General features: G+C 36.7%; 3 protein-coding genes and 2 non-coding genes across 5 annotated transcripts; 1 reads left to right on the top strand and 4 right to left on the bottom strand.

Annotated features, from left to right (window-relative positions):
- Positions 1-17,381: 17,381 nt before the first annotated feature.
- On the bottom strand, positions 17,382-17,489 carry LOC121228747 (small nucleolar RNA R71). The gene has a single exon (XR_005926322.1). It is a non-coding gene; the product is annotated as a small nucleolar RNA R71 (small nucleolar RNA).
- A 21,536-nt stretch (positions 17,490-39,025) lies between these two features.
- On the top strand, positions 39,026-41,122 carry LOC107933735 (cell number regulator 8). The gene is made up of 3 exons (XM_016866023.2): positions 39,026-39,564; positions 40,139-40,341; positions 40,656-41,122. The coding sequence occupies exons 1-3, from the start codon at positions 39,285-39,287 to the stop codon at positions 40,893-40,895; spliced, it is 723 nt and encodes a 240-aa protein (XP_016721512.1). The 5' UTR covers positions 39,026-39,284; the 3' UTR covers positions 40,896-41,122.
- Positions 41,123-41,470: 348 nt separating this feature from the next.
- LOC107933744 (DNA-binding protein S1FA) lies at positions 41,471-42,887 on the bottom strand. The gene is made up of 2 exons (XM_016866032.2): positions 42,678-42,887; positions 41,471-41,863 (listed from the first exon to the last, which is right to left on the bottom strand). The coding sequence occupies exons 1-2, from the start codon at positions 42,705-42,707 to the stop codon at positions 41,645-41,647; spliced, it is 249 nt and encodes an 82-aa protein (XP_016721521.1). The 5' UTR covers positions 42,708-42,887; the 3' UTR covers positions 41,471-41,644.
- Positions 42,888-43,856: 969 nt separating this feature from the next.
- On the bottom strand, positions 43,857-46,475 carry LOC107933753 (L-type lectin-domain containing receptor kinase VIII.1). The gene has a single exon (XM_016866043.2). It carries the CDS (start codon positions 46,229-46,231, stop codon positions 44,147-44,149), a length of 2,085 nt encoding a protein of 694 aa, XP_016721532.1. The 5' UTR covers positions 46,232-46,475; the 3' UTR covers positions 43,857-44,146.
- An 18,402-nt stretch (positions 46,476-64,877) lies between these two features.
- LOC121228612 (small nucleolar RNA R71) lies at positions 64,878-64,984 on the bottom strand. Its single transcript, XR_005926188.1, has one exon. It is a non-coding gene; the product is annotated as a small nucleolar RNA R71 (small nucleolar RNA).
- Between the last annotated feature and the right edge of the window lie 7,105 nt (positions 64,985-72,089).

The following is a 72,089-nucleotide window of genomic DNA, read 5'->3' as shown; positions in this document are numbered from 1 at the left end:
TAGTTGACTTTTCATGAAGGAAGATGTAATGATTACTAAGAGATAAAATAATATCATATTGGGAGAAAAATTTTATCCCAAAGAGAATAAAGATATCTCGAGGGTAACAAACTTATGACAAGGTCATTGGACAAGCATTGGTCGAGTAGCTTTCGTAATGGTATGTAATTGGGGAGAGCTCAATCACGATACTATAGTGGAATGACTTTGTGACTAAATGAGTTTATAATTAGTATGCGAAAAGTTAGAACTTAATTATAAATTATTTGAGCCCTAATCACATATGTCCAATCAACCCCTTTCACTAGCTCGTTGAAACAAAAAATGAATTGAATGATTAATCAAATGAACAAAATGACTAAAAGTGATAAAGTTAGGGAAATAAGTTACATTTAGAAATGGATGTGGTTTCTCACTTAGTATGGAAATGACATGAGAATTAATTTAATTTTTTCAAATTATTATTTGATTAAATAATTGAAGTTCAAAAATGAAATTAAATTAATTAATCATTATGAAATCCATTTAATGTAGAAATTAAATATATTTCCTTATAGATTCTTTTACAGTAAAGTTGTCATGATTTTAACTAAATTAGAATTGGGTTGAAAAAATTATTTATTTGGAAATTAATAAACTTAAATTAATTTAATAAATAATGTCCATTTTGAGAAATAGAAAAGTATACTTGGGTGAATTAAATTATAAAGTGTTGGGTTAAAAATCCAGGAAGCACATATAATTAGATCCAATACAGGAGAGACTCGAATCCCCATTATAATACATATGAGGGGAGACACACCCTATTAGTCACCCCTCTCTCCTAAGACAACTAGGGGATTGGTTTTTTCTATTAAATATGTATTAAATTCATTCTACTAATTCAACTAAGGTTTCACTTCCCCTCCCTATAAATAGATGGCACCAAAAGGGCTAAAAATACGATAAGTTACACATAGCTTTTGAGATATTGTTATTCTACTTGAAAATAGTGAGAATTTATTTCTAAGTATAAATTCTATTTTCCAAGAATACCAGTTCTATCGATTTCTATAAGTGAGATTTACTTTCCTACTGAAAATAAGAAAATTATTTTTGGTTTAGTGTTTGATTCACAATAGTTCGAGTCCACACTTGAAACAATTCGTAGTACAAAAATAGCAGAGAAGATCATTTGGTTGAAAACTAGGAACATCTAGGATCCGTCTCGCTAAAACACATGTATTATTTAGGGAAAAAGTTTATTGCTATAAATATAACAAACAAGCTCGGTTTTCAAAATTCTTAATTTTTTTTTGCTATGCAAGAAAATATTTTTCAAACTAGATTTTGTTTCAACAAAATGAAGTGTTTATCAAGTGGGTTGCTCTAACAACCACAATGAGCTTCGGATCCGATCAGATTTTCAAATTGAATTATGAGGTGTTACAAATACATGAAACACTTTTATAATATAAATTCAATAATCCTAAATTTTAATATTTAATTTTCAAAATTTAAAAAGAGGTTGAGAAGGAACCTGTCTGTATATTTATACTGGCACCTTTCGATGTTTTAAGGCTATTGAATAAATAAGAATATAAGGTAGTCAAGATAGTCCTTGCATGTGATTGGTTATGGTGTGTGCCATTGTTTTTAGGTTGATTGTTATTACTTGGGTACCAGCAAGACATTTGTTAGTTTGGGGAAGTGTTCTTGCGCATATAAAAGTTATAGATTTTTTTATTTACTTTTAAATTTATTATTTTTAGAAATATTTATAAAAAAATATTTTGAAAATTTACCAAGTAATATCCGAAAGAAATAAAATAAAGCTTATTTTATTAAAAAAACCTAAAATAAAAAAATTTAATATGAAAATATTGAGAACCAAATTGAATCAAATTATGATAAATGATTCAAGAAATTTAAAAAATCTAATCGAACTAAACCAACCACACCGCAGGTATAACAAATACCATATGCTCATGACTTACAGATATATTTAAATATTCATGATTTGGATTGAAGCACGTGTCATATTTGAAAAGAATTATTATTCTAGTACAAGACTTAATCAAAAGTTTATTTTATTATACATATATTTAAAATACTAAAAAAATATATGTTAATTTTTTATATTTTTATAGTTAAATTTCAATCGATGTTATTAATTAATATTTTAATATTAAAAATAAAATATATAATATTTTTTTGATAGAAAATACAATTATTAAAGATTAAACTTGTAGGGTGTGCCTCGTATTTATTAGAAAGTTTGTAGGTACTTAAGACAACAATCAACGAACAACCGAAGGAAGGCCAAAATAGGCCCTGTGTCATGACAAGCAGGTAGGGCTCATCGGGACGATGCAATGTAAATCCTAGGCAAATGTGACATCGACGTTGTGACAAGGAGAGCCGACACGTCACGACATGTTGTCCTATTTGGTAGCCACGTTTTAGACTTCAAGCAGAACTTCTTCTCCCAGTTAAACTCTGATTATTCCAAATATATTTTAGTATGATGAGAACTCTAATATTAACCTATTTAAATGGGTCATTGTATTCTTGTTTTGATATGTCAATCAGAAAGGGCTTTTCTTGAGGGTGTATGAGTTTGGGTGTGAGTTTCATGATAACTATGGAGTGAATTTTGTTCCCAAGTTAAGACTTCTTTTTCGAGGTTTAGGTTTATATGTTTAGAACATTTAGGTTTATTTTCTCCATATTGTACTCTTGTTTTTTTACTTATTTAGTTAAAAGCCGAAACCTTCTTTGCTTGTGGTTTTTCCCTCTTTGAGGTTTTTCCACGTAAAATACTTATGTTCATTATTTTCCACTTTTAATATTTCGTTGTTTATATAGGTCGATCCCCAATAAATTGGTATTAGAGCTACAATTTAACCTTTACAAATTGACTCATTTGGTGACACAACAACATTTTTGGATATCAAAAAGTTTGACGGATCACAAAATTCAATTTCTAGTAGTTTCAGATAATTACAAAGGTAGTTGATGTGGCCGAGGACAAGGTTGATGATTTGTTGCTCTCCACATAATCTAGTTGAAGGTGGAGTCGTATCTAATGTCAAGCATGTGCTTGATTTAGAGAAAAATCTCATCCCCATTTTTTGTCTTTAGGACTTGAATGGTTCAAAGAGTGTTTGAGGCAATATTGGTCACAGAGGGTTACAATCAAGTGGAGAGAGTTGATGCTTTCTCTCATGTTCAGGTATTACTGACCATTGTTTCATTATACAACTTTGATTTGAAGACTAAAAGTCTTTTACTTTCCAGTTCAAGCATAGTTTAGACTTGGTTAACATTATACAAAACCCGCATTTGTCACGTGACAGGGCAAAGAAAAGGAGGCGTGATAAATATGAGTCAAGGCAGAGATTATAGGTGTGACTTGCATTTACTAGAAAGTTTGTAGGCACTTAAGATAACAATCAACAAAAAATCGAATAAGGGCCAAAACAAGTCTGGAATCGTGACAAGCAGGTAGGGCTCGTCGAGATGATGTAATGTAAACCCTAGCCAAATGTGGCATCGATGTCATGATGAGGAGAGCTAACACGTCACGACGTGTTCTCCTATTTGGTAGTCGCATTTTAGACTTCATGTAACATCTTGATTTTGGGCTTAGTCGAAATAGTGGTTTCGAGACCACAAATCTGAAGTAGAAATATTTGTTTTATGATTGTTTTGAGGTCCATGACATGTTTGCATGTTGTGTAAAGGTTTCATGAAGAAATTTTTTGAATAAGTGTCCAATTTAACTTTTAGGACTAAATTGCTAAAGTTGCAAAATATGAGTTCTAGAAGCTTTAAGTATGAAATAGTTTTGGATTATTAATTAGAGGTCCTTAAATAGAAATTTTCCTACTTTCTAATTTTATGCCCAAAAATGGGCATGCATGGATAAAATTTGAAAGTTTAGTAAAAATTGCATTTTAGTTATTTGGTTAATAAAAGATTAAAAAGGGAAAAATCAAGCAAAATTTGCTTATCTTTCTCATGTGGGTCCCGAAATTTCTAAGGAACCGTAGTTAGGGTTTCTTCACTTTCCAAGCTTGATAGTAAGTGCATTCTAGCCCCGTTTCTAATGTTTTTTTGTATTTTTGAAGTTGTCATCAACCGATCTAGCTATTTCCACCATTATTTTGAGCTAGGGTTCATGTTCAAAAACTTATCCATGTGTGACATGTATGTATTTTGATGTTTAATGGAGGAATATGAAAGTTTGATGTGTGATAAACATCTTTTACAAAGAGATTTTTCATGAAAACACCTAAAAATGACCTTTTTGTAAAACTTGTAAAATAAGTGGTAAAAATTTGATTTGAAAGAAAATCTGGGCTAGTATAAGTATGATATAGGTTCAGCTAGGCATGGATAACAAAGAAAATAAGTACATTTCATTTTATAAGCCTAGGGACTAATTTGTAAATATGTAAAAGTTTAGGGGTAAAATTATAATTTTTCCAGAGTATGATATATGGGATATTTTGAACAATGTGGTAATTAAATAAGTGAAATTTACTATTATAAATCAAGAAAAACAGAGTCCGAATCTAAACCGAAGGAAGAACAAAGTTGTGGACTAAATCGAATAGTTAGCCATATTTTGGTACCGAGGTAAGTTCGTGTGTAAATATTTCAACATCATGTTATTATGTATCTAATGTTTTGATATTGCATGAAATGTATATTTGTCTCTATGGATTTGGTTAATGATGACTCGATGACGATTCGACGAAGATTTGGTACTTCAAAATCCCGGTTGAACCTTAGGAATAGATAAGATACAAATGTCATGACATTAGGGTTATTTAGATTCTATATAAGACCATATTTGGGATATGGCATCGGCATGCAATTTCGTGTAAGACCACGTCTGGGACATGGCTTCAAAAATAAAACTTTGTATAAGATCATATCTGGGATATGACATAGATATGAGACATCGTGTAAGACCATAGCTGGGCTATTGGCATCGATATATGATCCCATGTAAGACCATATTTGGGATATGAAATTTGCATCTTACTATGTGTATAAGATTTCTCAAGTATCCTTCAGTATTCCAAGTGGTTCAACGGGTAATCCAAAGATTATGTCAAGAAAATGACAATGTACGATCATGTTGGAATGGTACATCTATGTACACAAAGCTCATAAATATTGAGATTATGAATCAATGAGACCTCGGTAAGAAGTGAATGAATGAATCATGATCATGATTTTTATTGTACACTATGTAAATGACATGATTTAAGATGTATCTATGATACTTGATGACATTGTGATAAATTATATTATGTTATGTGTATAATAATGCATGACTAATGTTCTTAATTATTTACATGCTAACTTACTAAGCTTAAAGCTTACCCCCTTTCTTTTTATCCCTTATAGTGACGCCAAGCTAGCTCGTGGATTGGAAGTCATCAGAGCATCAATCACACTATCAACATGGTCATTTGGGTATAATTGGTTTTGATACTTTGAATATGGCATGTATAGGGCACTTGGTCTTTTTGTTTATGTGTCATATTAATTTGTCCAAGTGTGTTGGCTTATAATGATTTGATGATTCATTTTGTATATGGCCATGAGATATGGTCTATATTGATTATTAGGTTGTAAGGCTAGTCATATACGCATGCATGTGCCAAGGTAATACATGATGTGGCTAAAATATTTTGGCATGGTTGAATTATGGATATGATTATGGATGTTTGATGATGGATTTGTGAGTATATGGCATGATGACAACTAAGATATGAATGTATAAAAATGGAGTAAATTGAGGTTACATATTGCATGTGATATGGTAAGCTTGGATTAATAAAGTTATGGTAACCTGAGCACGTATAAGTTAATACAATATTGCCAGGAACATGGCTTATTTGATTATGTTTAAGTACTTAATTATGTCATGTTAAGTGCCCTTGATGTCTTGTATGTGTTGGTGCAAATAAGGGTGGCAATTGGCTTGGAAAATAGCCTCAAAGTTTTCCAAACGGGTAGACACACGGGCATGTGTCTAGGCCGTGTATGAAACAAGGTCTGCCCCATGGGCGTGTGATCCAGCTGTGTGTCTCTTGCATCTTAGTTTTAAGAAACAGAATGTCCAGTAGTAGACATACGGACACGAGACATGGTCGTGTGTCTCAACCATGTGAGGGACACTGCCTTGGGACATGGGTGTGTGCCCTAGCTGTGTGAAGTCTACACCTTATTCATGAAAATTCATGAAAATTTAATTCGCCACACGGCCTAGCACATGGGCCTGTGACTTGGCCGTGTGACCCTATTATGTTGATGATGTCATAAACAGAGAGTTACACGGGATGGGGACACGGGTGTGTCCTAAGCTACACGGGTGTGTGTGTGACCACACGGCCTACCCACACGGACGTGTGACCCTCCAAATCAAGAAAATTTTTTTAAGTGTTGTAAAAGTTCTGAAAGTTCTCAGTTTAGCCTTGAGCCACACCCAATGTAAGTTTTGGGCCTCGTAGGCTCGTATAAGGGGACAATATGCATGTTAATGAATGGTTTTAATTTAGACGGAATTTTATAGCTCTGTTTTATATGAATGTTTATGTTTTAGTCTGGTAATGCCTCAAACCCTGTCCCGGCGTCGGATACAAGTAAGGGGTGTTACATTTAGTTGTATCAGAGCTACAGTTTAGTTAATTCTCAGACTAATGTAGCGTGTGTACGACTCTAGCTATACATACCATGAATGAATTATGATAGTGTGATGACTCTTGACCTTTTTAAATTGTGTTTTCATATGATAATGGATCTCGATCGAGCTATGGTGGATGAAGTCAAAAATAATGCACCGGCTCCCGCTCAAGGGGTAGCACTGTCTGATAGTAGACCCTCTACAGTTAGTCAATGAGAATGAGGCAGGGAAGCCTTTCTCCACATAATAAATGCATGGTATACGAAGTTCGTTCGAATAAACCCCAAAGCTCAACCCCCTCCACCCTCACCTATTCCTTAAGCCAACCCTGTAGTACCCAAGGTATGGATTTCATGAGATTGAATAGACCTCCAATTGATAAGATTTGAAAACAAAGAGCCGAAGAGTTCCGAGTGGGTATAGATGATGATCCTGAAAGGGCAGAGTTTTGGCTTGAGAATACCATAAGGGTATTTGATGAATTATCATTCACACTAGAAGAATGTATGAAATGTGTTGTGTCACTCCTGAAAGACTCGGCTATCAGTGGTGGAACATCCTTGTGTCGGTTGCACCAAATGAGAGAGTTAATTGGGAATTTTTCCAAGAAGAGTTTCATAAGAAATACATTACCCAAAGGTTTATTGACCAGAAACAAAAGGAATTCTTCGAGTTCAAACAAGATCGGATGATAATAACTGAGTATGAGCCTGAGTATGTGAGACTGAGCAAATACGCTTGAGAATGTGTTTCTACCAATTCCGTCATGTGTAAAAGATTTGAAGATGGTTTATACGAAGACATCCGATTGTTGGTTGGCATTCTTGAACTGAAAGAATTTTTTGTGCTCGTTGAGAGAGCTTGCAAGGTAGAGGAATTGGCTAAAGAGAAAAGAAAAACTAAGTTTGAGTCTCGAGACTCGAAAAAGAGGCAGATGGGTAAGTTACTTCAGTCCTCATCTAAGAAACAAAGAGAGTTTAATACTCAATCAAGTGCTTCAGTTGGGTTTTCCAATAGAAACCATGGGAAGAGTATTTAGGTTATAAGGCTCAGACTGCTTCGATAGGGAGTGTGGGTAATGCTCAACCTAGTAGACCTAAATGTCACATTATGGTAGACGTCACCCCGGTAAGTGTCGGGTGAATGATCAAACTTGTTTCAAGTGTGGTTCCTAAGATCACTTCATTAGAGATTGCCTCGAGATGGTTAAAAAAGGGAAATTTTAGAGTGCAAGATCGGGTAATATTACTTCTAGAGGGAGGCCACAGAGAAACTCGGGGAATAGAGTAAGTAGCAAGAGTGCACCCAGCGATCCAGCTGTGAGCTCTGAGGGTAGAGCACCTGTGAGGACTTATGCCATTCGTGCTCGAGAAGAGGCTTTATCTCCTGATGTGATTATGGGTACTTTTTCTCTCTATGATACTCATGATGTTGCTTTGATTGATCCGGGATCAACCTATTCGTATGTTTGTATGAAATTGCTATCTAGTATGAATATCCTGTTAAGTCTACAGAATTTGTGATAAAAGCGTCGAACCCTCTAGGTAAGTATGTGTTAGCCGATAAAGTATGTAAGATTTGTCCTTTGATGATTAAAGGTCACTGTTTTTCGGCTAATCTTATGCTTTTACCATTTGATTAATTTGATATAATTCTTGGTATGGATTGGTTGACCGTTCATGGTGTGGTAGTAAATTTTGGAAGAAAAATTATTGAGTTGAAATGTGAAAGTGGTGATATTCTTCGGATTGAACCAAATGAGTTGGATTACTTGCCTGTAGTGATTTCTTCTATGTCTACTCAGAAATCTATAAGAAAGGGTTATAAAGCTTATCTTGCCTTTGTACTGAATAAAAAAGATTCTGAGTTGAAAATTGAATTAGTACCGGTAGTATGTGAGTATCCAGATGTGTTTCCGGAAGAGTTGCCCGGATTGCCTCCTATTAGAGAAGTTGAATTTGGTATTGATTTGATTCCTGGTACTGCACCTATTTCGATTGCTCTGTATAGGATGGCTTCGACAGAATTAAAAGAGTTGAAAGTTCAGTTACAAGAGTTAACGGATAAAGGTTTTGTGAGACCTAGTTATCCTTCGTGGGGTGCACCGATACTATTTGTGTAAAAGAAAGACAGTTCAATGAGATTATGTATAGACTATCGGCAGCTCAATAAGGTAACCATAAAGAACAAGTATCCCTTGCCAAGGATCGATGATTTGTTTGACCAATTGAAGAGAGCCACAGTGCTTTCAAAGATAAACTTGAGGTTCGGTTACTAACAGTTGAGAGTTAAGGAGCCAGATGTGCCGAAAACTAAATTTCAGACGAGTTATGGTCATTATGAATTTCTTGTCATGCCTTTTGGTTTAACGAATGCTCCTGCTATATTTATAGATTTGATTAACTGTATTTTTCAACCGTATAAATTTTTTGTTGTTTTTATTGATGATATACTGATTTATTCTCGTGATGAGAAAGAGCATGCCGACCACTTGAGAATTGTTTTGTAAACTTTGAGAGACAAGCTGTTGTATGCTAAGTTTAGTAAAAGTGAATTTTGGCTTAGAGAAGTTGGATTTTTGGGCCACATTGTTTCGGGTGATGGTATTAGAGTTGACTTGAGTAAGATTTTGGCTATTATTGAATGGAAACCGCCGAGGAATGTCTCAGAGGTTAGAAGCTTTCTAGGCTTAGCCGGTTATTATAGACGATTTGTTAAATGATTTTTCATGATTGCTACTTTAATGACGAGGTTGTTACAGAAAGATGTCAACTTTGAATGGACAAAAAATTCCAACAAATTTTTCAGAAACTAAAGGCATTGTTGACTGAGGCTCCAGTTTTAGTACAGCCTGAACTGGGAAAAGAATTTGTAGTTCATATTGATGTATCCTTAAATGGATTATAGGTAATAGCTTATTCCTTGAGGCAGTTGAAACCACATGAGAAGAATTATCGGACACATGATTTGGAACTAGCCGTCATTGTGTTTGCGTTGAAGATTTGGAAACATCATTTGTATGGTGAGACATGTCATGTTTATATTGATCATAAAAGTTTAAAGTACTTAATGACTCAAAAGGATTTGAATTTACGACAAAGGAGATGGTTGAAATTGTTAAAAAATTATGAGTTAGTGATTAACTACCATCTGAGAAAGGCGAACGTGGTCGTTGATGCCTTGAGTAGGAAATCCTTGTTTGCATTGAGGGCTATGAATACACGGTTGGCTTTATCAGATGATGGTTCTATTCTAGCTGAGTTAAGAGCTAGACCGATGTTTCTCTAAGAGATTTATGAAGCTCAGAAAAGTGACAGTGATTTGCAAGACAGGACAGTTCAGTGTGAGTTGGGTATTGAATCAGATTTTCAAATTGATTCCAATGGTTGCTTGATGTTTCGAGATAGGATTTGTGTTCTTAAAAATACTGAGTTAATTCAGAAGATTTTTTATGAGGCACATAGTGGTTGTTTGTCTATTCATCCGGGTAGTATGAAAATGTACAATGACTTGAAGAAATTGTATTAGTGGCCGAGTATGAAAAGATATACTTCCGAGTTTGTATCGAGATGCCTGATTTGTTAGCAAGTAAAAAGCTGAACACCAAGTACCTTCCGGTTTCCTTCAATCTGTGATGGTTCCGGAGTGGAAATGGGATAGAATTACTATAGACTTTGTGACGAGTTTACCCTTGACTCCCAAAAAGAAAGATTCCATTGGGTTGTGGTTGATAGGCTAACGAAGTCGGCTCATTTTATTTCGGTACATACCGACTACTCACTTGATAAGTTAACTGACTTGTATGTCTTTGAAATTGTGAGATTGCACGGAGTGCCTTTATCGATTATTTCGGATAGAGATTCGTGGTTCACTTCGAGGTTTTGGAAAAAGTTGCAAAAAGCTTTAGGTACAAAGTTAAACTTTAGTACTGCTTTCACCCATAGACTGACGGTCAATCTGAGAGAGTAATTCAGATTCTTGAAGATATGCAGCGGTGTTGTATTCTTGAATTCGAGGGTAGTTGGGAAAAATATCTACCATTGGTAGAATTTCCCTAAAACAATAGTTTTCAGTCGAGTTTGAAAATGACACTTTATGAGGCTTTATACGGTCATAAATGTCAGACACCATTGTATTGGACCTAACTCAGAGAGAATTAAATTCATGGGGTTGATTTAGTTAGAGAAATCGACGAAAAAGTAAAGATAGCTTTGGATAGGCAGAAATCCTACGCGGATTTGAAACGGAAAGAGATTGAGTTTCAGGTCGGTGATAAGGTATTTCTGAAAGTGTCTCCGTAGAATAAAGTTCTTAGATTTGGCCGGAAGGGCAAGTTGAGTCCGTGTCTTATCGGACTGTATGAGATTACCGAAAGGATAGGGCCGGTAGCATATCGGTTGGCCTTTCCATTTGAACTGGAAAGGATTCACGATGTGTTCCATGTGTCTATGTTGCGTTGATACCTATCAGACCCTTCACATGTGATTTCACCGACAGAAGTTGAGATTCGACCGGATATGACTTATGACGAAGAGCTAGTTAAGATTTTGGCTCGAGAAGTCAAACAATTGAGAAACAAAAGTATTTCTCTTGTGAAAGTGTTATGGAAAAAACACGAGGTTGAAGAGGCTAGATGGGAGCCTAAGGAGGCCATGAGAAAGTAATACCCAAACCTTTTTACCGGTAAGATTTTCAGGGACGAAAATCCCTAAGGGGGGAGAGTTGTAACATCTCGATTTTGGGCCTAGTCTGAATAGTGGTTTTGAAACCACAAATCCAAAGTAGAAATATTTGTTTTATGATTTTTTTGAGGTCCATGACATGTTTACATGATTGTGTGAAGGTTTCATGAAGAAATGTTGTGAATAAGTGTCCAATTTAACTTTAGGACTAAATTGAAAAAGTTCCAAAATATGAGACTCTAGAAGCTTTAAGTATGAAATAGCTTTGTATTATTAATTAGAGGTCCTTAAATAGTAATTTTCCTAATTTTTGATTTTATGGACAAAATGAGCATGCATAGATAAAATTTGAAAGTTTAGTAAAAAGGGCATTTTGGTCATTTGGTTAATAAAAGATTAAAAAGGGAAACATCAAGCAAAATTTGCTCATCTTTCTCATGTGGGTGCCGAAATTTCTTAAGAACCATAGCTAAGGTTTCCTCACTTTCCAAGCTTGATAGTAAGTGCATCATAGCCCCATTTTTTTTTTACATTTTTGAAGTTGTCATCAACCGATCTAGCTATTTCTACCATTATTTTGAGCTAGGGTTCATGTTCAAAAACTTATTCATGTGTGACATGTATGTATTTTGATGTTTAATGGACTAATATGAAAGTTTGATGTGTGATAAACATCTTTTACAAAGAGATTTTTCACTAAAACACCTAAAAATGACCTTTTTGTAAAACTTGTAAAATAACTGGTAAAAATCTTATTTGAAAGAAAATGTGGGCTGTTATAAGTATGATATAGGTTCGGCTAGGCTAGGTAACAAAGAAAATGAGTACCTTTCATTTTACGAGCCTAGGGATTAATTTGTAAATATGTGAAAGTTTGGGGGTAAAATAGTAATTTTACCATAGTATGATTTATGAATTGTTTTGAACAATGTGATAATTAAATAAGTGAAATTTTTTATTATAGATCAAGAAAAACAGAGTCCGGATCTAAACCGAGAGAAGAACAATGTTGTGGACTAAATCGAATAGTTAGCCATATTTTGGTACCGAGGTAAGTTCGTGTGTAAATAATTCAACATTATGTTATTATGTATCTAATACTCTGATATTGCATGAAATGTATATTTGTCTCTATGGATTTGGTTAATGATGACTTGATGACGATCCGACGAAGATTTAGTACTTCGAAATCCCGATTGAACCTTAGGAATAGATAGGATACAAATGTCATGACATTAGGATTATTGAGATTCCATATAAGACCATATTTGGGATATGGCATCGGCATGCAATTTCGTGTAAGACCACGTCTGGGACATGGCTTCGAAAATGAGACTTTGTATAAGACCATATCTAGGATATGGCATCGATATGAGACATCGTGTAAGACCATAGCTGAGCCATTGGCATTGATATGTGATCCCATGTAAGACCATATCTGGGATATGGCATTGAGATCTTACTATGTAAATAAGATTTCTCAGGTATGCTTCACTATTCCAAGTGATTCAACGGGTAATCCAAAGATTATGTCAAGGAAATGACAATATATGATTATGTTGGAAGGGTACAGGTATGTACACAAAGCTCATAAATATTGAGATTATGAATCGATGAGACCTCGGTAAGAAGTGAATGAATAAATCATGATCATGAGTTTTATTATGCACTATGTAAATGACATGATTTAAGATGTATCTATGATACTTGATGACATTGTGATAAATTATATTATGTTATGTGTATAATAATGCATGACTAATGTTCTTAATTATTTACATGCTAACTCACTAAGCTTAAAGCTTTCCCCTTTTCTTTTCATCCCTTATAGTGACACCAAGCTAGCTCGTGGATCGGAAGTCGTCGGAGCATCGATCACACTATCAACTTGGTCATTTGGGTATAATTTGTTTTGATACTTTAAATATGGCATGTATAGGGGACTTGGTCTTTATGTTTACGTGTCATATTAATTTGGTCAAATGTGTTGGCTTATAATGATTTGATGATTCATTTTGTATTTGACCATGAGATATGGCTTATATTGATTATTAGGTTGTAAGCCTATTCATATACGCATGCATATGCCAAAGTAATACATGATGTGGTTAAATTTTTTTTGCATGGTTGAATTGTGGATATGATCATGGATGTTTCATGATGGAACTGTAAGTATATGGCATGATGACAACTAAGATATGAATGTGTAAAAATGGAGTAAATTGAGGTTACATATTACATGTGATATGGTAAGCTTGGATTAATAAGGTATGGTAACTTGAGCACCTATAAGTTGATATAGTGTTGCCAGGAACATGGCTTATTTGATGATGTTTAAGTACTTAATTATGCCATGTTAAGTGCCTTTGAAGTCTTGTATGTGTTGGTGCGAATAAGGGTGGCAATTGGCCTAGAAAATAGCCTCAAAGTTGTCCAAATGGGTAGACACACAGGCATGTGTCTTGGCCGTGTGTGAGACACAGTCTACCCCATGGGCGTGTAATCCGCCCGTGTGTCTCCTGCATCTTAGTTTTAAGAAACATAATGCCCAGTAGTAAACACAAGGGCACGAGACATGGCCATGTGTGTAACAGCCCAATTTCAGTGAAATTGGAATAGTGGTTTCGGGACCACAAATCCGAGTCCAAAAAATGAAATTATTTAAATTTCATAAAATGATAGGTATTATGATAGGAATATTGCATGAAAATTTTTATTGAAAAATTTTATCAATTATGTGTCTAATTGCAAAAAGGACTAAATTGAATAAAATGTTAAAGTTGAATTCTAGTAGTTATAAGGATTAAATAGCTATAGAATTAAAAATGAGAAGTCTTTATATGGCAATTAGACCATTGATGAAAAACATGTAGATATTTTTAATGAGTCATCCATGGAAAAATTGAAAAAGGTTAAGGACTAAATTGGAAATTGAATTAAACAAAGTATGATAAATGATTAAATAGAATTAAATCCATTTTATATCATATTCTTCTTCATAAAATACATGGAAACCCTAGGAGAGAGAAAGAAAATTTCTCAAGCTTGATTTGGTAAGTTCTATGTCCCGTTATTAGTGATTTTTATATTTTTGAGATCGAGACAGCTTAATTTCTTTATTTGGGTGATTAAATTGAAAGAAAATCAAAGTTTAGAAAATTACCCATGGATGAATATGCTGTAAATTGAAAGTTTTTTTATAGGAAATGAAAGATTATTGATAGATAAATCACTTTTACAAGGTGATTTTTAGTAAAAACAAGTGTAGGGACTAAATTGCAAGAAATTCTTGGAAAAATTCTGAAAATTATGAAATGCATGTGCTGTAAAAGTTATTTTGAAATTTTGAATAAGCTTGGAATAAGGAGTAAATTGCATGAATTTCAATTTTCGAGCCTAGGGACAAAATTAGAATTAATCAAAAGTTTAGGGGCAAAATGGTATTTTTTCCTAAAATGTGAAGTGGGGCTTGATTGAATGTAAAAATTATAGAATTGATGATTAAATTTATTTATATAGATCCGAAAGGGTCGAACAAAGAAAAAGATCGAGGGAAAGAAAAAGTTTCGGATTCGTAGATACAATCAATTGTCGAGGTAAGTTCGTATAACTAAATTAAGCATGTAAATATGTTGAATTGATTGTTGAATATTGTGCATTATGATTTTTAATTGGTATGTACATGTAATAAATCAATCTTGATTTGTGATTTACATGTAAATGATGAAATATTACATGAATCCGTTTGAATATTGATTTCTGATTGGACAGGTGATTACTGTGTATATGAGATCCTGCATATGTTGCAGTAAAGGTTGTTCCGAAAGGGATAATCTTTTGATCTCATTATGAAAAGGAATGTAACCCGAAAGGGTGATACTTGAAAAGGATTTATGTACCAAAATGGTACAACTTGAAAAGGTTATTGATAAACCGTAATTTATACATATTTTTATCCCATGCTTAGCACATTTATGGATGAATTCTCCTTAGATTTGGTGAATTCGACGCTCCTAATTCTTTACTTTCATATTTTATACTTAGGTGAGCATAGGAGAGTAAAAAGAGCGAGAAACAACCTGAAAACGGAAATAAACCCACGTGGGAAATTAACACAGCCTGGACTTCCTCATACGAGCGTGGCATACGGCCGTGTCCATTTGGCAGGATCGAAGCACGATTTACATGGGTAGACTACATGCCCATGCCTATTCAACAGCCTTGACCACGGGCTGGAGTAATCGCACACGGGCGTGTCACATGGGCATGTCCCTGCCGAGCCCAAGTATAGTCCTATTCGGAAAAGGCCACTTTTGAGGACTCTTAAGCATTCTAAAGCCTATTTAAACACCTGAGGAGGCACTTGGAAGGTACACACGGAGTAGGAGGCAAGGAATTACTCAAGGGAAGCGAATTGATCCATCTCAGAAGCCGGATTCATCGTCAAGACTGAAGATCTCCCTTCAATTTCCATTCAGGGGTTTTGGGTTTTCTTTCTGTTTTGTATTCATTATTCTTCTGAGATGTTTTCTTTTATAATTATGAACTAAACTCCCTAAATACCTAAGGGGAATGAAACCTAAGAACGGATCTTGTTATTATTATCTGAATTGTATGATAAATATTTGACTTGTTCTTAATTATGTGTTCTTAATTCTTGTTTTAATATTTCAGGATATTGATTCAAGGTAATGCCATTATTCAGAGGAGGAATAGACCCTGTCTAAGAGTAAATTTGTCATAATTAAGCGGAGTCGATTGCACGCCTAGAGATAGGTGATAAGATTTTTCCAGATTAGGGTGAAACCTCATAAGGGGATTCATAGATTGAGTTAATGCAACACTAAGGCATTAATTAGAAAGAGATTTCAATTAATCAACCTAGGGTTAGATGTTATTAGTCTTGAGAGAGATAATAATATAACTTAGGGATTTTTACGGATCAAGTCAAATGAATAAATCGTCTGATTTAGAGTCAAATAACAAGTGAAGTCTAGGTGGATTTTTCCTTGGGTATTGTCTTAGTCAATTGAGTCTTCCCAAAAGCTTTTTCCCAATTTTCTCTCTGTGCACCCTTAGTTTAGTTAATTAGTCTAGATAAACAAATCCCTTAATTTTTAGGTTATATAATAAAAAGAAAGTATTTACTAGTACTCTTGATTCCTTTGGGTTCGAAAATCCGGTCTTGCTAAAGCTATACTACTGTTCGATAGGTACACTTGCCTTCATGGTGATAATAGTTAGTTTCAAGAACGATTAATTATAAATCTTTAAAACCTGTCACGAATATCACGTATCAAGTTTTTGGCGCCGTTGCCGGGGAACTAAGATATTAGGAACACTCAATTTTTATTAGTTTAGCCATTTTACCTTATTTATTTAAATTTCTATTTTCCTTTCTAATTTTTCTTTTATTCGTTTCGGGCAGGTTTTTATAGTGTATGACTAGAAGAAACTCATCGGGACCATTACTGTTTTATAGTGAGATCGATCACACAGTTCGCAGAAATTGAAGAGAAATAAGGTGAAGCTTACGTTACACAGAGGAAGAGCAAGAGGATGATACTTCAACCACAACCGAGGAGATGGCTGAAAACCAAGAAAATCCACTACCTCCTGCAATTGCTGCTAATCAGGATCCTACTCCACATACTATGTATGATTATGCTAAACCTTCTTTAACAGGAACTGAATCGAGCATAGTTAGGCCTACTGTTGCTGCAAATAATTTTGAATTGAAACCTAACACCATTCAAATGATCCAACAGTTTGTTCATTTTGATGGTTTGCAGGACGAGGATCTCAACGCTCACTTGGTGAATTTCTTAGAGTTTTGCAAAACTTTTAAAATCAATGGCGTTTTTGATGATGCCATTCGCCTTCGGTTGTTTCGCTTTTGATTGAGGAATAAGGCTAAACAATGGTTGAACTCATTACCACGAGGGTCAATCACTACTTGGGAACAAATGACCGAAAAGTTTTTATTAAAATATTTTCTGCCAGCTAAAACAGCCAAATTACGTAATGATATCTCTTCGTTTTTTGCAGATGGATTTAGAAACACTCAACGATGCATGGGAGAGATACAATGACCTTTTGAGAAGGTGCCCTCACCATGGGTTACCACTCTGGCTACAGGTTCAAACGTTTCATAATGGCCTGAATCCTTCGACTCGACAAATGATTGATGCAGCCGCTGGTGGAACTATTAATAATAAGACACTTGAGGATGCATATGAATTTATAGAAGAGATGTCACTGAATAATTATCGATCGCAAGTCATGAGGACAAAACCAACGAAAATAGCCGGCTTATTTAATGTCGATTCGATCGCCATGCTCTCTAATCAGGTAGAACTTTTGAACAAAAAATTGACCGTTTTCTCGGTTCTTCACAGGTTCACCTAGTAATGCAATGCGAAGCAAGTGGAGGTGGATCAAGCAATTCAGAATACCCACCCTATGGCCACAACATGGAGAACGAGCAGTTAAATTACGTGGGTAATAATCCTCGATCTCAAAATAATCCTTATAGTAACACATACAATGCAGGTTAGAGGAACCACCCAAATTTTTCATAGGGAGACCAAGGAAATCAGAGACCACCACCATCTCCAGGTTTCCAACAACCACCCTACCAATAAGAGAAAAAATCGAACCTTGGAGAGACGCTAACAAAATTTATCTCGGTGTCAGAAACTCATTTTCAGAATACTGAGACAGCACTTAAAAATCAACAAGCATCGATCCAAGGGCTCGAAACTCAGATAGGTTAGCTCGCTAAATTGATATTTGAACGACCACAAGGTAGCCTGTCGAGTAACACTAAACCTAACCCAAGGGAGCAAATCAATACAATTACCGTTCAAGATGAGGAAGGGTTAGTTGCACCTGAACCAGAACCAAGGCAAGAAGCTGTGCTCAGTAAAGGTAAAGGTGAAGTGGACCACAATGACCAGAAACTGATAAGTACAGAATACAAACCTCGTGTGCCATACCCAAACGCGACAAGGAAAGATTGTATAGAAGAACAATTCGGTAAATTCCTTAAATTATTAAAGAAGTTACATATTAACTTACCGTTTATTGAAGCTCTTTCGCAGATGTCAAACGCAGTCAAATTCTTAAAGGAGCTTTCAACAAACAAGCGGAAGTTGGATGAGGCGTCGCATGTGGAGCTAAATGCAGTTGCTCAGCCATACTACAGAATAAGCTGTCCAACAAATTAAAAGATCTAAGGAGTTTTACGATTCCCTGTTTAATTGGTAGCCTAGATGTTAATAATATTTTGGCTAATTTAGGGGCTAGTATCAAGTTATGCCTTACAAAATGTTTAAGCAACTAGGTCTTGGGAAACCCAAACAAACTAGGATGAGTATTCAATTAGCCGATAAAACAATCAGATTTCCTAGGGGGATTATTGAAGATGTACTCGTTAAAATTGAAAATTTTATATTCCCAGTTGATTTCGTTGTTTTAGACATAAAAGAGGATAGTAACGCTCCTTTAATTTTAGGGAGGTCTTTTTTAGCAACTGCTAAAATAATTATTAAAGTTGGCACAGGTGAACTCACACTTCGTGTGGGAAACGAAACAATCACCCTTCAAGCTCGTAATTCGAATAACACATCAAAAATTGAAGGTGGTTGTATAAATCATACTATTAAAACTGACCATGTGGTGCAACCTACCTTACAGGAAACAGGTTCGAAGAACATATATGAGCCATGTTCAAGTAACATCAAAGGACCTATCTATAAAGAACGAAGGCTACAAATAGAGGAGCTAGATAAATGGCGAACACAGAAAATGAGAACACCCGATAAATCGAAACCGAGTCAGGATGAGCTCAATACCTCACCAAATCAACTTTAGGTTGGAGACAAAGTACTACTAGATGCAGTAGATCCTCGCAGTGCCACTTCTGAACCTAATGACGAAATTCCTCTCACGGTACTCAGTATTTTCCCATATGGTACAATCGAGGTAATTCATCCCAAATTCGGCATTTTTAAGGTAAATAATACACATCTTAAACCTTATATTGATAAAGTTGATAGTAGGGATGATGAGTGTAAACTCCTTGAGCCACCATGATCACACACCAAAGAGGTAAGTCGAGCTTAGACTATAAAATAAGCACTTCTAGGGAGGCAACTCGAGCACTAACAATATTGATTTCTTTAAATTCTAGTTTTTCACGTCTAACCTACAAACGAAGTCTTGGAACACAGGGTTTTCCCATCCACACGGCCAGGCACACGGGCGTGCCTTAGGCTGTGCTCACACCACAAGAGGAGACACGTCCATACGATATGGCCGTGTGAAAAACAGGGCAAAATTTTTCTCCAACACGGGATGCAATAAGTTGCCACGGCCGTGTGACATGGTCGTGGACGAAACTACCAAAACAACACGAGCGTGAGACACGCCCGTGCCTTGAAACCATGGTTGAAACTGAGAATTTAACACAGGCATGCGACACGCCCGTGCCATTCACCCGTGGTTGACACTGTCAAACTAACACAGGCGTGGACCTATATACACGGGAATGGGAGAAGCGAATGAAGTAAGACACGACCGTGCAATACGGCTATGTGGACCAACACGCCTAAAGAAAACGGGTGTGGGCCAAATGTCAGACGTGCCTAAATTTAAAAATCGCGAAACCCATGGGCAAAAATAAGGGCACACGGGTGTGTGCCCCAAAATCTATATAAACCCCTCACTATTCATCATCCCCCTCCCCAAAAATCCCTAACCCTATCCGCTGCAACTCCACACGCCCTACCTGCTATGCTCGTGCACTACCTATAACACTGTTTTTGACGACCTAAGCTTCTCCCTTTTGTGTTTGTTTACTCTTTTCTCTCTATTTTCTTTAAATATTTTTCCTATTTCATGATTTCTCTGATCCATTTGACTATTTTAAGTGAATATTCATAGTAGAATAATAGAAATACTCATGCTTTTCATTAAAGAATATTGCCAGTTTTCATACTACATTAATCCGTTTTTTGTGTTTCCATGGATTTTATGCTTACCCACATGCATTCATGCATTAGATATTCCCATAGCATTATTCTCATAGTCCTATTTTAATAACTTGATAAATTTGCTTTAGTTATTTTTAGTTTTGTTTTCTTCATCTAGTTCGTGAGTCTCATGAAATATTACTATTTAGTTTTGTTTTTTTTTCTATGCTATTTTTGGGGCATATTGGTTCAACTTCAATTTTTTTCACTACAGACATACCATGTCATCTTCACGAGGGAAGAAAACTATCGTCCCCACCTCAAAGAAGAGGAAAGGAACAGCGCCATCCTCGGGTCCTACCGCGGAGAATAGAAAGTCGTTCCTCCACGTTCCCTTAGGACCCCAGGAGGAATTATATCAGATATTATGGGCTCGACCCCTAGGTGTGGGCCGCTGTATTGACTGGGCCGCACTTGAATAGATTCAATTGACTAACGTGGTCCGAGCCCTCCTGACGACTGACCCGTGGGGGCTGTTCTTTGATATCGTCGAGCCAACGTATCTCGAGTTCACATTGGAACTCTGTTCGACGTTCCATCTTCAGACCGTCATGACCAACTTCGATGATCCTGGAACGGTCCAGTTTCGTCTCAGAGGTCTAGTCCGCCAGTTGAGCGTCTCCGAGTTTTGTATCGCATTGGGCCTATACACGGAGGAGTTCATGGATGATGAAGACTTCGACAACCTCTATCGCCATATCCACTACTCTTCCTCAAAGTGCTGGAACGCCCTCGTCCCTACCTTGGCCACCTACGATCCTAGCCACTCCAAGGAATCGGCTCTCCCTCTATCCTTGAGGTACATACACGCCATCTTGGTTCACACTTTGAAAGGGAGATGAAAGAGCACCGGCATCGTCAAAACTCATGACACTTACTTTCTATGGTGCAATGAAAATGGGCACGTTGTCGACCTCGCCTACTTCATCGCCCTCGCCATCCGCCATCAGACAGAGCGACATAGGAGAGGAGTCATCTCGATCGAGCCCTATGTGACTCGATTAGCTCGGCACTTCGGGCTCCTCAACACAGCGGCTCAATCGTCCTCCCTCACTCTCATCGACCAGATGTCCCCATAAGGTATCTCGAGCATACTACATATGAGGATGATCGAGAAACGACGTAACACCTACCTCCTCAATACCGCCTCATCCAGTCCACCGAGGAGAAGGACCCAAAGGACATTACTAATGATGTCCCTCCACGTCACGAGGAGCCACCATCTCAGCCACCACCCCCTCATCGTCCAGTTCATGCGACGGCTTTACTGTCTGACATATTTGAGCGCCTTACACGATTTGAGTAGTAATGTTTTCAACGCTTTAATCACATTAATGCAACACTACATCAGATTTGTTAGCACTTCACATCTCATCGCCACCCCCACCTCGCGAACCATCTAGCGATGAAGATGTTTAAAAACTTTTCTTTATTATTTTTATGTTTTTATTCTTATTTTTTTAAGACTACTGTTTATTTTTCTTTAAGCTTATTTTTATTTTTTTAGGTTTATAATTCTTATTGAACAATTTTTTTTAATTTCGACTATTTCATTACGCGTAATTATTCTTTTTTATATACTTCCTAAAAAGTTGCAGATTTTATTACAGTTATAAAGAGCTCCAAATCTCACTATTACTTAGGAACTTGAAACTCCACTGGAAAAGGTTCTCCACGACTGCCATGCTCTGCTTGACCACGACCATAGCTACAAAAGATATAATATTCTTTTAGTGCAGCACTTGTGGAACCCAATCGGAGTATCCTCCTCCACCCTCATCGATACCTTAGCCGATTACTTTCCATAACTCCAATTCAAGGAGTCCATTCACAACTTAGGAAGTTTCACTTCTCTCCCTATCTTATGATCTTATATTTATATTTTCTAGTATATCTATCTTTGTACATTAAGGACAATATACATCCTAAGTGTGGGGGGGTTATTTATTTCATTATCCGAAAAAACCCTGATTTTGTCTTATTCTCATGTGATCTTCTCATGTCATGATTAGAATGAATTTTGATTAATTTATATATTTTATTGATGTGTCTTGAAGTAAAACATAGGCAATCATACATTGATTGTTTAAACTTTAAGACATTAGAGAATCAAGCATGATAAGTTGATTTTTGAGAATTAAATGTTCTAGGTTATTTTCCTCAAGTTTAGGTATTATCTTGAGTCGAAATTCAAAAGTTTAAACATCAAAAAGCCATAATTTTTTGTGAGATCTTGGGCCTTTAGAGCATCTATTATTTCTTTCATGTTCACTTCTATTATTGCTATGAGTGCGTTAATATTGAATCATTATTCTAGAACTTGCTTGATCATGCACGTCAAAACCACACCATTTGATTTGATATGTCAAAATGATAAAGGCACTTAGGTTTAATCCACTCACTCCACACAAGCCTACCTTCATAATTAACCCTTAGTGAACCCCTTTAAGCCTAACAAGCCACTAATTGATTTACTCTAAATATTAACCCTTAACCCATTATTGTTGAAATCCCCTAATTCGATCGCTATTTTTGTCGAGATTTGATTTGAATCAATTGCTTAGCTATGTTTTATTCTTCAAAGTTCTAAGTTATTTGACTCGTTCTTAAAATATATATATACTTACATACATATTAGTAGTAATTCGTCACTTTTTAGCTTGAGTGTTAATTCCATATTCTGAGAAGAAGCTCACTTGTATTCAACAGATAATTAGTTATTTTTCTAATTAGGTGATTTCTTCAAATCAATCTTGATTCTAACCTTTTCTTTCAGCTTGTGACCATACCCCCTAACCAAAGCCACATTACAACCCTCTAAAGACCTTTTTGATTGATGTATCATCTCAATTTCTAGTGGTAGAGATTTGATTTTCATGCAAGTCTATGGTAATAACTTTTCATATTGACTAATGAGTGCTTTATTTGATGTCCTTAAATACCTCGAGTGATTTGAGTGAATCTTTAGTGAGGATGTTAAACTCTGTGATATTTTGATCAAAGGTAATTACTTAGATGAGGGAAGACACTTATGTTTTCATGATAAAATGCTCAACTTGGAATGTTTGAAACTTTGATGTACTTTTAGTTGAATTTTCAATGTATGGTTACTTATGGATTATTTTGAGATATTATTGATAGGGATTATAAATTGAGAATAATTTATTTTGATTGTGAGTTAAGGATTTTGCTTAAGAACAAGCAAACGCTTAAGTGTGGGGGTATTTGATAAACCATAATTTATACATATTTTTATCCTATGCTTAGCACATTTATGGATGAATTCTCCTTAGATTTGGTGAATTTGATTCTCCTAATTCTTTAATTTCATGTTTTATACTTAGGTGAGCATAGGAGAGTAAAAAGAGCGAGAAATGAGCTGAAAACAGAGAAAATAGACCCATGTGGAAAATCAACACGGCCTGGACTTCCTCATACGAGCGTGGCACACGGTCGTGTCCATTTGGCAAGATCGAAGCACGATTTACACAGGTAGACTACACACCCATGCCTATTCAACAGCCTTGACCACGGGCTAGAGTAATCGCACATGGGCGTGTCACACGAGCGTGTCCCTGCCGAGCCCAAGTATAGTCCTATTCGAAAAAGGCCACTTTCGAGGGCTCTTAGGCATTATAAAGCCTATTTAAACACCTGAGGAGGCACTTAGAAAGTACACATGGAATAGGAGGTAAGGAATTGCTCAAGGGAAACCGATTGATCCATCTCAGAAGTCGGATTCATCGTCAAGACTGAAGATCTCCCTTCAATTTCCATTCAGGGGTTTTGGATTTTGTTTATATTTTGTATTTATTATTCTTCTGAGATGTTTTCTTTTATAATTATGAACTAAACTCCCTAAATACCTAAGGGGAATGAAACCTAAAAAAGGATCTTGTTATTATTATCTAAATTGTATGATAAATATTTGACTTATTCTTAATTATGTGTTCTTAATGCTTGTTTTTAATATTTCAGGATATTGATTCAAGTTAATGCTATTATTCAGAGGAGGAATAGACTCTGTCTAAGAATAAATTTGTCATAATTAAGCGGAGTCGATTGCACGCCTAAAGATAGGGTGATAAGATTTTGCCGGATTAGGGTGAAACCTAATAAGGGGATCCATAGATCTAGTTAATGCAACACTAGGGCGTTAATTAGAACGAGATTTCAATTAATCAACCTAGGGTTGGACGTTATTAGTCTCAAGAGAGATAATAATATAACTTAGGGATTTTTACAGATTAAGTCATATGAATAAATCTTTTGATTCAGAGTCAAATAACAAGTGAAGTATAGGTGGATTTTTCCTTGGGTATTGTCTTAGTCAATCGAGTTTTCCCAAAAGATTTTTCCCAATTTTCTCTCTGTGCACCCTTAGTTTAGTTAATTAGTTTAGATAAACAAATCCCTCAATTTTTAGGTTAGATAATAAAAAGAAAGTAATTACTAGTACTCTTGGTTCCTTTGGGTTCGACAATCTGGTCTTGCTAAAGCTATACTACTGTTCGATAGGTACACTTGCCTTCATCATGATAATAATTAGTTTCAAGGACGATTAATTATAAATCTTTAAAACCTGTTGCGAATATCACATACCAGTTATGTACACTTTGTGTGTACACTTGAAAAGGAAAGGTATACTTTGCGTATACCATATGAAAAGGAAAGGTATACTTTGTGTATACCACTTGAAAAGGAAAGGTACACTATATGTGTACACTTGAAAAGGTTATGTGCACTTTGAATGTACAAATTGAAAAGGGTATGTACACTTCGTGTGTACCACTTGAAAAGGGAATGTGCATCTTGAGTGTACAACTAGAAAAGGAAAATTCCATCGGAAATTCAAAAATTCAATGGAAATGTATTAACAAGTGAAATAAGAAGAAATGACATGATGAGCTCATCTATGCATAATAATATTTTTGTACTAACCAATTTTGGTTGAATGATTGTGTATAGGTCATATTTGCTAGTTTGCTAAATTGATGGATAAATTGCTTTATGTGTGATTTACTTATTATATATGAGTGGTAAGTGTAGTTTGGTGATATGAACTTACTAAGCATATAATGCTTACTAGGTTTATTTTTCCCTGTTTTATAGTGCTCGAACCTCGTGAAGGTTGGATCGGGTCTGAGTATCATCACACTATCAACTTCTTAATATTGGTATAAACAATAAACTCATTTTGATATAATGGCATGTATAGGCTAATGAGGCCAAATGATGATGCAATATGTTTGTTTACAACTTAGCCATTGGAATGGCTAGTAATATGTATTTTGTGGTAATGTGGTATGTTTATGTTCAACAAGATACAAATCACCTGTCATAAAACTTGATTTACAAACCAATGTAAAGGTAAGCTTTAAAGTATGTTTAAACGTTGGAAATGTTAGATTGAATGATGGAAATTGGTTGAAATGGATGGTATATATTTATAAGTTTTCATGCAAGAAAATTGTTAAGCTTGGGTAAGAAATAGGGCTAGGAAATGGCCTTATTTCATCCACACGAGTAAGACACACGGGTGTGTGTCTAGACCGTGTATGACACATGGACAGCCCACGGGCGTGTGAAATGACCGTGTCTCCCCTGCATCTTTAAATATGAAGTCAGGATAGTATACGGGCAGATGACACGGCCGTGTGTCTTGGTCGTATAAAAGACACGGGTTTGCAAGCATGGCCGTGTGTCAAAACCGTGTAAAAATGGCTTAAAAATGATGAAAAATCAGTGTACCACACGACCTAGCCGCATGGGCGTATGCCTAGGCCGTGTGCCCCTTTGATACTTAAGAAATTGCAAGTCAGAATTCCACACGGGCTGACCGCACTGCCATGTCCCAGGCCACACGGGCGTGTGCCCCTATCTTCAAAGAAAATTTTTTAAAGTTGTTGGTTTAGTCCCGAACCATTTCCAAAGCATGCGTTGGGCCCCGTAGGCCTATATTTGGGACTTTAAGCTGAAAAGAATTGATTTGAAATGCATATTTATAACTTGGTTTTGTATAAATGTTAGTGTATAAATTCGATAATACCTCGTAACTCTATTCCGATGACGGATACGGATTAGGGGTGTTATATTTATTGGTATCAGAGCTACGGTTTAGTCGATTCTCAGACTAACGTAAAAAGTATGAATTTAGCTATACATACCATCATATAATTGATGATAGTGTGATATCTTCTGACCATTTTAAATGTGTTTTTCATATAGTAAATGTCTTCCAACTGAACAATAGCAGAATTTGAGGAAGCTGAGAGTGCTTCTCAAGCTTCCATACGACGAGCTATAATTGGTAGTAGTAGTAGAAGGTCCGAATCAGAGGGCCAAAGTGAATATGCTAAAGAGGCTTTCTTTGAAATGTTGGATAAATGGTTTCCTGAATATTTAAGAAGAAATTCAACTGCTTTCCAATCACAACCTCCCCCACCAAATACTCAGACTGTTCTTGAGAGACTATCAGGTATTGAAACTATTAGAATTGGTAAGGCTCCAGTGGATAAATTCAGAAAATTTGGAGCAGAGGAATTTAGAGCTACAACTGAAGATGATCCGGAAAAAGCTGAATTCTGGTTGGAAAATACTACTCGAGTGTTGGACGAGTTATCATGTACTCCAGCTGAATACTTGAAATGTGTTGTATCTTTGTTAAAGGACACGGCTTATCACTGGTGGAAAATAGTAAGTTCAGTGGTTCAAAAGAAAATAATACTTGGGAATTCTTTCAATCTGAGTTCAGGAAGAAATATATTCGTCAAAGATTCTTAGATCAGAAAAGGAAAGAATTTCTAAAATTAAAGCAAGGGAACAGGTCCGTCGCGAAATATGAAAGGGAGTTTGTTCGGTTAAGCCAATATGCTAGTGAATAGGTCCAAACAGAGACAGAAATGTGTAAACATTTCGAGGAAGGATTAAATGAAAATATAAAATTATTGATTGGTATTTTAGAAATAAGAAAGTTTGCAGCACTTGCTGATAGTGCAACGAAAGCTGAGAAGCTAAGTAAAGAAAAGAAGAAGGCAAATAGGAAAGCCTGATTCTCTGGGAAAAGACCTACTAGTAGGTCTCAATCATTTTCTTCAAAGAAATCAAAGAGGTATCAAGAAGGGTCTACTACTTCAGCTGGGTATTCCGGTAAAGAGCGTGGTTTTTAACGCTTTAATCCCGAGTTTTCGTCACCGTCAGTAACTAGTGTTGGAAGTGTGAGAAACGTAAAGCCAAAATGTAAACATTGTAACAAATTTCATCATGGGGAATATCGAATGAAAACCGGTGCATGTTACAAATGTGGTTCATTTGATCATTTCTTGAAAGATTGTCCAGAAATAGTAGAAAGAGATGCTGAACAGACTTCAAAACTAGGTAGCACTACTTCAAGGGGCAGACACCTAGACACCCCAGAAATGTTAATGGTAGCCGAAGCGCTACAAAAGATTCAAATGCTAAATCTGATGCCCGAGCTCCTACAAGATCATATGCCATACAAGTTCGAGAATATGCTTCAACGCTAGATGTCATTACTGGTACTTTTTCTTTATTAGATACTGATATTATTGCATTAATTGATCCTGGTTCCACACACTCGTATATATGCACAAATTTAATAGATGTTAAAAATTTACTTGTTGAATTCACTGAATTTGTAGTGGAAGTTTCAAATCTTTTGGGTCAATGTGTAAAGGTGGATAAAGTTTGTCAAAACTGTCCACATATGGTAAAGGGTAAATGTTTCTTGGCTGATTTAATGCTACTGCCTTTTGATAAATTTGATGTGATATTGGGAATGGATTGGTTAACCCAACATGATACTGTGGTTAATTGTAAGCAGAAGTATATTGTGTTGAAATGTCAAGACGGTGAGTTACTTCATGTTGAATCTGACAAGCTAGATGGATTATTTAATATGATTTTAGCAATAGCAGCACAAAAATGTATAAGGAAGGGGTATGATGCTTATCTTGCCTATGTGTTGGATACTAAGATAACTGAGTCAAAGATTCAATCTGTGCAAGTCGAATGTGAGTTTCCATATGTGTTTCTGGAAGAATTGTCTGGCTTACCACCTGTCAGAGAAGTGGAATTCTCTATATATTTAATTCCAGGAACAACACCAATATCGATAGCACCTTATCGAATGGCTCCTACCGAGTTAAAAGAGTTGAAGGCGCAGTTACAAGAATTAATTGACAGGGGTTTTGCTCGACCTAGTTTCTCACCATGGGGTGCTCCAGTGTTATTTGTAAAGAAGAAAGATGGATCTTTGAGGTTGTGTATTGATTACCGGTAACTCAACAAAGTCACTGTAAAGAATAAATATCCACTACCTTGAATTGATGACTTATTTGATCAGTTGAAGGGAGCTACTTTATTTTCAAAGATTGATCTTCGTTCGGGTTATTACCAGCTCCAGGTGAAGGATTCAGATGTTCCAAAGACAACTTTCAGAACTAGATATGGTCATTACGAATTCTTGGTGATGCCATTTGGATTAACAAATGCACCAGCAGTGTTTATGGATTTAATGAATAAGATTTTCAGGCCGTACCTAGACAGGTTTGTCATGGTATTCATAGATGACATTTTAGTTCATTCTCGAAGTGAAGATGAACATGTTGAACATTTAAGGATTGTGTTGAAAACTTTATGGGAAAAAAATTGTATGCCAAGTTTAGTAAATGTGAATTTTGGCTACGAGAAGTTAGCTTTCTTGGTCATGTTGTATCTGTTGAAGGCATCAGGGTTGATCTGAACAAAATTTCAGCAATTATTAATTGGAGTCCACCAAAGAACGTGTCAGAGGTTAGAAGTTTTATGGGTCTAGCCAGATATTATAGGAGGTTTGTTAAAAGATTTTCAATGATTGCTTCTCCAATAACTCGTTTGTTGCAGAAAGATGTAAAATTAGAGTGGAATGATAAATGTCAGCAGAGTTTTGATAGACTGAAGACTTTATTGACTGAAGCACCTGTGTTGGTACAACCTAAATCGTGTAAGGAATTTGTAATTTATAATGATGCATATTTAAATGGTTTAGGTTGTATTTTGATGCAAAAAGGTATAGTGGTTGCCTATGCTTCAAGACAACTTAAACCATATGAAAAAAATTACCCGATACATGATCTTGAGCTGGCAGCCATAGTGTTTGCATTGAAAATATGGCGGCATTATTTATATGGTGAAAAATGTCATATTTACACTGACCATAAAAGTCTGAAGTATTTAATGACACAAAAAGACTTGAATTTGAGGAAACGCAGGTGGCTCGAGTTAATAAAGGATTATGATTTGATTATTGACTATCATCCGGGAAAGGCCAATGTTGTGACGGATGCACTGAGCAGGAAATCTTTATTTACTTTAAGAGCAATGAACACCCGATTATCTGTGTCAAATGATGGTTCGATTGAAGCTAAATTGAAAGCTAGACTGACATTTATACAACAAATTTATGAAGCACAGAAGAGTGACAATGAGTTGCAAGTTAAACGGGAACAATGTCAAAAGAATTCTGATTCAGAGTTTCAAATTGGGTCTGATGATTGCTTGTTGTTTAAAAACAGAATATGTGTTCCGAAGAACTCAGAGCTGGTACAAAATATTTTGTATGAAGCTCCTAATGGTACAATGTCAGTTCATCCCGGTAGTAATAAAATGTATAATGATTTGAAAAAGATGTATTGGTGGCTGGGAATGAAAAGAGATATTTCTAAATTCGTAGCCAAATGTTTAATATGTCAACAAGTGAAAGCTGAGCATCAGGTGCCTTCAGGGTTATTACAGCTAATCAATATACCAGAGTGGAAATGGGAAAGGATTACCATGGACTTTGTAACGATATTGCCTATGTCACCAAGAAAGAAAGATGCCATTTCGGTAGTTGTTGATAGGTTAACAAAATCGGCACATTTTATACCGGTACATATGGACTTTTCATTGGATAAATTACCAGAATTGTATGTCTCTAAAATTGTTAGATTGCATGGTGTACCGGTTTCTATTTTTGCTAATAGAGATCCTCTGTTTACATCCTGATTTTGGTATAAATTGCAAGAAGCACTAGGAACACAGTTGCATTTTAGTACTGTATTTCATCCTCAGACTGATGGTCAATCAGAACGGGTGATCCAGATCTTAGAAGACATGTTACTGTGTTGTGTGCTTGAATTTGAAGGTAACTGGGAAAGGTATTTGCCTCTGATTGAATTTGCCTATAATAATAGCTACCAATCAGTATTAAAATGGCACCGTATGAAGCTCTATATGGTTGGAAATGTAAAACACCATTGTACTGGACAGAGCTCAGTAAAAAGAAGATTCATGGCATTGATTTAATTCGAGAAACTAAAGAAAAGGTAAAGGTGATACAAGACAGCCTGAAAACAGCTTCAGACAGACAAAAGTCTTATGCTAATCTTAAAAGAAAGGAAATTGAGTTTAAGATTGGTGATAAGGTATTCTTGAAAGTGTCACTCTGGAAGAAAGTTCTCTGTTTTGGTCGTAAAGGAAAATTAAGTCATTGGTTTATTGGACCATATGAGACCATTGAAAGAATTGGACCGGTAACTTATCGGTTAGCATTACTGCCAGAACTTGAAAGAATTCACAATGTTTTTTCATGTGTCAATGTTAAGACGGTATCGATCGGATCCATCACATGTTATCTCTCCAACAGAAGTAGAAATTCAGCCCGACATGACGTATAGTGAAGAACTAATTAAGATCTTAACACGGGAAACAAAAGAATTGAGGAATAAAAAGATAGCACTGGTAAAGGTTCTTTGGCAGAAACATGGAATTGAAAAAGCTACTTGGGAACTTAAAGATATCATGAAAAGGCAGTACCTGAATCTTTTCACTGGTAAGATTTTTTAGGATGAAAATCCTTAAGGGGGGAAGAGTTGTAACAGCCCAATTTTAGTGAAATCGGAATAGTGGTTTCGGGACCACAAATCCGAGTCCGAAAAATGAAATTATTTAAATTTCATAAAATGATAGGTATTATGATAGGAATATTGCATGAAAATTTTTATCGAAAAATTTTATCAATTATGTGTCTAATTGCAAAATGGACTAAATTGAATAAAATGTCAAAGTTGAATTCTAGTAGTTATAAGGATTTAATAGCTATAGAATTAAAAATGAGAAGTTCTTATATGGAATTAGACCATTTATGAAAAACATGTAGATATTTTTAATGAGTCATCCATGGAAAAATTGAAAAAGGTTAAGGACTAAATTGGAAATTGAATTAAATAAAGTATGATAAATGATTAAATAGAATTAAATCCATTTTATATCAAATTCTTCTTCATAAAATACATGGAAACCCTAGGAGAGAGAAATGAAATTTCTCAAGCTTGATTTGGTAAGTTCTATATCCCGTTTTTAGTGATTTTTATATTTTTGAGATCGGGAAAACTTAATTTCTTTATTTGGGTGATTAAATTGAAAGAAAATCAAAGTTTAGAAAATTACCCATGGATGAATATGCTGTAAATTGAAAGGTTTTTATAGGAAATGAAAGATTATTGATAGATAAATCACTTTTACAAGGTGATTTTTAGTAAAAACAAGTGTAGGGACTAAATTGCAAAGTAGTGAAATTCTTGGAAAAATTCTGAAAATTATGAAATACATGTGCTGTAAAAGTTATATTGAAATTTTGAATAAGCTTGGAATAAGGAGTAAATTGCATGAATTTCAATTTCCGAGCCTAGGGATGAAATTGGAATTAATCAAAAGTTTAGGGCCAAAATGGTACTTTTGCCTAAAATGTGAAGTGGGCTTGATTGAATGTAAAAATTATAGAATTGATGATTAAATTTATTTATATAGATCCGGAAGTGTCGAATAAAGAAAAAGATCGAGGGAAAGAAAAAGTTTCGGATTCGTAGATACGATCAATTGTCAAGGTAAGTTCGTATAACTAAATTAAGCATGTAAATATGGTGAATTGATTGTTGAATATTGTGCATTATGATTTGTAATTGGTATGTACATGTAATAAATCAATCTTGATTTGTGATTTACATGTAAATGATGAAATATTACATGAATTCGTTTGAATATTGATTTCCGATTGGACAGGTGATTATCGTGTATATGAGATCCTGCATATGTTGCAGTAAAGATTGTGTAGCACCCCAAACCCGGCCCAGACGTTATGACCGGATCCGACATGCCACATCGAAGCGTTCAAAACATTTTATACTGTTGATCCAGAAAAAACTTACTTAGTGTTTTAAAAGATAATTTCATTATAGGTTAAAGTGAATGGAAGCTGTGCACCAGGTAGGAAACCGAAAAAGGGGTGGTGAGTCCATCGGACTGCTTAAGTACCAAGCTCCCTTTGGATCCAATCCTAGACATGCATACCGCCATTGCCACACCTTAACGTCATGGATATTTCTAGGAAACCGATTTGATTAAGTCATTTTTAGGAAAAGTGATTAATTTTGGAAAATACTTTCATTGCGGAAGCTTTGCTTGTTGTCGTGTTATTTTGAAATCAATTGTTGTTTTTGAAAACGCGCCCTAAAGCTATCCAATTTCAATAGTTAAAATAAGTAATACCTATCTTAGTAATACATATTAAAACCATCAAAAATAATTAAGCGGCCTTATTACATTTAAAAACCCAAAACTTCAAACGTAAATAAAAGGATGTCCAGTTCACCAGAAGAAAATCAAAATTTCAGAACGGGTGGCCACTCCGAATTCCCTCACAGCTCCAAGCCCACTATGGTTGGGGATTACCTGCGTGGATGAAAATAAAAGTGGTGAGTTTGGGGAAACTCAGTGTGTAAATTAACCCAACCATAGCCTATATCAGCTCAAACCACAGAAATAGAATAAGTTGGCCTTAGCCCAGAACAGAATTCAGAATAAAGCCCATAGGCCCATAACAGAACAGAACAGATATTACATGTTTATGCAGAAACCCAACCCAGATTCATCCATAACACCCCCGTACCAGCCTTACACCATGTGGGGAGACTACTCGACCCACCCAACCACTATACATCACAGAAATCGCAGCGAGGCTGCCAGATATTGTGACGAAGTCACCAGATACAGATATTGTAGCAGAGCCACCAGAACAGATATATGTGGCAGAGCCACCAGATCAGATAATTGTGGCATAGCCACCAGGACAGATATATGTGGCAGAGCCACCAAATCAGATAATTGTGGCATAGCCACCAGGACGCTTCCTCCATAGTATAACCCAAGTCCCCATGCAACAGATATATAATCATGGCATACATCATACAGAATCAGATCGTCATGCTTTTCAGTCAAAAGTAACCCTAGGGGTATAATGGTAATTTTGCATACATAGGGGTATTCAAGTAATTTAACTATTCTTAAGGTTTTCATACATAACATAGCCATTTACGTACGATCAGAAACACTTACCGCCTTTTCTTACCAATTTGGGCCCATTTGCCCATTATCCCGTTTTTGGCCCATTAAGTCCAAAAATATCGAAATGCACAGAATCGCGCACTCTGCAGTCTTATCACTTTAATTTACCCTATACATCAAACTATTAATCTCATGAGCATTCACACACTCGCAAGATCTCAAAATACCGGCTTTTCGGCATTTCGGCTTTTCGGCTTGTGCCGATCTAGTCTATAAGAGGGTGTTAGTCACACACTTGTTTGCGACGATATGCTGACGAGATCCACACACGAACCGCCTACAATTGGATTACTAACACGTTAATCTAACTATTCAAATACGAACTACGTATTAACCCCTTACAATATTCGGCCAACCACACCTACAGATCAGAGTAAGCTTATAAGAAATCAATAAGCAACTCATTAACAAATTTTTGTCAGTGTTCACCACATAATCATAATTTCACTGCAAGCTGTCTTCCTGAGCAACAGTCACTAAATCATTTATAACTGGAGCTACAAAACTCCAAATCAAGTTCCATTAATTTTCCCTGAAAATAGACTCAATATCTTCTATCCATAAAATTTTCAAAATTTTTGGTTTAGCCAATCAATACCAGATTTTTCTCAAAGTTTCCCATGTTTCACTGTTTGACTAATCTAACCACTCTTTATTACGAATCAAATTTCTCATTGTACAGAATTCAAAATATGTTCTTGTTTATTTCATTTGAAACTAGACTCAATAAGCTTTAATTACATAATTTATTCAGCTTCTAATTCATCTCCCACAATTTATGGTGATTTTCCAAAGTCACGTTACTGCTGCTGTCCTAAGCAGATTTATTACCAAATCACTCTTTCACACATACCTTGCATGCATGTTATTTAAACATGTATATCACCAATCAATCATCACATATCTATGATTTTACTTAAGTATAATCTCCATTTCATCATTTTAAAGCACAACATGTTAGCCGATTTTTCCCTTTAGCATCTAAGGCACATGCATGCTCATTTGTTTGGCTCAACTTCACCTATCTTTCATTTTTCATCAAAAGAATATGAAACAACAACCATTTCCTTCATTTTAATTCATGACTAAATGCTCACAACACAACTAAAAACCAAAATATGCTTCAAGAGTTAAGGTAGAATCAAGAAGAACTCATGAACATCAAGATAGAAGCAAACTACCATGAACTTACCTTCAATTTTCTTCCCCAAGTGACCAAACATTCAAGAGCTTTCTCCTCTCCTTTCTCTTCTCTAACTTTCGACTATGATGAACAAAGATGGACAAAACTTTGTTCTTTTCACCCCTTTTTCTTTTAATAAAATTTCATATTTCATCCATTTAATTCTTTAATACAAAAGACATGAAATGCCCATCATGGAACATTTACCTAACCCATTATCATGGAACATTTACCTAACCCATTATCATGGAATATTTACCTAACCCATTATCAATTTTTATCAATTTGTGCCATAAACTATGGATATCAAGTGCACATATTGTCTACAACAACATGATGACCGACCACTTCTTGTAAAATGGGAGGTTTGACATCCAAATCCTCCTATTTTGCACTACTATTTATTTGGCCATTACAAATTAGCCTATAGCATTTTTAAACATTTTCACATAGGTTCTATTTCATAATTTCACTCACAAATGACAAAATCAAAGCATGAAATTTTGCCAACATTCACAGAATTACCGAAAATCGGGGCGTTACAGGTTGTTCCGAAAGGGATAATCTTTTGATCTCATTATGAAAAGGAATGTAACCCGAAAGGGTGATACTTGAAAAGGATTTATGTATTCAAATGGTACAACTTGAAAAGGTTATGTACACTTTGTGTGTACACTTGAAAATGAAAGGTATACTTTTTGTATGCCATATGAAAAGGAAAGGTATACTTTGTATATACCACTTGAAAAGGAAAGGTACACTATATGTGTACACTTGAAAAAGTTATGTGCATTTTGAGTGTACAAATTGAAAAGGGTATGTACACTTCGTGTGTACCACTTGAAAAAGGAATGTGCACCTCGAATGTACAACGAAAAAAAGAAAAGTCCATCGAAAATTCAAAAATTCAATGGAAACGTATTAACAAGTGAAATAAGAAGAAATGTCATGATGAGCTCATCTATGCATAATAATATTTTTGTACTAACCAATTTTGGTTGAATGATTGTGTATAGGTCATATTTGCTAGTTTGCTAAATTGATGGATAAATTGCTTTATGTGTGATTTACTTGTTATATATGAGTGGTAAGTGTAGTTTGGTTATATGAACTTACTAAGCATATAATGCTTACTAGGTTTATTTTTCCCTGTTCTATAGTGCTCAAACCTCGTGAAGGTTGGATCGGGTCGGAGTATCATCACACTATCAACTCCTTAATATTTGTATAAATTATAAACTCATTTTGATATAATGGCATGTATAGGCTAATGAGGCCAAATGATGATGTAATATATTTGTTTACAACTTAGCCATTGGAATGGCTAGTAATATGTATTTTGTTGTAATGTGGTATGTTCATGTTCAACAAGATACAAATCACCTGTCATAAAACTTGATTTACAAACCAATGTAAAGGTAAGATTTAAAGTATGTTTAAAGGTTGGAAATGTTAGATTGAATGATGGAAATTGGTTGAAATGGATGGTATATATTTATAAGTTTTCATGCAGGAAAGTGGTTAAGCTTGGGTGAGAAATAGGGCTAAGAAATGGCCTTATTTCATCCACGCGAGTAAGGCACACGGACGTGTGTCTAAACCATGTGTGACACACAGACAGCCCACGGGCGTGTGAAATGGCCGTGTGTCCCCTGCATCTTTAAATATGAAGTCAGGATAGTACACGGGCAGAAGACACGGCCGTGTCTAGTTCGTATGAATGACACGGGTTTCAAGCATGGTCGTGTGTCAAAATCGTGTAAAAATGGCTTAAAATGGTGAAAAATCAGTGTACCACACGACCTAGCCGCATGGGCGTGTGCCCAGGCCGTATGCCCCTTTGATACTTAAGAAATTGCAAGTCAGAATTCCACACGGGCGTGTGCCCCTATCTTCAAGGAAAAATTTTCCAAGTTGTCGGTTTAGTCCCGAACCATTTCCAAAGCATGTATTGGGCCCTGTAGGCCCATATTAGGGACTTTAAGTTTAATATTTGAAAAGAATTTATTTGAAATGCATATTTATAACTCGGTTTTGTATAAATGTTAGTGTATAAATCTAATAATGCCTCGTAACCCTATTCCGATGACGGATACGAGTTAGGGGTGTTACAGTGTGTCTCGACCGTGTAAGGGACATGGCGTTGGGACATGGGTGTATACGCTGGCCATGTGAAGTCTGCACCTTATTCATGAAAATTCATGAAAATTAAATTCACCACACGGCCTAGCACACGGGCGTGTGACTTGGCCGTGTGACCCTATTATGTTGATGATATCATAAACAAAGAGTAACACGGGCGTGTCCTAAGCTACACGGGCGTGTGTGTGACCACACAGTTTACCCACACGGGCGTGTGACCCTCCAAATCAAGAAAATTTTTCTAAGTGTTGTAAAAGTTTCGAAAGTTCTTGGTTTAGCCTCGAGCCACATCCAATGTAAGTTTTGGGCCTCGTAGGCCCGTATAAGGGGACAATATGCATGTTAATGAATAATTTGGATGAAATTTTATGGCTCGATTTTGTATGAATGTTTATGTTTCAGATGAAACAAGGTTGACATTAGGATGGGGAAGAGCTGACGACATGAAATCGACGTCACGATGAGAAGATTCGCCGCGTCTCGATGACATGATGAAGGACATCCCGACGAAGCAACATGCCACGTTGCCACAAGGCGACGTCTTCCCTATTCAACCGGGTTTCTTCTTCCAGTTAAACTTGGTTATTTTTTCCCAATTAAACTCTGATTATTCTAGGGATGTTTTAGTCATATTTGTACACGAAATTCAGCCTATAAATAGGCCTCTTAGCAACCCTAAATAGTTAAGAATAACAGCAACAAAATTAAGAGTGTTTGTGGGAATTTCAAGAAAACTTTTTATTTCTGGTTCGAGTTTATTTGTTTCTTCATCTTGTACTCCAATTTTCAGCTTTTTACCGTTTTAGTGAAGTTTTCTCTGCTCATAATTTTTTATCCTATTTGGAGGAGTTTTTCCATATAAATATTTATGTTAATTTTTTTTTTTAATTTTCATTTATGTTCGTTTCATAATTCAAGTTCGACTCAAAAAAGTACGATTATTCTGTGTGTAATAACATTGTTAAAATCATCCATAATTAGTCAATTAAGTTTCGATGGAGTTTGTGCAAATTTGTCAACTCCAATTACTTGTGAAAACTCCAAGTGTGAATTTGAAGAATTCAAAATTAGTAGATTTAAAAAATTCAAATTTAACGTATGAGATAAAAATTCAAAATCAAATAAATTATTGTATTCGTTATATTGCAATTCTAGAAACGAAAATTATTGAAAGTTGGATGAATAATATATGGACCAATCGTTAAACAGGTTTATCGACAAATAAGTTATATCGTGTAATTAGGGTGAGGAGGTGGAGACTTGCTGGGCCCATTCTTGGCCCATATTTTGCCTTGGGACGTTACAGTTACTTACGGGTAAACTAAAGATATCAAAGTAAAAATAAATTAATAGTCGGGTTTGGATAGGTGGGACAGTACGGTGTGTTGCGTTTAATTTAATTTTTGTCCAATACTACAGTATTGTTACAATATTTAATTTTATAATCACCGTTGTTTTTACAATAACTATAGATAAACGCACCACTCACCTTTAGTTTAATTGGCATCGTTAGGGTTGGGGGGACTATGAATAATACTAGGTATTGTATAAAAAATGACAGAAATGATAATAAAAAAAACTATAATGAAATTAATGTAAAAAACACAAACTAATGGTCTAATTTTGGTTTTAGTCCCTATTCTAGGTCAAAATTTGAAATTTATTCTTTTGGTTTTAATTTGATTCTTTCGACTTTATATTATACTAGTTTTATTTTAGTAGGAGAGGCGGAAGGGGATTTCAAAATTTGAAGTTGAATGAACCAAGTTTTTAATGATTACACATAGTAGGTTAAAATTAATGATAATTATAGTGTATGCAAATTATTATTACTAAAATTGGATCATAAAATTAAGGACAATGTAAAACTAATACTAAATTTGTACATTCACCCAATGCTTTTGGCTTTTCAAATTATTACTTTAATTGGCTATGAGTTTGGATTTTATAAAAATAGAGACCAATTAAAAATGAATGACTAAATCTGGAATTTTAACATAATCCAGAGACTACAACTAACTTCACGCCCATTGGTCCTTATAACAAAGACCAAAACCTTTTTTCTTACGTTTTCCCTAACAAGTTTTAGATCCATTTCTTGGAATCCAAAAGAAATGGCCAACAACAACAATCTAGAGGAATCGAGCCCTCTTTTGAGCAAACATGTTGGTGTTGAAGAAGATGAGAAGAAGAATCTAAATGTTAACAACTCAACCGACGTGGCAGCTTCGCCGGAAGCTAGGACCGGAGCTGGGTTTGGTTGGACCGCAGATGGTCTGCCCTTGGTCCACGGGAGTGTCGTTGGAGAACCAATGGGCCGGTCTCAGTGGGATTCCTCCCTCCTCGCTTGTCTTGGTCGTAACGATGAGTTTTGCAGCAGTGACGTTGAAGTTTGTAAGTTTTTATATAGTTTTATTTGAGAAATTCCTAATTCGATCTGTTCAATTTGGAATTTTCCTGCATTTAGAAGCCAAATCATAATTGCTAGGCTTAACTTAAATCTTTAATTCTGCTTTCTTTGTCTTTTTTTTTTTCCTGAAAAAATCCACCTTTGGAATGAGAGGGGAAAAAGAAGAAAAGAAAAGGAAAATCAATAGGTCATTTATGATTATGCACGAATTGGGTTGCAACGATTAAAAGAATGGGTAGGAATTGTAATGTTGTTCATTGTTTTTAAATCCATGATCAATTAATTTCTGGTTAATGTTATCTTTTTATACAATCTCATAAGATTTGTTAATCTGACTACTGTTTTTTAATATTCAAGTCTGACATATATATCTTTTTAGGTACATAAATATGATCATATGATTCTTCAAACACCATAATATTTGTATCACACAAAAAACTTCATGTAATTCGAATAACATGTACGAAGCTTGAAAGTTAGCACATTTTCTTGGTCATTTGTTTCTAAAAGAATGTAGAATAAAATGTTCTTGATTTGAAATTATGATATTTTGGTCAGGTCTACTAGGAAGCGTGGCCCCTTGTGTGCTGTATGGAAGCAATGTTGAAAGACTTGGATCTGCACCTGGGACCTTTGCAAATCATTGCTTGCCTTATTCTGGTCTTTACCTGATTGGAAATTCCTTTTTTGGCTGGAATTGTCTTGCTCCATGGTTTTCATACTCTACCCGAACTGCAATTCGGCGCAAGTTTAATCTGGAGGCAAGTGAATCTTATTGAGACCATTTTTTAACCAGCTCATTAAGCATATATTATGGATAACTTTGGGTTTCAGTTTTTCGTATACCCTTGTTTGATGTGGTTTTCAGAAGTTTCTGACATTCTGTGATGTTTTTGCTGGGGAAGTCCAATGTTCTATTTTATCCTCATTTTCATACGCATTGTTGACCTACAATGGACTGCTGAGTTTGTTGATCTCTAGAGTTAATTTGTGTTTTTGTTATGCATAGAATCAACTATGGAAGAGTTTTCAATTGCAAAGATTTATTTGTTGTGATTTTCTTTGCAAAAAACAGGGTACCTGTGAGGCACTTAACAGGTCAGGTGGATACTGTAGAAGCTGTTTGGAAGATGAAGTGCAACGTGAACAGTGCGAGTCCACCTGTGACTTTGCAACACATGTTTTCTGCCATGCATGTGCTCTTTGCCAGGAAGGCCGTGAGCTTCGTCGAAGGTTGCCTCACCCAGGGTTCAATGCTCAGCCTGTGCTGGTCATGATCCCTCCTGGCGAGCAGACCATGGGCCGTGGTGACTGAGTTCATTCTGGTCACGTGCTGAATTCGAATAGCTTGTTGCCGCCTTGTCCATGTTTTTGTCAGCGTGATGTCATGCGATAAAATAGTGTTGAAGGTTATCCACGTTGTTCAAATTCTTAAGTACCCACTGAAGTATGATCGCTAGTTGTGGTCAAGCACAATAACATATTGACGGACATATGGTTTTTACGTATTTTATGTGTATAATATAGTAAATATTACACTTCTTTTCTATCTCATTTTTCTTAAAAGGAAATTGGTGCTTTCACAATTCACAGTTAATACTTTTTTTCTCTCTTTTTCACTTCTCCTAGTTCTTGAATGAACTCATGTTGGATTCATAGGGTTGAATTTAACTGATAGAATCCATGTTACTCATCTAATGCAAGTATACTTAATATATTGTTTTCAGGTTTCTCGTATATATATATAAAAGGATTATATCTTAGTTCGAACATGTATAGGAAGAGAGTCCTTTCTGTATAAGAACACACAAGTAGGCATTGTTTGGGGTGATTTGTTCCTACGATTAGTTCACATGGAAAATGAAAAGGAAATAAAGAGGGCAATAGAAATGAGACAAATAAACTGCAATTAATGAAACAGATCAGTATTTTACTTCCTAGTCTACCAAATATGAGATTAAGATGTTTGTTCAACCAAGACAACTCTCTGGAAACAAAACAGGAAGAAAATTGTAAACAAACCATTTTGATATACAGATCAGAGGAAACGAGGCCTCGAAATCCTCATTCTCCTGGTGCAGAAACTCCTTGCTTCAGCCTCTCTTTCTTCATCTTCTTCTTTGATATTGGCTTCTTTTTTCTAGGTGGAAGAGTCTTCTGTGCATACGAGTAAAGTACATAGTTCCCAACAAGAAATGTCAGCAGTAGCCCCCCAACAACCAGCAGAACTATCAAGCCAGGATTGAATCCTTTGCCCTCAGTTTCATAAATAATCTTGTTTCCCTATTGCATTAGCAGAAACTAAAATCATCACGCATGTAATTTTATACTAAACACAACTAGCTGCTCAATACTTGTCTTCAGCCTGTTAATCTTTTCAAAAGGCCATAGAGAGCAAATAGGAAAACTTAGCCCTACTACAAAAGATCCTTGCTACATGAAAGATTCTATAAAGTATACGTGCATACAAACATTTCTGCAAAACATATACATCTATCATCAAGATTTTAAGAGATCACACAAGGTTTACATTGAGACCCCAGAAATTTATCCATGGATACTGATGACTCATATACCTATGTCTGTGTTTTAAGTAGATTGTTGACGAAATTATAGGATGTATCGCAAACTGAGTGAAGATTTTTCAGGCAGTCAACTAAAGCTTTCATCTTTCACTGTTCCTTTATGTTTTTTCAGTCAGAATTATGGAGAGGTATGGATGAACAAAAAGAACCCAACCAAATTGACTGATCAAATCCCACATAAAGATGGTGTTAATAGTTTCAATGATGCTGCAGCTTTATTTCAATCAAAATATCGAGAAGAAGAAAAAAAAAAGAGGATAGTTTGTTAAGTTTGCATGCAAAAATAAACAAGTAACAGTATCTTAATTAAGCATGAGAAAGAGCAAGAAAAAGTCTAAAAAAATTGGAATTAATTTGAAAAAGCACCACTGCACTAGATCGGAACTGTAACAAGTAATAAGCAAAGGAAACAAAACCAGATCTCTAAATTTGAACTGATTTAGCACGGATCTCACTGAAAAGCCATTGAAATTTAAGGGGAGAAAAACCAAGCGATCAAAGCAGAGATGGACCTTATCGGCGAACTCGAACTCGTCTGACATTACTGCCAAGTCCAAGTGCGAACTCGACGTTGGAGCTCCTCACTAGCACAAGTTGGGAACCAAAGTAACAAAAACAAAAACCGGTTTCTGGTAATCAAACGAATTCGGATATTCATTTGGCAGTTTAATGGATCCAACTGATAATTGGACTTTGAACCCAGATAGTAACATTGCCCAGTGAATTGGGTAAAATCCAGTGAGTTTTATGGGACTTGGAGGGTTACTTTTACTTTTATTGTTTTTAGGATTATTTATCATGGCAGAGTACCTATTACAAATAAAAAGATGTTTATTTAATCAAACATAATAATTTTCTAAACCCACACATTTACAAAATTATTTTATAATTATTTTTATTTAATTAAGTTCATCTTACTGTTTCAATTATTCTAGTAATATATAAATTATTGCTTTTACATCAAAATATCTCATCGTTATTTTAAGCCATAATGATCTTATTTTATAAAAAAATTATTTTAAGTTTCTATTTTTTTCGTATTTTTTAGCTCTTAAAACTTGACAACCCAAAAATTATGAAAAAGTTGACGTTTGTGCATTATGCTAATGTGGCATATGCCACCTACGCATTCAATTGATTTTTTTTTAATTTTTAAAAAATTATATTTTTACACTTTTTTAAATAAATATTTTAAAATTTAAAAATTTAATTAAATGCTGATGTGTCGTCCACCTAACAATTTATGTGTATGTCATGTCAGTAAAATAAAAAATGTTTAATTTTTTTTATTTATTATAAGGTGATTTAAAAAAAAATAATTGCCTCTAACAGAAAGAATGTACATATCTCATCAGACAGGGACTTGAAAAAAGACAATAGTACTAGTTAGTATTAAGAGATGCTTAATCCAGCAACTGGTTGTGGGTATTGTGGGCAGCTTTGACTTTTTCTGTTTTGTCCTAAACCCCATCCTCCTTTTAAAACATTAAGATTGATATAATGAAAAGCCAGCCTAATCCTACTTTCCCAAGCATTGAGAAGATACAAAAAGAGACGTGCTTCTGAATAAAAGTCTTTAAAAAAGAAGTAATCAGAAGTAAGTTTAGAATCAAGTTTAGTACATACTTTTCTCCCAAACAACCCACTCCATGTAATTGCTTACTCATTTTCCTTATTACCCAATTAAACAATTTTATAAAAAATGATGATTCTTTCCTTCATTGCTTTGATCCATCACCAACCGCCACTCAATAAAGTTTCTTAATTAAAAATAAAATAAAATAATAAATATGAAACATTTTTCACTCTACTTTACCAAGTGTCTACTCAAACTCCCATGTCTGCCCTTTGACAATGGGGATTGCTTGTGGAATCAACTAGGCAACCTTCAATCACTCCCCCCACCATTTTTCTTTGTCCCCAATCCCCTAAAACTTGTGCTTTTACATGTTATTGGGAACCTCAGCCCTTTTATTATTTGTTAGACAAGGTCCTGACCAATGTGGCTATTTTCTGACGAGGAACTGAAGAAGTTTATCATATCGTTGCAGTCAGATACACTGTCCTGCAAGCTCAACAATAGATGAGAGGTGCTGAAACTCATTGAGGGTTTAGCTTTTGGAACAATTGGAACCTGGGCTTCCCCCACCAGCATTTGGACCACTCCTCTCATTGTGGGTCTAGCCAGTGGATCAGGGTGTGAACATGCTAACCCCACCAGGAGGACCCTCCTCATCTCACCCTCATCGAAATCACCTTCCAGCGTGGCATCAGCTGCAGCTAACAATCTCCCTTCTCTACGCAAACTCCAAACCCATTCCACCAAATTCCCATTAGCTCCAACTTTTGCAGCTGCATTGGCATTTCTCTCGATTGGTCTTCTTCCACTAGCGACCTCTAGAACCACAGCTCCATAGCTAAACACATCCGTTTTCTCGGTCGCTCTCCCAGTTTGAAGATATTCGGGAGCCAAATATCCCATTGTGCCGGCAGCTACCGTGGCATCAGGCGATTTATCATGCTCAATTTGCCTTGCTAAACCAAAATCGCCTAGCTTTGCGTTGAACCCTTCATCCAGCATTATGTTGCTGGTCTTAACGTCTCTATGAATAATCTGGTGATCACACTCTTGATGCAAATAGGCCAAAGCAGAGGCAACTCCTAACAAAATTTTCTGCCTATGAGCCCATGGTAATGGCGTTCTGGCTTCAAATAATGCTTTATCCAGACTCCCATTAGGCATTAAATCATAAACTAATAAAATTTCACCTTTCTCATGGCACCATCCTTGCAACATTACAAGATTTCGATGCCTAAGGGTCCCAATTATTGACAACTCAGATAAAAACTCATTCTTGCCTTGACTAGTATGACTACATCTCTTAACAGCCACAATGTCGCCATTATCCGGTAAAATGCCTTTATAGACAGTCCCAAAAGCACCGTGACCGATAATTCTATTAGCATCGAAGCATCTCGTAGCTGCTTTCAGCTCTTTGTATCTGAACTCTTTTGGCATTTTGATTATCTCCGATGGAAAAGACTCGGATTTCTTCACATGCTTCAACTTTTTAGAGTAAACCCATATGAGAGCCCCAGCAAATAAGGCTAAAACGAAAGCCCCAGCCGTTACCACCCCTGCAACAGCCCCTGGACCTTGCTTACAAAACTGGTTATGACAAGAAGAAGAAGACGAAGACTTACTCAAATGAGAATCTGAAGGAGCCAATGAAGGTGGCTTTGATTTAACAATATTAGCCGTTGGGTTCATTAAAGTAGCCGTTGGAGGCGGCGGAGAATTTGAGTTGAAAGAAGAGCTAAAACTCCACCATTCAATGCTATGGACCTCGGTGCTTCCTTGTGTTGAGCCTGAAAATCCTACGTACATGAAATCATTAACATAATGATCGAGATCTAGAGGGAATGATAACATGGGCTCTTTAGGCTTCAAGGTTGAGTAAGAAACGGAGATATTGAAAATCCCAGATGAAGCATCGTATTCGACCCATGAATTAACGAGATCCCCACTTTTTAGATCAACATCTAAAGCCCCCAAGTCACCAACTTGAGAAGAAACCATGCTGTTGAGATCCAAACCAACATGGTTCCCATTAAAGTCATCGAATTCTACGTCCATAAGAGTGTCGAATTCAACAGCAACGAACCCCGAAGCCCGACCCTTATCATCTAAGAGTCCCAAAGAGCCGCCGCCGGCGCCAATGAAATCACCATCCGGGGAAATGACAAAGGCTAAACCACCGCCGATGGAAGACGGGTTGAGGTTAGTAATGTAGAAGGAGAAGAAGGTGGAGAAGCTACAAGGAGAATGAGTCTGGGGTTCCCGGAATCTGACGGGTTTCGAGTACAAGGCTCTGCCGGCGCCGGAAGCGGGTACTTGGAGGTCGCGAGTGAGTCTGACGCTCCCATTGTTTAAGTGAGCGTCACCAAGGAGCTTCAAGCTGCTGAGGTTTAACGTACCGAAATCGAATTCTGTGGCAGCAAAGATTCCGTTAAAGCTTGAGATAAAACAGAGGAAGAGAGGCAATGAGTAAGAAAATGACAACATTGTGGCTTCCCTTTGCAGTTTCTGATTATTCTCGAATGCCCCCAATATAAAAAAAAGACTGAAGATGATAATGCCTTGTTTGGGTGGGGAAATTTGTTGATGGTAAAATTGAGGAGATCTGAGGGAGGGATAACGAGGAAGAGTATATTTCTTTGGCTTAAAACATACCAACAAGGAATGAATGGTTTGCAGGAGGAAAGAGTGAGGGAATCCAATGAGCAGTGAAGAAGACAGGTGGCTACCCACGAAGGAAACACGTGTATTTCTAACGGTTATTTTTCTTTTTCGGTGTTTGTAAAAGAAATAAATTTAAAAAAAAAGATGCTTTTCACCAGCGTTCCCATTCCCACATCTCAGTTTCGTCGCCCCCTTTACAAGGAAACAACATTCAGTTGCACGTGTCTGCGTGATGTTAACGCGCTGATATAAACCAGACCCCGTGAGTTATTTAGACTTTTGATTAAAAAAAATTAAACTTGATCTTCTTATTATTAAGTTATGACTTATGAGTCAAGTTTCAGCTTTTGGGTACTTCATTGTTTTTAAATTAATATGGGAAAGTTGGATATTTTTTAATGGTGGATTGGGTTTGAAGATTACTGGCGGAGGATAATGGATGGCTTCGCAAGTTAAATAATAAAGCAGAGATAAGGAGGTGAAATAGTAAGAGACAGAAAATGTTGATGTTTAGCGTAAGAGTCATACATAATAATGTATGGATTAATCCAAGGGTTGAACAAGTGTCACGGGCCAGAGTTCAAAGCCCGTGACCATCGAGCCAAATGCATCCGATGGAGGTCTATTACTCAGATGGGGATCATTTGGCCCACGTGAGCTGGCCCGATTCAAGGAACTGTTGGAGAAGTCTGTCAAATTAACGTCTGGTTAGCCCAATCGGACTGGCCCGTTGCTTGAAGAGATTGAAGGTCCATCTACAAATATAGAAACATGATCTTAAAAGATATGATTTTATAATCTTAGAGATCTTAGATATGATATGGAATCTTATAAGATATTATATTCTAATCTTAGAGATCTTAGATATGATATGGAATCTTATAAGATATTATATTATATTCTTAGAGATCTTAGATATGATATGTAATCTTAGAAGATATGATTTTATATTCTTAGAGATTTGATTTGTAGATACCCTTTAATCATAGTCGTTGATGTACTTGATTTGTACCGTTGGATTTGGAGAGGCTCAACTATAAATAGAGGCCTGTCCCCTCATTTGTAGGGGACTCCATTCATTGTTTCATTATTCTTTGTGAATAAGAGAATAGAGAGCATTTACTCAAACACTTTGCGAGCGTCCCTTTCTGTTGTTCTTTTAAGCTTCTTTTGGCATAAGTTTGTTTCCGCTGTACGAGTTGGTGCCTTGGAGGAGTTCTTAAGGAACCCTCATTCGAGTAAAGGCTGACTTGGGCTAGTTTAGACGAGCAAATCGCCTAAGGCAGCACGGATTGCGAGACGAAAGGTCTAGCCCCGTGACAAGTGGTATTAGAGCTATTGGTTCGAAGGCACTGTTGGAATGTCGAAAGAAGAGTTCGAACAAAGATGGGCGAGAAAGTCTTTGAGGGAGATGCTGTCGGCCGTAGAGGTACGCGTGGGTAAACTTGAGGAGTCCATGGAGGACGTTAAAGAGTCTGATAATGCTCGTGGGGAAAGCATTGAAGACATGAAGGAACAGTTTAGGGACTTTGTGACCACGTGTCTAACTTCCTAAAGGGATAACGTGCAAGCGTTGCTAGATTTCCAAAGGAAGAAGCTGACAGAGAGGAACAATGCTCTCGAAGCCATGGTGAAGGCTTTGAAGGAGGAAATAATGGCCACGACGCTGGCTTTAAACACAAGAATAGAGGAGCTGGAGGGAGAGCTGGCCTTGTGTTAAGCAGTAGTGGGGGAAGGAGTGTCAAGTGCAGCACTCAGTAGCGAGTATGTCCCGAAGCTGAAAGAGTTTGTGGGGACAATGTCTGCATGTGATATGGACAATTTCTTGTGGAGGATGGAAAACTACTTCCGTGCCAAAGGTATCGTGGATGATGCGGGTAAGGAAAAAACTGCTTCATTATTTCTTACTGATATTGCGCTTTTATGGTGGCGAGGTAGGACCACAGATAAAAGGCAATGTGAGATTGGAACATGGGAGAAGTTCCAATGCAAGTTGAAGGGACAGTTTTACCCGGAGTTTGTCGAGGAAGAAGCTCGGGCAAAGTTGCAAGGGATAACGCAACGGGGCACAGTGGGGGAGTATGTTCGTGAGTTCAAGGAACTCATGCTCTAAGTTTCAGATGTGACCGAGAAAGAAGCAATACTTGCTTTTCAAGAGGGATTGAAGCCGTGGGTCAGACAGGAGGTGGAACAAAGAGGTGTCCAAAAGCTGTCGGAAGCCATGAAGGTAGCGGTATCCGTGGTTAAGCTTGGTCTAGGGAAAGATAAGCTTGGATCTTCCAAGCCCGATGGAAGGGGCGTATGTGAAGGGAATCACAAGGAAGATACGGATAAGTATGGCAATGGCAACAGCAACAATGGTGATAATGGGAAACCACGAGTTGGGAAGAAGAAACCCAAGAGGAAAAGGAACAAGCTGAAATGCTTTCTCTACGACGGTCCGCACATGTTAAAGAAGTGTCCGATGAAATCCGCGCTTAGGAAGAAGCCGGTGAGTAAGGCCTTGGGACTTGGTTCGAGCGCAAGGGGTGTCGAAGCCAAGGAGGCCGAAAGCGAGAAGAAGCCAGTCGAGTGCTTCTTATGTCATGGTCCGCATAGGTTGCAAAAGTGTCCAATGAAGTCTGTTATTGATGGGAATGATCGAGCAGATACGGAGCCCAGGAAGCTTGGTTTGAGCAAGAGAAAAGCCGAAGCCAAAAGGGCAAAGAGGAGCAAGTCTGTCATCGAAGGGAAATATAGAGCAGACAATGAGCCCAAGAAGCTTGGTTCGAGCAAGCGTAAAGTCGAAGCCAAGAGGGCTAAAAGGAGCAAAAAGAAGCGAGTAAAGTGCTTCTTGTGCCGTGGTCCGCATGAGTTGCGGAACTGTCTAAAGCAAGCCGTAGTCAAAGGAAAGGCAACGTTCGAGCATAAGGAGTCGTCGGAGGGGCTTCCACCCAAGGGAGAGGTGAGTTTGTCATCGAACTTAGAGGAAGAAGTTGCGATGAAAACAGTGAAGCTGGGACCAATGAGGCTCGAATCGTGTGAAGCGTCGGAGTTGGCCGAGTCATCGACAAGGCTTCCACCTATGAGAGAGGTGGGTGGTGCATCGGACTTCAAGGAAAAGAAGTGATGCATATGGGACAGTTGACCCGAGAAATGCAAAGGTACATTCGAAACACTCTGATAGTGTTTTGCATTCTAACTTGTGTACTTGGCGAGAACGTAGGGGCCCTTCCGAAGTCCTTGAGCAAGGAGGCCGAGAGACTGTGGGTAAAGCGAAGCCAAGTGTTGTGAATCATGAGGATTCTGTTCGAGGGAAGTTAGAATATGGACAAGGGAGTGACATAACTCCTTGTCGTCGAGATGTACAAACGAGTAAGATGGCTCGAGTTAAGAAGCGACGGAAGTCGAGGCAAAAGTCCCGAAGGAAGGGAAGAGCTAAGGCAACGAGTGGGATCCAAGGCGAATCAAGTCAGTCCCATTCAGGAGTCACAATGAGGACGTTGCGAGAATGGGTGGGGGAGAATGTCACGGGCCAGAGTTCAAAGCCCGTGACCATCGAGCCAAATGCATCTGATGGAGGTCTATTACTTAGATGGGGATCATTTGGCCCACGTGAGCTGGCCCGATTCAAGGAACTGTTGGAGAAGCCTGTCAGATTAACGTCTGGTTGGCGCAATCGGACTGGCCCGTTGCTTGAAGAGATTGAAGGTCCATCTACAAATATGGAAACATGATCTTAAAAGATATGATTTTATAATCTTAGAGATCTTAGATATGATATGGAATCTTATAAGATATTATATTATAATCTTAGATATCTTAGATATGATATGGAATCTTATAAGATATTATATTATATTCTTAGAGATCTTAGATATGATATGTAATCTTAGAAGATATGATTTTATATTCTTAGAGATTTGATTTGTAGATACCCTTTAATCATAGTCGTTGATGTACTTGATTTGTACCGTTGGATTTGGAGAGGCTCAACTATAAATAGAGGCCTGTCCCCTCATTTGTAGGGGACTCCATTCATTGTTTCATTATTCTTTGTGAATAAGAGAATAGAGAGCATTTACTCAAACCCTTTGCGAGCGTCCCTTTCTGTTGTTCTTTTGAGCTTCTTTTGGCATAAGTTTGCTTCTGCTGTACGAGTTGGTGCCTTGGAGGAGTTCTTAAGGAACCCTCATTCGAGTAAAGGCTGACTTGGGCTAGTTTAGACGAGCAAATCGCCTAAGGCCGCACGGATTGCGAGACGAAAGGTCTAGCCCCGTGACACTAGCACTAGTTTGTTGGTCGGCAACTTTGGCTTCGTCCTAGGCGTAAACCTACTATTATTGCAGCATGAGGCCCGTGACTTGAGATATCACAAACAATCCATCCAACTCCAAGTCAAGTATGAAAATGAAATATATTTGCTGATTACACTACACGTGACCTTATATGGGAATGCCTTGCTCATTCGTTAGTAAAGTCGAATTAGACTTTCAGTAATTAATATTCAGAATTGCACTTTTATATCTTTAATATCACTTAATTTAATTTTACTAAACACTTTCTTTTTTAGTCTAAAAATATAGTTTACTTTTTGAACGGTGTAAAAATAGAGTTATGAATATGGGAGAAAGCATTTATCTCCTAGGTGTGCCTTACCAAAAAAAAAAAGGCGTTTGACTTCATAAGCTGGGATTTTAATCTTCAAGTTTTGCGGGTTCTTGAGTTTCCTACTGTCTTTTGCAATTGGATCAATGTGTTGTTCCAATAGGGTAGGAAACGTGTAAATTATTTTATTAAAAAATAAAAAAATTTAATTCTCAGGAAATAGAGGTGAATCACAAAAGTCTCTTAAGTGCCAAGTCTTTCCTTAGTCAGAATATCCCTTCTATCGTAATTTAATAGCACAATTAAATATTAATATTATACCCTCAAATATTGAAAAAAAAATAGAACAAGAAAGAACACAGAAGTTTTAACAAGGTTCGGTAAATTATACCTACGTCTTCGAGCACTAACACCAGATGATAACTTCACTACCTCTAAAATATTGTAAACAAATAGAATTCCTTAAGAATTCTCAAATGGGAGAAGAGAGAAAACTAAAAGAGAAAGAATGGTTGCGATTTTTTTGAAATGAGAGATGGGAAGGCCTATTTATAGTTGAAGTTCAAGGATCAAACCGTAAATAGCCCATTATCTCAAGGACCAAAAAGGAAATTATCCCATGCCAATTTTTCCAAGTCAATTTTTAGTATCAAACCTCACCCTGCACGTCCTATTTTTGACATTTTAGTCAATATTAATGGCTGCCATAAATGTTAACACAATGTATGTATCACTCAACCCAAATACTCACTAGCTTTAAATGGAGGATTGGTTGGATATTTTTTGGGTTTTTTTAATCAAAATAGGACAAAAAATAATAAAATACCAAAATAATACAAGAAAAAAATTATGTACCAAAATGGTACATCCAGGGTGGTCACGCCACTGTCATAGGCCGCACCACCCTGACTCTGACAAAAATTTTGACTTTTCTATTTAAAAAAAAGTTAAAAATGAAAAAAATAAAAATCTGAAAAAAAGGGGATGGAGGGGGTGCCAAAGGAGGCACCGGTTGTGCCTCTGGCCCGACACCGATTGTGCCTCGGGCAGGGGCGACACCGATTGTGACTCTGGCAGAGGCGGCACCGTCTATTAGACCCCTCATGCAGAGGTTTTGTTTTTCTTTTTAGGGGACCATAATATATGGTCCCTAAACTTCATTTTGGGAAGAAAAGAAGGAGAAGAAGAAAAGAAGAGAAGAAGAAGAAGGAGAAGGAAGCGGCACTGGTGAGGGAGGGAAGAAAAAAGAAAATGAAAATGAAAAGGAGAGGGAAGGAAAAAGAATGAAAAAAAAGGTAATTTTTTTTTATAAATTTGAGTAAGTAATGTTAATTTAAATAAATAATTTATTTATTTTAGGTGTTATTATTATTATTGTTGTTGTTGATTTTGATTTAATTCAGATTTAATTTTTAAATTTATTTTTGTGCAATGTGTTATTTGGTTAAAAAGAGATATATATTAAGATATGTTTGTATTTATTTTATATTTTCATTCATTCCTAATTTATTTTTAATTTTTATTGAAGTAAAAAAGCGAATGTATGTTATGTGCAAAGAATGTTTTATTATTATTATTTTATATGATTTATTTGTTAAGTGTGTTTTAGGTTGATTAGATATATTTCTTATAAAATCTATTTGGCATGTTATATATTTTGATTATTTTAAATTTTTTATTTTTTATGTGATGGGGTTTTAAACATTTTACAAAAATAGTATAAAAAATAAAAAAATTAAAAATATCTTAATGAAAAAAATACGAAAGGAAATAAAATACGAAAAAAATTCGGGAAACTGGTGCTGGCGGGTTTTTTACTAAAATAATATAAAAAATAAAATACAAAAATTGTATATTTTAAAAAATAAAATCCAAAAATTTGAAAAATACAAACAAAAGGCCAAAATCAAGGTTATTTACTAAATTATTAAAAAAACACTAAAATAATACATTTGAAACATTATGTACTAAAATAATACAAAAAATAAAATAGGAAAATAGTATATTTTATAAAATAAAATCCAAAAATATAAAAAATATAAACAAATGGCCAAAATCAGGGTTATATACTAAATTATTAAAAAACACTAAAATAATACATTTGAAACATTATGTACTAAAATAATATAAAAAAATAAAATACGAAAATAGTATATTTTAAAAATAAAATCCGAAAATAAAAAAATACCAACAAAGTGCCAAAATCAAGGTTCCTTACTAAATTATTAAAAAAACACTAAAATAATACATTTGAAACTATATGTACTAAAATAATATAAAAAAATAAAATACGAAAATAATATATTTTAAAAAATAAAATCCGAAAATAAAAAAATATCAACAAAAAGTGTCAAAATCAAGGTTATTTATTAAATTAATATAAAAAACACTTAAATAATACATTTGAAACATTATGTACTAAAATAATATAAAAAATACAATAAAAATAATATATTTTAAAAAATGAAATTCGAAAATAAAAAAATACCAACAAAGTGCCAAAATCAGAGTTATTTATTAAATTAATAAAAAAAACATTTAAATAATGCATTACAACATTATGTACTAAAATAATATAAAAAATAAAATAAGAAAATAATATATTTTAAAAAATAAAATCTGAAAATAAAAAAAAAATACCAACAAAGGGCCAAAGTCACCGAATAAAAAAAATAAGAATATTGCAACATAACCCCTCCTTATTTTCCCATCTTTTTTATTTCCTAAAGAATTTAATTACATATTATAATATATTTAAAAATAATATTGAAAAACTTATCATGTTTTTTTAATTATTATTGCATCACTCATATTATTATTATTAAAAAATTAATTTAAAATATATTGAACTACATGCTGGGTATATTATATATATTATATTTTAAACAAAAATATTTTACTTATTATCATTTTAAAATAATAATAATAATATTTGTATATGAGTTGGATATATTTATTTTTTAATGTAGTATAGCAAAAAATATGTTGTCGAAAAAACTATTTGGTATTTTTTTTGTAATTAAAAGCAATATATAAAATTTAGTTATTCTAATCAATATTTAAAATCTATCGAATATTAAAATTAATAACCGAAATTTATTTTGAAATTGCAGGCATCGCAATGGCTTCATTGATTAGGGAAGATCCTCACATATCTGATACAGTTAATAATATGGTAATATATTGTTATTTGTTAATCACAGGTTCAATTAAAAAAATATCTACGTAATTTAAGGAAATAAATTATGTTATTATAGCTATTTTCTGTAATTTTACATTGTCAGGGCCCGTACCACGCATTAAGGGGCCGGGTGAATGGTTTAGGATATTCACCGGATGCACAACTGATGCCCTACTTAGAGATAGCTGGATTTGGGTCAGCAGCATTGACCTGGACATTCGATTTGCAGTACAATTTAATATCCGCATTGGTCGAGCGATGGCGCCCAGAGACTCACACTTTTCATTTGCCGTGTGGGGAGTACACTGTCACTCTGGAGGATGTTGCATTGCACTTTGGGCTCCCAATTGACGGGAGTGTCGTAACGGGCGTAAGTGCGATAGCTGAGCCAGATGCACTTTGTTATAGCCTACTAGGAGCCTCGCCCGGCGATGATGAGTCTAATTTTTCAGATTTGAAATTTACATGGTTGAAAGCCAAATTTGAACATTTATCAATTAATGCCACTGAAGAAGAGTTGATATGCGCAGCTCGAGCATACATTATGCATATTATAGAGGGTGTGCTGATGCCCAATGCGAACAACAAAAGAGTTCATCTCCAATATTTACCTCTATTAGCTGATTTGCGTAATGTTCGCTCGTATAGTTGGGGTTCCGTAGTTCTGGCTATATTGTATCGTGAGCTTTGTCAGATGACAAAGCCTGATACCATAGATATAGGCAGATGCCTTGTATTGTTACAGTCATGGGCTCTTTATCGGATGTCATTCTTGGCATTGGTTAGTCACCAACCATATGTATTTCCACTAGTTAACAGGTGATAAAATATTACTTGTTATTAATTGACAATTTCTTTATAATGGTACTATTCTAATGATACTATATTTACTTGAAAATTATTTTCATAGATGGAGTATTTATCCGGGTATCGGGAGGTCGTACACTATCCCGATATATCGTCTGATGATTGAACAACATGCCAGAGAAGGGGTAAGCTATTCCAATATTCGTGACATGTAATTACTTTGTATATCTTACTCGAATCGTGTTAAATTTTAACCATGGTATTTGTAACACCCCTTACTCGAGTCTGAGGCTGGGACTGGGCACGAGACATTATTTGACTTAACCATATGCATACAATCATTTCTGAGTTATGAAAACTAGGTCAAACTTAAAACTTTTCTCTTTTAATCTAAAAGTTTTCAATATGGACCTATGAGACCCAAATCACATTTTGAAAATAACCCGAGATTAATCCCAACAACTTTAAAAACTTTGAAAAATGCCACTTGAAGCAGGGCACACGCCTGTGTGGATGGGCAACACGTCCGTGTGGCCATTATGACATGGACGTGCTAAAGGCCCGTGTGGTTCACATGGCCTAAGCACAAAAGGACACACCCGAGCCCTAAGCCCTGTGAATTAAATTCCAAATTTGAACCTACAAGGGTTTTCACACAGCCTGACACATGCCCGTGTCTCTCACACGGCTAAGACATGCCCGTGTCCTAGCCCGTGTCTAAAATCTTTACATTCTGTTTCTGATGTCAGAAACAATTTAAGGGCACACGGCTAAGGCACACGCCCATAGACACGGCTGAGACACACGACCGTGTCCCTGCCCGTGTGTTTACTACCATGCATACTAGATTGCAATTTCGAGGTGCACGAGACACACGGTCGAACAAACACCTATGGGACCAACCGTGTGTCACACACGGCCTAGACTCATGCCTGTGTGTCTACCCGTGTGGACGATATAGGGCTATCTACCGAGCCCCTTGCCACCCTGAAACACAATCTATCATACCCAAGTCTATCACAACATGATTTCTCAACCAAGCAACAATAACTAAGGCCTATATACATTTCATACATATACGACCATGCCAACAATTTTCATATTCATGAAAGACTTTCTGGCATTCATAAAACAACTTTCAATATCAGCCATTATCCATGGCCTTATACAAAATGAGCCAAGTACTAAATTAAGCCAACACATTTGGCCCCAAAACAATGTGACACTTTAACAAAATCAAATGATCCTGTACATGTCATAATCAAAATAAAGGAACTAACTATACCAAGTGCTTCAAAATTATAGTGTGACTAACTTCTCCGACGTAGGCGATGATCCACGAGCTACTTTGGCGGCACTATAAGAAAATGGAAAGGAAATGGGGTAAGCATAAAGCTTAGTAAGTTGCATGAAAATAAACGTCAACTAATTATCATAGAACAATATGCTCATAACCTTTCATAGCTTGTTCATGAATACCATAAGTAGATATAAGCACAACTTACTCATCACCATCCAATACAATTCGTATGGCATATATCGAGCCCATATCTCATACATTTCAAATAGGTACCTGTACCACTCACCACATGGTCATAACTTTTCTCATTTTGATATAAATCATAAATCTTTCGTTGAACCATTTAGAATACTACCGGATACACAATAGCCCCAAACATGTAATAAAATACCAACGCCATGTCCCAGACATGGTCTTACACTGACTAGCACATTAAATTCGATGCCGTGTCCCAAATAGATCTTACACTGACTTTTATATATCGAGGCTGATGCCATGTCCTAGATAGGTCTTACACTAGCTCTCATCTATCGGTGTTGTTTTCATGTCCCAAATAGGTCTTACACTGACACACAACAAGCTGGCGCCATGTCCCAGACAGGTCTTACACTAACTTGTATATCACGAGGCCGATGCATGTCCCAGACATGTCTTACCCTGGCACTCATGATGTGGCCGATGCATGTCCCAGACATGTCTTACACTGGCTCACATACCACCCAATGTCATGGTATGAATATCCAAGTCTATTCCAAATGTTTAACCGGAAATCTTTACTACATTAATTTCTCAACATGTATTCTCATATTCACAACCATAACAATTTTTGCAATATTAATTCAATCATACATCATAACATTATAGTTGCATTATTAACATACAACTTACCTCGGATTATAAAATGTAGGCGACTAGATGATTTAATCTACTTGTTTGGATTTTCCCCGGTCTAGGTTCGGATTTAGTATTTCTTGATCTAAAACAATAAAAATTCACAAATTTAACCATTTTATCTATCTAGGTACTCAACAATTTATAATTGGGCAAAATAACTATTTTGCCCCTAGACCCGAAAATCGATTTTTATCACATTTTCTCATTAATCAAGCCTAGCTGAATACCTTTTATAATAGGAGCAGCCACAATTCTCATTGTTTCATACATTTATTACCTATTTTATAACTTATGCAAAATGATCCTTAGTTAGGGTTTTCATGAAAACTACTTCACAAAAGTTGTTTATTTCATAACCATGATTCATTTTCTTCCATAAAATTTTAGAAAGCAACATGAACACTCTAATGGTAAAATTATAAACTTTTAACCATTTTGCAAAATAATCCCCTCATTTGAAAGCTCATGCTACAAGGGTTCTAAAAGTACAAAAATCATCAAGAAAGATAATCAAAATCACTTACTTGTGAGGGTTACAAGTTGCTGAAAATTTCAAGCTTTCAAACCTCTATTTTGCTAGTGTTTTTCGGTGGAGAAGAAGATGAAAAAGGGATGATATTATCTTTTATTTTATTTTATTTTCTTTTTGGCCAAATAAGTCACTAAACTTCACCTAACATTTGACTATTCTAATTTCCTTGTCTAATGGCTGGCCAAGCACCATCCTAGGGTCTATTTACACTTTAAATACCCCTATTTTATAATCCATGGCCATTTAACACTATTTTCTAGCAAATCACAACTTTTTTCCTTTATGCGATTTAGTCCTTTTTAGCAATTAAACTCACAAACGCTAAAATTACTTCACAAATTTTTTCATACACTGACATAATCATGCTATAACACCAAAATAATAATTAAATAATTTTTCTAAATTCGGATTTGTGGTCTCAAAACCACTATTCAGACTAAGCCCAAATTTAGACTGTAAATCTTGCCGGTGAATAGATTCGAATATTGATCTCTCATGGTCTCCTCAGGTTCCCATGTGGCTTCTTCGACTCCATGTCTATGCCACAAAACTTTCACAAGTGTCATACTTTTATTCCTTAATTGTTTGACCTCTCGAGCCAAAATCTTAACCAGCTCTTCGTCATAAGTCATATCCGGCTGAATCTCAACTTCAGTTGTCGCGATCACATGCGAAGGATCTAATCTATATTGATGTAACATGGACACATGAAATACATCGTAAATCTTTTCCAACTCTGAGGAAAAAGCCAATTAGTAGGCAACAGGCCCTACTCTCTCGGTAATCTCATAAGGTCCTATGAAACGAGGACTCAGCTTGCCCTTTCTACTGAATCTGAAGACTTTCCTCTATAGAGATACTTTCAAAAACACCTTATCACCGACTTGAAACTCAATTTCCTTTCGTTTCAAATCTGCGTAGGATTTCTGTCAATCCGAAGCAGCTCTCAAGCAATCACGAATCACTTTAACCTTCTCTTTGGTCTCTTTGACTAAATCGACCTTGTGGATCTGACTCTCTCTAAGTTCTGTCCAATATAAGGGCGTTCAACACTTGCATCCATACAAAGCCTCATAAGGCGCCATTTTCAAACTCGACTGATAGCTATTGTTGTAGGCGAATTCAACTAGCGGTAAATACCTTTCCCAATTACCTTGAAACTCGAAGACACAACACCGTAACATGTCTTTCAGAACCTGAATTACTCTTTCCAACTGACCGTTAGTTTGCGGGTGAAAAGTGGTGCTAAAATTTAATTTTGTCCCTAATGCCTCTTGTAACTTCTTCCAAAATCGTGAGGTAAATCTCGGATCTCTATCCCAAATAATTGACAAGGCCACTCCATGAAGTCTCACGATCTCAGAAACATATAGATTGGCCAATTTCTCAAGGGAGTAGTCGGTACGCACCGGTATAAAATATGCCGACTGTGTAAGCCTATCAACACCCACCCAAATGGAATCCTTTTTCCTTGGCGTCAACGGCAATCCTGATACAAAATCCATAGTTACACGGTCCCATTTCCATTTGGGAAACATTACGGGTCGAAGCAAACTCGAAGGTACTTGGTGTTCAGTCTTCACTTGCTGACAAACTAGACACTTAGAAACAAACTCAGAAATGTCTCTTTTCATCCCCGACCATGAGTACATTTTCTTCAAGTCGTTATACATTTTCACGCTACCGGGATGGATAGACAAGCAACCACTATGTGCCTCTCGTAAAATCTTCCGTATGAGCTTATTATCCTTGGGCACAAAAATTCTGTCTCGATCCAGCATACAACCGTCGATACCAATACGAAATTCTGATTCATTTCCCATTTCACACTGAGCCATCTTAGCTTGCAAATCCTTATCACCTTTCTGAACCTCACAAACCTCTTGAAGGAACATTGGTTTAGCTCTCATCTCAGCTAGAATCGAACCATCATCAGTCACAGTCAATTAAGTATTCATAGCCCTCAAGGCGAACAATGATTTCCTACTCAATGCATCAGCGGCTACATTCGCCTTCCCGGGGTGGTAGTCGATCACCAACTCGTAATCTTTTATCAACTCCAACCATCTTTGTTGCCGTAGATTCAAGTCCTTTTAAGTTATCAAATACTTAAACTCTTATGGTCAGTAAATACTAGACATCTCTCCCATACAATTGGTGTCTCCAAATTTTCAATGCGAACACGATAGTGACCAACTCTAAATCGTGCGTCGGGTAATTTTTCTCATGTGGCTTCAGTTGTCTCGAAGCGTAAGCTATGAACTTACCTTCTTGCATGAGTACGCACCTCAATCCATTCAAGGAGGCGTCAATATATACCACAAACTCCTTTCCCAATTCCGGTTGCACTAAAACTGGAGCTTCAGTTAATAAAGCCTTTAGCTTTTCAAAACTCTCTTGGCACTTTTCTATCCATTCAAACTTGGCATCTTTCTCTAACAACCTTGTCATCGAAGTAGCTATCATCAAGAATCCATTTACTATTCTTCTGTAGTACCTTGCCAAACCCAGAAAGCTTCGTATCTTTGACACACTCCTCGGTAGTTTCTACTCAACAGTAGTCGAGATCTTACTCGGGTCAACTCTGATCTCGACAAAATGTGTTTTAAGAATCCTACCTCTTGGAGCCAAAACTCACTTTTGTTAAACTTAGCATACAACTGCTTCTCTCTCAAAGTTTGCAAAATCGTTCTCAAATGTTCCGTGTGTTCACTCACATCTCAAGAATAAATCAATATATCATCAATAAAGACCACCACGAACTTATCCAAATATAGTTGAAAAATATGGTTTATCAAATCTATAAATACTGTAGGGGCATTTGTTAAACTGAAGGGCATGACAAGGAACTCGTAATGCCCATACGTCGTCCTAAATGCGATTTTCGATACATCTTGCTCTTTTACTCTAAGCTGGTAATAATCGGACCTCAAGTCTATCTTGGAAAACACGGTGGCTCCTTTCAATTGGTCAAACAAATCGTTGATCCTTGGCAAGGGATACTTGTTCTTCACTGTCACCTTGTTGAGCTATCTGTAGTCTATACATAACCTCATCAACCCATCTTTATTTTTCACAAAGAGTACTATAGCACCCCACGGAGAATAGCTTGGTCTTGCAAAACCCTTATCCGTTAGTTCTTGTAGCTATACTTTCAACTCCTTTAATTCTGTCGGAGCCATCCTATATGGAAAAATCGAGATAGGTGTCGTACCAAGAACTAACTCAATTCCAAATTCAACTTCTCTCACTGGGGCCAGTCCTGGTAATCCCTCTGGAGATACATCTGTGAACTCATAAACCACTGGTTTTGACTCGATCTTCAGTTTAGATACTTGAGTATTTAATTCAAAAGCAAGATAAGCTTCATATCCTTTTCTCAAATATCTCACTGCCGACATGGACGATATCACCATAGGCAAGCTATCCGTTCTACCCGATTCAACAGGAAGAACATCCTCGCTTTCACACTTTAACTCAATAACTTTTCTCCCACAGTCCACTACAACACTAGAAGAAGTCAACCAATCCATCCCAAGGATTACATCAAATTCATTAAATGGCAATAACATCAAGTTTGCTGGAAAATAATGACCTCTAATTGTCAAAGGACAATTTCTACTCACTTGGTCAACTAACACATGTCTGCCTAAAGGGTTGGACACTTTCACCACAAATTAAGTGGACTCGACTAGCATGTTTATACGGGGTATCAATTTCGTACAAATATAAGAGTGGGTAGACCCCAGATCAATTAAAGTAACAACAGATATATCATTGATAGAAAAGGTACTCGTAATCACATCAGGAGACTCTGCCTCTTCACGTGCACATATAGCATAAGTCCTTGCAGGTGCTCTGCCTCAAACAGCAGCATCTCTAGGCGCACCTCTACTGCTAGCCCCACTTTCAGGGTTCTTATGTGGTTTGCCCCTTGAATGAGCGTTACCCGATCTCATACTTTGATCCTTATCTTTCTCGACCATTTTAGGACAGCTAAGAATAAAATGGCCCAACAACCCACATTTAAAACAGCCCCTTTCAGTACCTCGTCACTCGCCAAAATGACATCTACCACACTTTGAACATTCTGGTATATTAGGGTGAGCACTACCAACACTCGCAATAGATGTGGTTTGGGCTTTTATCACTGCATACTGCTTATTCTTGTTCTTGCTCGAGAATCCCACAGACGCGTTTGATCGAGTAGGAAACTCTTTCGATCTCTTGGATAAAATTTGATGTGATTTCCCCATCTGTCTTTTATTTGAGTCACAAGACTCGATGTCAGCTTTTCTCTCTTATTTGGCTAACTCTTCGGCCTTGCAAGCTCTTTCAACGAGCAACACAAATTCCCTTAGCTCCAAGATGCCAACTAATAAGCGGATGTCTTCGTTCAGACCATCTTCAAATCTCTTACACATGATGGCTTCTATGGATACGCACTCCCGCGCATATTTGCTGAGTCTCATAAACTTACGCTCATACTCCGTCATTGTCATGCGGCCCTGTTTTAGTTCGAGGAACTCTTTCCTTTTTTGATCGATGAACCTATGACTAATGTGCTTTTTTCGAAACTTTTCCTGGAAGAATCCCCAAGTTACTCGCTCTCTCGGTACAACTGACACGAGAGTGTTCCACCATTGGTAGGTCGAATCTCGTAGGAGTGACACTACACATTTTGTACACTCCTCGAGTGTACATTATAGCTCATCAAATACCTTAATGGTATTTTCCAAACAAAACTCTACTCTCTCCGGGTCATCATCAATATTTGTTCGAAATTCCTCAGCCCCATGCTTTCTAATTCTATCCACTGGAGGTTTCTCTTTTCTAACCATTTCTGCTCCTTGAGGAGCTATATGAAAGGGTTAAGGAATTGGGGGAGGTGGAAGAGGTGGAGTATTCAGATTCGCATGAATAAACTCCGAATACCATGCATCCATCATGTGAAGGTAAGCTTCTCTAGCCCCTCCGCCCTAATTCATTGTCACGAGCTCACTATCGACTGGCGTGGTCCCTTCGGCAAGAGCTGGCACATTACTTTCCACGTCATCTGCCGTAGGCACGTCAGGATCCATTTATGATAAACCATAATTTATACATATTTATATCTCATGCTTAGTGCAATTATGGATGGTTTCTCCTTAGAATTGGTGAATTCGATGCTCCTAATCCTTTAATTTCATGTTTTATACTTAGGTGAGCGTAAGAGAGTAAAAAGGGCGAGAAACAAGCCGAAAACAGAGAAAATAGACCCACGTGAGAAATCAACACGGCCTAGACTTCCTCACACGGGCATGTCACACGACCCTGTCCTTTTGGTAAGATCGAAACACGATTTACACGAGTAGATCACAGGCCCGTGCCCATTTAATAGCTTTGACCACGGCCTTAAGTAATCGCACACGAGAGTGTCACACTGGCGTGTACCTGTCGAGCCTAAGTTTAGTCCAATTCGGAAAAGGTCAATTTTGGGAGCTCTTAGGCATTTTAAAGCCTATTTAAACACCTGAGGAGGCACTTAAAAGGAGAAGGCAGATTAGGAAGCAAGGATTTACTCAAGGAAAGCCGATTGGTCCATCTCAGAAGCCAGATTCATCATCAAGACTGAAGATCTCCCTTCAAGTTCCTTCAGGAGTTTTGGGTTTTCTTATGTTTTGTTATCTTTATGCTTTTGAGATGTTTTCCTTCATAAGTATGAACTAAACCCCCTAAATACCTAAGGGGAATGAAACTTAAGACGGATCTTGTTATTATTATCTGAATTGTATGATAACTATTTGACTTGTTCATAATTATGTGTTCTTAATTCTTGCTTTGATATTCCAGGATATTGATTCAAGTTAAGCTCTTATTCAGAGGAGGAATAGACCCTGTCTAAGAGTAAATTTGTTATAATTAAGCGGAGTAAATTCCAGGAGTTATTTTGCCGGATTAGGGTGAAACCTAATAAGGGAATCCATAGAACGGGTTAATGCAATTCTAGGGCGTTAATTAGAAAGAGATTTCAATTATTTAACATAGGGTTAGACGTTATTAGTCTCGAGAGAGATAATAATATAACTTAGGGATTTCTACGGATCAAGTCAAATGAATAAATCGTCTGTTTCAGAGTCAAATAATAAGTGAAGTCTAGGTGGATTTTTCTTTAGGTATTGTCTCAATCAATCGAATTTTCCCAAAAGTATTTTCCTACGTTTTCTTTTTGTGCATTCTTAGTTAGTAATTAGTTTAGATAACCAAACCTCTTAATTTTTAGGCTAGATAATAAAAAGGAAGTAAATACTAGTACTCGTAGTTCCTTTGGGTTCGACAATTCGGTCTTGCTGAACTATACTACTGTTTGGTAGGTACACTTGCCTTAATCGTGATAATAAGTTAGTCTCAAGAACGATTCATTTATAAATCTTTAAAACCTATTACGAATATCACGAATCAAGTTTTTGGCACCGTTGTTAGGGAACTAGGATATTAGGAACACTCGACTTTTATTACTTTAGCCATTTTACTTTTATTGCAATTTAAATTTTTATTTTCTTTCCTAATTCTTCATTTATTTTCTTCTGACAGGTTTTTCTAGTTTATGACCAGAAAAAACCCGTCAGGACCACTACTTTTTAATGGTGAGGTCGACCGCACAGTTCGTAGAAACAAACGAGAAATAAGGTGAAACTTAAGATACAAAAAGGAAGAGCAAGAGGACGATACTTCAACCACAACCGAGGAGATAGCTGAAAACCAAGAAAATTCGCTACCTCCTGCGATTGCTGCTGATCCAGTAAATCAGAATCCTGCTCCACGCACTATGTATGATTATGCTAAACCTAATTTAACAGAAACAGAGTCAAGTATAGTTAGACCTACTATTGCTACAAATAATTTTGAAATGAAACCTAACACAATTCAAATGATACAACAGTTTGTTCAGTTTGATAGTTTGTAGGACGAGGATCCCAATGCTCATTTGGCAAATTTCCTAGAATTTTGCGATACATTTAAAATTAATAGCGTTATTGTTGACGTCATTCGCCTTCGGTTGTTTCCCTTTTCGTTAAAGAATAAGGCTAAACAATGGTTGAACTCGTTACCATGAGGGTCAATCAGTACTTGGGAACAAATGATCGAAAAGATTTTATTAAAATATTTTCTACCGGCTAAAACAACCAAATTACGTAATGATATCTCTTCTTTTGTGCACATGGATTTAGAAACACTCTACGATGCATGGGAGAGATACAAGGACCTTTTGCGAAGATGCCCACACCATAGGTTACCACTCTGGCTACAGGTTCGAACATTTCACAACGGCCTGAATCCTTCGACTTGGCAGATGATTGACACAGCCACTGGTGGAACTATCAATAATAAGACACCTGAGGTGACTGACAAATTTATTGAGGAGATGTCACTAGATAACTATCAGTGGCAAGTTATGAGGACAAAGCCGACGAAGGAAGCCAGTGTTTTCAACCTCGATGGAGTTACTATGCTATCTAACCAAGTAGAACTCTTAAATAAAAAGATTGACAATTTGTGTGGTTCTACTCAGCTACATCCAGTGATGAGGTGCGATTCGAATGGAGGAGGAGTATGCACAGAATATCAACTCTTCAACCCTAGTATCAAGGAGGAACAAGTCCAATATATGGGTAACAATAACTCTAGACCCCAAAATAACCCGTATAATAACACTTATAATACAGGTTGGAGGAACCATCCCAATTTCTCATGAGGTGGTCAAGGAAATCAAAGGCCACAACATCCTCCGGGTTTTCAACAACCACCTTACCAGCAAGAAAAGAAGCCGAAACTTGAGGAGATGTTAACAAAATTCATCTTAGTGTCAGAAACTCGTTTCCAGAATACCGAGATAGCCTTTAAGAATCAACAAGCGTCAATCCAAGGGCTCGAAACTCAGATAGGCCAACTCGCCAAACTAATTTCTGAATGACCATAAGGTAGTTTGTCGAGTAACACTGAATCTAACACAATGGAGCAAATCAATGCAATTACCATTCAATATGCGAAAGGGTTAGTTGCACCAAAACCAGAATCGAAGCAAGAAACTGTGGTAAGTAAAGGTAAGGGTGAGGTAGACCACAATGACCAGAAACTGGTAAGTAAAGAATACAAACCTCGTGTGCCATACTCCAATACGACAAGGAAAGACCGATCAGACGAACAATTTGGTAAATTCCTTAAACTTTTAAAGAAACTACATATTAACTTACCGTTTATTGAAGCCCTTTCGCAGATGCCAAACGTAGTCAAATTCTTAAAGGAGCTTTTAACAAATAAAAGAAAGACGGATGAGGTGTCGCATGTGGAATTGAATACAGTTTGCTCAACCATATTATAGAATAAGCTACCCAACAAATTGAAAGATCTAGAGAGTTTTACGATTCATTGTTTAATTGGTAGTTTAGATGTTCATAATGCATTGGCTGACTTAGGGGCAATCATTAATGTTATGCCTTATAAAATGTTTAAACAGCTAGGTCTTGGGAAACCCAAACAAACTAGGATGAGCATTCAATTGGCTAACAAAACCATTAGATTTCCTAGGGGTATCATTGAAGATGTTCTTGTTAAGATCGATAAATTTATATACCCAGTAGACTTTGTTGTTCTAGACATGAAAGAGGATAGTAACGCACCTTTAATTTTAGGACGACCTTTTTTAGCGACTGCTAGAACCATTATTGATGTTGGCATAGGTGAACTCACACTTCGTGTGAGAGACGAAACAATCACCCTTCAAGCTCGTAATTGGAGTAATACATCGAAAATTGAATATGGTTGTATAAATCACTCTACTAGTATTGATCATGTGGTGAAACCTTCTGTGCAGGAAACAGTTACGAAGAACGCATATAAGCCATGGACAACAACAAATGACCTATCTATGAAGAACGAAGGTTACAAATTGAGGAGCTAGATGAATGGCGGACACAAAAACCGAAAACACCTGATAAACCTAAACTAAGCCAAGACGAGCTCAATACCTCACCAAATCAACTTAAGGTTGGAGACAAAGTACTACTAGATGCAGCAGATCCTCGCATTGCTACTCCTGAACCTAATGAAGAAATTCTTCTTACGGTACTCAGTATTTTCCCATATGGTACAGTCGAGGTAATTCATCCCAAAGTCGGCACATTTAAGGTAAACAACACCCATCTTAAACCTTATGTTGATAAAGTTGATAGCAGGGATGGGGAGTGTAAACTTCTCGCACCACTTTAACCATGCAGAAGAGAGGTAAGTCTAGCTTAGACTATAAATAAGTGCTTCTCGAGAAGCAACCCAAGCACTAACAGTGTTAAATTCTTTAAATTTTTGTTTTTAACATCTATCATACTAACCAAATCATGGAAAGCAGGCTTACTAAAGCCCACACGGCCAGGCACACAGGCGTGCATTAGGCCGTGTGAAAATAAGGCAAGATTTTACCCCAACACGGGGTGCGATAAGTTGCCACGGTCGTACGATATGGCCGTGGGCAAAATTTCCAAAACAACACGGGCGTGAGACACTCCCGTGCGTTGAAACCGTGGTTGAAACTGAGAATGTAACATGGGCGTGCGACACGCCCGTGCCATACATCCGTGCCATACACCCATGGACTATACTGTCAAAACCAACACGGGCGTGGACCTATGTACACGGGCGTGGGAGAAGCGAACGAACAAGACACGAGCGTGCCACACAACTGTGTGCACCTACATGCCCAAAGAACACGGGCGTGGGCCAAATGTCAGACGCGCCCAAATTCAAAATTCAGGAAACATACGGGCAAAAATTAAGACAGACGGGCGTGTCCCACGACTGTGTGCCCCAAAATCTATATAAACCCCTCACTATTCATCATCTCCCTCCCCAAAAAAACCCTAACCCTAGCCGCTGCAACTTCACACACCCTACCCCCCACGCCTGTGCGCCGCCTACAACACCGATTCTGACCCCCAAGCTCATTCCTTTTGCTTTTATTTACTCTTTTCTCTCTATTTTCTTTAAATATGTTGCTTATTTCATGATTTTTCTGTTATTGAACTATTTTGAATGAATATTCATAGTTAGAATATCAAAATACTCATGCTTGTTTTATAAAAAATTTTTCATTTTAGTTACTATATTATGCTATACTCTTTCATTTTTCCTTATTTGCATGAAATCAATGCTTATCCACATGCATTCATTCATTATTCCCATAATCCTATAACTAGATATATTTAGTTGTTTTAGTTTGTATCATCTAGTACGTACATCTCATGAAATATTCATATTTAGTCTTGATTTTCCATACTATTGTTGGGGCATATTGGTTGAACTTCGATTTTTCAATGCAGGTACAATGCCATCTTTACGTGGTAAGAAGACCGCTGAAGAATAGGAAAGGAGCAGCGTCATCCTCGGGTCCTACCACGGGGATTAGGCACCCGTTCTTCCAGGTTCTCTTGAGACCCCAAGAGAAATTATATCAGATTTTACGAGCCCGACCCCTAGGTGTGGGCCGCTGCATTGATTGGGCCGCACTAGAACCGATTCATTTGGCTGACGTGGTCTGAGCCCTCCTGTCGACTGACCCGTGAGGGGCTCTTCTTTGATATCATCGAGCCAACGTATCTCAAGTTTACATTGGAGCTCTGCTCGACGTTCCATCTTCAGACTGTCATGACCAACTTCGACGATCCTGGAACGGTCCAGCTCCGCCTTGGTGGTCTAGTATGCCATTTGAGCGTACCCGAGTTCAGGATTGCATTAGGGCTATACACGGAGGAGTTCATGGAAGACAATGAACTCAACACCCTCCACCGCCACATCCACTACTCCCCCTCAAAATGTTGGAGGGACCTCATCCATGCCTCGACCACCTACGATCCTAGCCGCTCCAAGGCATCGCCTCTCCCTCTATCTTTGATGTACCTACACGCCATTTTAGCTCACAGTCTGATAGGGAGATGAGAGACCACCGGCGTCGTCACCACCCACGACGCTTATTTCTTATGGAGTATGGCGAATGGGCACGTCATTGACCTCGCCTACTTTATTGCCCTCGCCAGTCGCCACCAGACGGAGCGGCACAGAAGAGGGGTCATCTCTATCGGGCCCTATGTGACTCGATTGGCTCAGCACTTTGGGCTCCTTAACACGGCAGCACAATCATCTTCCCTCACTCTCATCAGCCAGATGTCCCCACAAGGCATCTCGGACATACTAAGTATGAGGATGATCGAGAAACGACATGGCACATACCCTCCTCAGTACCGCCTCGCCCAGTCCATCGAGGAAGAGGACCCAGAGGACATTACTGATGATGTCCCTCCACGTCACGAGGATCCACCGACTTAGCCACCACCCCCTCTCGTCCAGTTCATGCGGTGACTTCATACGCTGACATATCTGAGCGCCTTACTCGATTCAAGCAGCGCTTTGATAACATTGATGCTACTCTATAGCAGATTTGTCAGCACTTCCACATCTCATCGCCACCCCCACCTCGCGAACCATCTAGTGATGAAGATGTTTAAAAACTTTTATTTATTATTTTATATTTTTACTTTTATTCTATTTTAAAAGTACTTTTTATTTTTCTTTAAGCTTATTTTTATTAGGTTTTATAATTATAATTTTACAATTTTTAATTTCGACTATTTCATTACGAGTAATTATGCTTCTTTATATTCCCTAAAAAGTTCCTGGTTCTATCACATCTATAAAGAGCTTCAAAGCTTATCATCGCATAGGAACTAAAAACTCCACCTGGAAAGGTTCTCCACGAATGCCATGTCCTGCTCGACCACGACCATAGCTACCACCAGATATAATATTCTTTTGGCGTAGGATTTATGGATTAATGAACCTCTACCACCACCGGAGTATCCTCCTCCACTCTCATCATTGCTTTGGCCTTTTACTCTCCATCACTCCAATTCAAGGAGTTCATTCATCATTCAGGAAGTTTCACTTCTCTCCATATCTTATGATTATATATCTATACTTTTCAATATATCTATCTTTGTACATTGAGGGCAATGTACATCTTAAGTGTGGGGGGTCTTTCATATCATCATTAGAAATCCCCGAATTTTATCTTATTCTCACGTGAACCACTCATATCACTATTAGAATGGATTTTAATTAATTTATGATTTTTATGAATATGTCTTGAATTAAAACATAGGCAATTATGCATTGATTTTTTAAACTTTAAGACATTAGGGAATCAAGCATGATGAGTTGATTTTTGAAGAATTAAAAACTTTTAAGTTGTTTCCCCAAGTTTAGGCATTATCTTGAGTTGAAATTCACAAGTTTGAACATAAAAAAACATAATTTTTGTGAGATTTTGAGCCTTTAGAGCATATTTTACTCCTTTCATGCTCACTTATATTATGAGTGCGTCAGCATTGAATTGTTATTCTAGAACTTGCTTGATTATGCATGTCAAGACCACACCATTTGATTTGATATGTCAAGATGATAAAGGCACTTAGGTTTAACCCACTCACTCCACAAAAGCCTACCTTCATAATTAACCCTTAGTGAAACCCTTTGAGCCTAACAAACCATTAATTGATTTACCCTCAATATTAACCCATAACCCATTATTGTAGAAATCCCCTAATTTGATCCCTATTTTTGTCGAGATTTGATTTGAACTAATTGCTTACCTATGTTTTGATGTATTTGACTTGTTCTTAAAAAAAACGAATTTACTTCAATACATTTTAGTTGAAATTCGTCATTTTTTAGCTTGAATGTTAATTCCATATTCTAAGAAGAAGCTCACTTGTATTCAATTGATGACTAGTTATTTTATTAGCTAAGTGATTTTTTAATTTAATCTCGATTCTAACCTTTTCTTTCAGCTTGTGACTACACCCTCTAACCAATGCCACTTTACAACCTCTAAAAGACCTGTTTGATTGATGTATCAACTCAATATATAGTGGTGGCGATTTGATTTTCAAGCGAGCCTATGGTAATAACTTTTGATATTGACTAATGAGTGCTTTTTTGATATCCTTAAACACCTTGAGTGATTTGAGTGAATCTTTAGTGAGGATGTTAAACTTTGCGATATTTTGATCAAAGGTAATCACTTAGATAAAGGGAGATACCTATGTTTTCGTGATAAAATGCTCAACTTGGAATGTTTGAAACTTTGATGAACTTTTAGTTGAATTTTCAATGTATGAATACTTATGGATTATTTTGAGTTATTATTGATAGGGATTATAAATTGAGAAAAATTTATTTTGATTGTGAGTTGAGGATTTTGCTTGAGGACAAGCAAATGCTTAAGTGTGGGGGTATTTGATAAGCCATAATTTATACATATTTTTATCCCATGCTTAGCGCAATTATGGATGGGTTCTCCTTATAATTGGTGAATTCAATGCTTCTAATCTTTTAATTTCATGTTTTATACTTAGGTGAGCATAGGAGAGTAAAAAGGGCGAGAAACAGGCCGAAAACGGAGAAAATGGACCCACGTGGGAAATCAACACGGCCTGGACTTCCTCACATGGGCGTGTCACATGGCCGTGTCCCTTTGGTAAGATCGAACCATGACTTACACAAGTAGATCACACGCTCGTGCCCATTTAACAGCCTTGATGACGACCTTGAGTAATCGTACACGGGCGTGTCACACGGTCGTGTCCCTGCTGAGCCCAAGTTTAGTCTAATTCAGAAAAGGTCAATTTTGGAGGCTCTTAGGCATTCTAAAGCCTATTTAAACATCTGAGGAGGCACTTAGAAGGAGAAGGCAGAGTAGGAAGCAACGATTTACTCAAGGAAAGCCGATTGATCCATCTCAGAAGCCGGATTCATTATCAAGACTAAAAATCTCCCTTCAAGTTCCTTCAGGAGTTTTGGGTTTTCTTATGTTTTGTTATCTTTATGCTTTTGAGATGTTTTCTTTCATAAGTATGAACTAAATCCCCTAAATACCTAAGGGGAATGAAACCTAAGACGGATCTTGTTATTATTATCTGAATTGTATGATAAATATTTGACTTGTTCTTAATCATGTGTTCTTAATTCTTGCTTTGATATTCCAGGATAATGATTCAAGTTAAGCTCTTATTCAGAGGAGGAATAGACCCTGCCTAAGAGTAAATTTATCATAATTAAGCGGAGTTGATTGCACGCCTAGAGATAGGGTGACAAGATTTTTCCAGATTAGGGTGAAACCTAATAAGGGAATCCATAGAACTAGTTAATGCAATTCTAGTATGTTAATTAGAAAGAGATTTCAATTATTCAACCTAGGGTTAGACGTTATTAGTCTCGAGAGAGATAATAATATAACTTAGGGATTTCTACGGATCAAGTCAAATAAATAAATCGTCTGATTTAGAGTCAAATA

The sequence above is a fragment of the Gossypium hirsutum genome, chromosome A04 (genome assembly GCF_007990345.1).
Source record: "Gossypium hirsutum isolate 1008001.06 chromosome A04, Gossypium_hirsutum_v2.1, whole genome shotgun sequence".
Taxonomy (NCBI): Eukaryota; Viridiplantae; Streptophyta; class Magnoliopsida; order Malvales; family Malvaceae; genus Gossypium; species Gossypium hirsutum.
This window is presented reverse-complemented; position numbering and strand designations above follow the sequence as displayed.

Coding starts and splice junctions, on each gene's coding strand:
- LOC107933735 (XM_016866023.2), top strand. CDS start 39,285: ATGGCCAACAACAACAATCTAGAGGAATCGAGCCCTCTTTTGAGCAAA. Junction 39,565..40,138: donor CAGCAGTGACGTTGAAGTTT/GTAAGTTTTTAT, acceptor TATTTTGGTCAG/GTCTACTAGGAAGCGTGGCC. Junction 40,342..40,655: donor GGCGCAAGTTTAATCTGGAG/GCAAGTGAATCT, acceptor TGCAAAAAACAG/GGTACCTGTGAGGCACTTAA.
- LOC107933744 (XM_016866032.2), bottom strand. CDS start 42,707: ATGTCAGACGAGTTCGAGTTCGCCGATAAG. Junction 41,864..42,677: donor AGTTCGAGTTCGCCGATAAG/GTCCATCTCTGC, acceptor CTAATGCAATAG/GGAAACAAGATTATTTATGA.
- LOC107933753 (XM_016866043.2), bottom strand. CDS start 46,231: ATGTTGTCATTTTCTTACTCATTGCCTCTCTTCCTCTGTTTTATCTCA.